The following is a 72,089-nucleotide window of genomic DNA, read 5'->3' on the forward strand; positions in this document are numbered from 1 at the left end:
GAGTTTTGCCCCATTTTACAGCTTTTCTTGACACATTTGTTAGGTGAATCCCTGCAGTTCAGTTAGGAGCACGGTTGTTAAGTCAGTCTTGGCTTCCCCCCTGACTCTGCTTGTCAGGAGGTCGCAAAAGGGGATCGCGTGATCCCAGGGGACACTGTAGCCCTCATAAATATGAACCAGTTCTCAAGCATCCCAATGTAAATCACCCAGGATGCTGCGAGTGTCGTAAGTGTGAAAAAGAGTCCCTTTTTTCAGTGCCCTTGAAACTTGGGACGGTCACTAAGCAAGCGGCTGTAAGTCGAGAACTACCTGTATTAGGAAAGGCAAGCAGAGCAGACTAAACAAGCCCCCTTCACACGTGCCCCCAAGACACGTGCTCCCGCCCTTGGAAGAGAAAAGGCTTTCCAAGCTTTTGGCACCGGGAATGCACTGAGGCACCCCACACGGGGCCTCCGGCCTGTCGCCACGAATTAAGACGCTTGATGCCCTCTCTGCCGGGAGAGGAATCCCGCGCGGGCTGGCTCCGGCTTCTGCTCTTTCTGCCCGGCTCCCCGGCCAAGAAAACCCACCCAGCGCCAACCATTGTGCGCGAAAGTCCCCGCTGGCTGCGGATCAGGCAGCCAAGAAGGCATCGGCGGCGGCGTGCTGCCCTCTAGTGGATCACGGCCGCGTCGCTCGGTGCGCCAAGCTGGCTGAAGAATCCTTCGGGCACCTTTTCGCGGATGCCGAGCGGAGCGCAGCGCAGCGCGACCCAAACACGCAGACTCCTGCTCCATCTCGGGCTCTATAGACCCAGGAGGCTCGGTTGTCCGCCTTCGGTCTTAAAAATTAACACACACACACGCACGCACGCACGCACACTCTCACCGCCGCAACTTGATTGCTGCAGTGCTGTGCCACGAGAGACATAAAGCGATGCTCGGGACTAGCGCACCTTTTCGGTGCGGACGGATGACATCTAGCGGTCGCCGCGTTTTTGCAGTTTTATATTGACCAATAAAGGAAAATATTTGCTTACGTGGTCTATTGGTCTGTTTATTGTTATTTAGAACTGAAGAAACTTCTTGGATGAGAAGCGAAACTTTTTTCAAGGAAAAAAAGAAAGTCCAGCTACCTTTTGGAAAAGCACCTTTGGGACAACCATGACTTGGATGATTGAGACTCTCCGTGGAAATTTCTTTTACTTCAGTTTTTCAGACAGGACCATTTTAAGGTGTGTGGGCTTCAAATCTCAGCATTTCCCCAGTCAGGATTCATTCATAGCTATCTTTTTTGAAAAAGCCCCTCAAACTTGGTAATTTTAACAGGAGTGGACTTCAACTCCCAGAATTCCCTAGCCAGAAAAACATCCTGAAGAAACACACTAGCAAACTACTTCTATATGGCTATTAGAACCCATGGACTTGTCTATAAAGCCACTAGTAGACCTACTTGACACAAAAGAGGCTTTACCCAAACCATATTCAACCAGATTACTTTATTTTATTACTAGTGGCTTAGCCAAATTTGTATATTGAAGGCCAAACTTCACAGCTCAAACGATCACCCAGCAAACAAAAGTTTTCTTCCTCATTTTAAGGATTATCCTTTTATTTCTCCAAATGGCTTTTTAGGAAAACATACTTGAGACTAGTTGGCAGAAGCAAACTGGGTTTTATTCTTGTAGCTACCATGGTGCTGAGCTTAAAGTGAGCAACTATTCATGGCGGGTAAAGTGCTGTTCAATCTGCTGTGTTTTTGCTCCAACACATCAGTAATTTTATCACATTAAAACTTGTGAAAAGCATGGAATGGTATTGAAGGACAGAGGGAATAAAATTTTGTGTACTTCGCAACTTTAATTATACATACATTCAACCATTGAATAATCAAGACTGTATCTAACTATGACTCCTAGCATCATCCAGAGCTTTTTTCACCTCCTGAGTTACAATGTTCTCTGTCCCTTATTGATTCAACCAAAGACTATATCAGCCTGAAAATCTCTCTGTGAATGATAGACCTCATTGTCTGCAATGTCCATCCATCCATCCATCCATGTTCCCAGGAAAAGAGGTCAGCAGGGAGTCCAGGACACTAAAGTGCTGAGGAACAGAAATAGGAAGATGAAAAGTACAAGTTCTACTGTCCAACTAAAGAAAAAGACATGGAAGCATCAGATTCCCCATGAAAGCCTGCAGATGGTTTGAAATGGCCCTCACCAGGAAATAGATTATACTGGTATTTGGAATTCATCTCATGCAGTTGGGTAACTTTTTTTTTTTAATTTGAAGGTTGCAAGTGATGGTTGGGTTGGAAAAGGGTAGCTGGGATTTATTCCCACCACTCATACAGAAACATGAGCAAATCCCATTCACGCCACTCACTCCTAGTGGGGTTGATCAGGGTCACAGAGAGGAATGGAACCTTGCAAATGGCTGATCTGTTGTTGCAGGAAGCTGGTTTCAAGTGGGCTTCTTGGGAGATGGGGGAGGGGGGGGAAGATGGGCTGGATGGGGATTTCTTAAGGATCTCAAGAAGAAAAAAGAGAATTTATAGAACCAGTGACTGGGGGTATTTTGAAGACAAGGAGCACTCAGGCAGAAAGCAACCTACCGTGATCTAGCAAATTGCTACTGTATTTCAAGAAAGGACCAGCTGAGATGATGGCTGATGGAGGCTTCCTTCCCACTATCACAGAGTCTGGTGAATGGCAGTTCTAAAACAGGGAAAACAAAATGTCATTATCTTGTTCAAGAGAACTGTCAGCCCAACAGACCAGACTAAGACACCAATGTTATGTAGGTCAGGATTACCATATTTTTATTGTAACTGAACCTTGCACTTTATGGTCATGTAAACCAAGGAGGGGCTTGGCTACGCTCTTTTCTCAAATTGGTTTCCTGGGAGACCTCAAAATTTCTGGTTTGGAAAGACAAAAAAACCCCCAAAACCCAGCAAAACACAAAGTGACTCTATGGCAGATCTCAAACTGACTGTTCTGGAGAAGCAAGACTTTAACAGTTGCAACAAGGAAGAAATTGTTGGACTCAAATACAATCTCTATGGCAATCTTAGAAGGTCTCAATAAACACAATAGATTTTTTTTAACACATTACACGTAATCTGCACAACCAACTTATCCTCCCCTCCCTCAGCCTAATCATCTATGCCTCTGATGAACGCTGATGCTTTTTAATAAAATACGTATTTTAATAAAATATATTACAGGCAGTCATCAATTTATTATCACAGTTGAGATCTGTAATATCAACAAGGCAACATTGTGCTCGATTTTACAACTTTTTGTCATGGTTGTTAAGTGAATCACTGCACCTTGTTAAATGAATCATGCAGTTGTTAAGGGAATCCATCTTCCCCCATTGACTTTGCTTGCCAGAAGCTGGCTGGGAAGGTTTTGCAAATGGTGCATGATGCTGGGACACTGCAGATCATGTAAATACTTGCCAGTTGCCAAGCACAGGAATTCTGATCACCTGATCATGGGGATGTTTCAATGGTCATAAATGGACTGGCTGTAAGTCACTTTTTCTGTGCTGTCATAACTTTGAATGATCACCAAAGAAATGGTCCTATGTCAAGGATTATCTGTATTAGATTCACGAATGAAGGCGAATATACATGTCCCAGCATAATGTTGCAGGTTCCAATCTGGGTCGCTCACCAGAGGTTTAATCTTCTGAGTTTTTGGACTCATGCTGGAGCCCATCTCAGGAAAGTTATCTCTAGTATGCTGTTGTGTGTATGGTATTTATAGTATCTGTTGTAAATGGCTTTTAAGATGTTGATTGAGGTGTGTTGATGGCTGGCTTTTAAGTCATTAGCTGTCTTTTTCTTGTGCTGCCCAGCCCTGGCCCTCTAAGTACTTAATAAATCACTCCTGTTAACTGAGAAGGGGCCCATTTCCCAAGCTTCAATCATTTCCCCGGCTGTTTTTGTACCTGCTCATCCAACAATCTTGGTAGTTGCAAAACTGAATCCGTGTCCTTGTTCATTACAGTGTGAGGCTACCAATGAGTTCGGATCTCCTCATCTGACCACTCACATGTGTTCTTGCAATCTGGTGGTTAACTTCCTCCCCGTCTGTCCTACATAGGCACAGGGGCAATCCATGCAGGGAATCCAGTAGATTACATAGGGAGTATCTCCCAATTCCAAGCATTTTTTACCATGCATAAATACCATACCCAGAACAGCACACACTCTGCTAGAGAGAAGTTCCCTGAAGATGGTCTCCAGCACAAGTCCAAAGCTCTGAAGACAAAATCTCTGGTCCTGGTGATCCTGTATTAGAGTCCTTATTTTTGCTGTTACAGATTTAACAAGACTCTTCTCGTACAATGTCAAAGAGAGATCTGATCTACAGTTTCTCCTCCCTCTCTCACCACTGTGCATTTGGCCACCCAGAAGTTGCAGAGGCGGATACGACAGTGTAGATACACTTCTTCAGAATCTGCGATGAATGTGAAAACATTGAAGGAGAAGCGCCCCAACAGAGATACTCCGTCCTCCTCAACTTGCACTGTGCTGTCTTGAGGATTGGGACACCTGCAGAGGGACAGGTAAGATCAGAGAGAGGAGTAGCAGATGTTAGAAGGGATGATGAGGTCAAAGATCACTGTCAGAATCCAATCATATTTCATCTTTAATTATCAAATATAGAAACTCCCAATTCTGCCTTCTTTGGATTCTGCCATAAGAGGGAGAGAAGGGGGAGAACAAAAGGGCTTTATGGCCCTCACTTCCTTCAGTAGACTTCAAAGAGCTGAATGCTGAATGTGTGTTTATTGTAACCTATTGTAACCTCAAAGCGTTAACACCAGAGAACATTAGCATTAACAAAGAAGAGTATTTGCCTTTCATGTAGTTATCTGAAGTCTCCATCCAGACGGAAGAAAGAAGAAACGGGGTGGAATTGTGATACTTGAAACTATCACTGGGAAGGGGGGTTGATTGGGTGGGACTACTGGGGAACCCCTTAAAACCTTGAATGGGAGAGCTTGGACCCCAAGTCCTGTCTAGCATGCCTGCAACCATTTTCTCTTAATAAAGGATTCCTGTTGGAAGAACTATTCCAAGAGTTCTGTCTTCTTAAGATGCAAAGTGGGGTGGGTCCTTACATTAGACAGGACTTGCAAAATTAATCCACCTGGAAGGTAGACCCTTGCCGGGGGATTTTGCAAAAATTTACCATGTCAGACAACGAAGCAAGAGAGGGAGAAAACTCCCTGGAAAGAGAGCCGCTGACCCAGTTGGAACCTTGCCAGATGTTGGGATCCGAGAGGCCAGATTTCTCAGAAGAAGAAGTGGTGGAGACACAGGACCACAAGCCTCACTGGTCGATGGGCGTTGGAAAGAAAAGCGAGTGGGGAAAGGAATCAAGAAAAGTGACCCTGAGACGGGGGACCAAGCAACCAGAATGGAAGCAGGAGATGGAGAAATCCCTGCACGCAAGTGAAGAGGGAGGAAGCTGTATGCCGTACTCAGACTGGATCCTAGAGAGAGCTATTGACCTGATGAAGAGAACTCTCAGCTCCCTAGGAGAGGAGATTCCTGAGCCCTACGCCCGCCCCAGTTCCTGGAGCCACAAAGGGAGAGACACCGAGGGGGACGTGGAACCTGCAACCCCAGGGACATTTACTGATCCAGGAGCTCCCACCCCCTACCGGACCACAGATGGAAATCTGGACGGAAGACACTACCACCCACAATGGAGGCACCGATCCATTCCAAGACGTCCACCGTTGGAGGTGAAATTCAAAGGGGAGCCAACACGCTTGGGGTTTTTCCTAACCCAAGTCCTCAGCTACATGGAGGAATATGGGCAGGACATCCCCAGCGACAAAGCCCGCATCCGGATCGTGCAATCTGCCCTGGATGGACCAGCTGCAGATTGGGTGGTGAACCTGCATGACTCCAATGCCCCAGAACTCAGTAACTTCAACCGTTTCATGTCCTCGTTGAGAAGACGATTTGAAGACCCCCTGGCTGATCGCAAAGCCCGTGAAAGAATAACAACGATGAGGCAGGGCAAACGCCCAGTGGCTGAGTATACACAAGAATTCCGAGCCATTGCCAGCAAACTGAATTGGCCAGAAGACATCCTCCTTGGCCGTTTCAAAGACGGACTAAACTATGATCTATATGATGCTTGCCTGCCCCGAGGAGACCCACATCGACTTGAGGAATGGTACGTCTTGGCAGAGGAAGCAGAGATCGACATATTGAAGAGGCATCGCCGAGGAAAACAATGGAGCCGCCCCCCGCCTGAGCTGACACACCAACCGGTGAAATCATCGGATACAGCCAAGAAGCAGATGGGGTGTTTCAAGTGCGGAAGAGAAGGGCATCGAGCTGTAGAATGCCGCTCAAAGGCCCCCCAGCACAACCCAGACAGATCCCCAATCAACAAACCCAGAGGGTATTCAGCTAAGCCAAAAGAAACAGCCATGAAAATGATGGAAATTGCAGAAACCCCCACCTCTGCTCACCAAGGGGAAAGAACTCCAGCCTACACCACAGGGACGGTGGATGCCTCAGATGACAGCTCGGAAGGCGAACCCCTGGTAAGTGGACGCATCACACCCATCTTCAAAACAGTGACTATATTAATCCCCCCCATGCCCGAAGCTGTGAAGGTGAAAGCCTTAATAGACTCTGGCTGCACCCGCTGCCTCATTAGCCCAACACTAGTGGGGAATCTGGGCATCCCATCCAGGAGACTGGAACAACCAATCTCATTTGGCCAGCTAGATGGATCCATAGCAGGGGGGGTGCCAGCTACCCTAGCCACTCTGCCAATACACCTCTCCCTGGGCAACCATGAAGAGGACTTAACGTTTGTGGTGACCCCAGGTATGGAATGCCCAATGATTCTAGGGATGGAATGGTTGAAAAAATGGAACCCCTGGGTAAATTGGAGGACGACAGAAATCAAATTCCCGAAGGGGGACCCTATGGACTTAAAACCCCAAGAGAGGCTACCAGAATCAAGAATAGAAAAAGCATCCATAGGAGAGGAAAAAAGATTAACAGAAATACCAGAGGAATATAGGGACCTTGCTGAAGTCTTCAGTGAGGAGAGGGCGAATGAGCTTCCCCCCCACCGACCCACAGACTGTACCATTGAATTCAAGCCTGGGGCAAAACTCCCGAAACCCAGATTATACTCCATGAGCCCAAAGGAGAAGGAGGAAATGGAAAGATTTATAAAAAAAAACCTGGAGAGAGGTTTCATTGAACCAGCTAAGCCTAAAGTGGCTGCCCCGGTCCTTTTTAGAGAGAAGAAGGATGGCTCTTTACGTTTATGCGTGGATTATAGGGCCCTGAACACAATCAGTGAAAGCAACCTATACCCGCTGCCCCTCATGAAAGACATGCTGTCACACCTATCGAAAGGGAAAATTTTTTCTAAACTAGACTTAAGGGAAGCTTACTATCGCGTGAGAATCAAGGAAGGGGACGAATGGAAGACTGCATTTAACTGCCCCATGGGGTGCTATCAATTCAAAGTCTTGCCATTTGGATTACAAGGGGGCCCTGCAGTCTTTATGCAATTAATCAATGACGTTCTAAGGGAGCACCTGTTTAAGGGGGTCCTTGTTTACTTGGACGACATTCTTATCTTTACCGAAACAAAAGAAGAACACGTCAAACTTGTCAGAGCGGTTTTAAAGAAGCTGCGAGCCGCTCACCTATATGCCAAACTCTCAAAATGCGAATTCCACCAGGAAAGGATAGACTACCTAGGCTATCGCATATCCCCACAGGGCATTGAAATGGACCCAGAGAAGGTCAGAGCAGTATTAGAATGGGCACCACCCCGCACAAGAAAGCAACTACAAAGTTTCCTGGGCTTTGCAAATTTTTACCGCCAATTCATCCCCTCATTTGCACAGATAGCCTTGCCCCTCACCAACTTACTAAAAACGAAGGGAACATCCTCAGTAAAACCTAGCCAGCCACTAACATGGACAATGGAGTGCCAAGCAGCGTTTGAGAGACTAAAGAGACTTTTTTCTGCCGAACCAGTACTAAGGCACCCAGACATGGACAAGCCCTTCATAATACAGGCAGATGCAAGTGATGTGGCAGTGGGGGCTGTGCTATTACAAGAAAATGATGATGCAGTATTGCAACCCTGTGCATATACATCCAAGAAACTCACGGAAACAGAACAGCGCTGGCCCGTATGGGAGAAGGAGGCTTATGGGATACGTTGGGCATTACTCACATGGCGACAGTTCCTGGAAGGCAACAAAATCCCCTTCCAGGTGTGGACTGATCACAAAAATTTGGAAGCCCTGAAAACTTCCAGGAAACTCAATCCCAAACAAGCCCGCTGGTCCCAGCATTTTCACCAATTCCAATTTAAGCTCAAACATTTACCAGGAAGAAAGAACTTCCTGGCAGATGCATGCCCCAATATAACAGCGCACGAACCACAGACTCTAGACCAATAATGGCAGAGTCACAACTGGCAGCACCAGTAACCACAAGAACCCAAGCCAAATTAAAACCACAACTGGACAGCCAAACTGGAATTGAATTCAGAAAAAGTTTGGAAACAGATGATTGGTTCCAGAAAAATAAAAATGTGTGCACAATGAGAGACGGGTTGCCTTGGATAGGGGAAAAGTTATATATACCAACAACTCAAAGAGTAATTTTCATGCACCTTTGCCATGACACAAAATCAGCAGGGCATTTTGGATTTGTAAAAACTTTACATTTAATTAAACGGCAATTTTGGTGGCCATCCATGAAAAAGGACATTGAAAGTTATATAGCCAGTTGTCCAAAATGTGCCACGGCAAAGAGGTTGCAAGGGAAAGTGCCAGGACTATTGCAAACAGTGGCAAGTCCCTCAGCCCCCTGGAGAGAAATAGCCATGGATTTTATAGTGGAATTGCCAGAAAGCAATGGGAATACTGTGGTCTGGACGGTCACGGACTTGTTTTCCAAACAGGTGCATTTTATCCCTTGCCAAAAGATTCCCACTGCAAAAGCCTTAGCAAAACTTTTCATCCAACACATTTACAGATTGCATGGGGCACCCCAACGCATCATCTCTGACAGGGGGGTGCAATTTACGTCTGCATTTTGGAAGGAATTTTTATCCCTCTTAGGAACCACTCAGGGACTGACATCTAGCCACCACCCTCAAGGAAATGGGGGGGCTGAAAAAATGAACTCAGTACTTAAGCAATATTTAAGATGTTTTCTTAGTTTCCAGCAGACCGAGTGGGCGGACTTACTCCCCTTTGCAGAAGTTGCCTACAATAATGCAGTCCACTCCAGCACAGGTTACACTCCTTTTCAAATAGCCACCGGTCAAAGTTTCAACCCCATGCCAGAATTAACCCCAAACGAACCAACGATCCCCTCGCTGAAAGAATGGATGGAAAAATTACAAAACACCTGGCCAATAGTCAGAAAAGCACTAGATGAAGCTAGGCAGGCTTACAAAACACAAGCCGATAAAAAAAGGGTTGAGCCTACACCATTCATTATAGGAGAGATGGTGTACTTATCTACAAAATACCTAAAGTCCCTACAGCCCTGTAAAAAACTTGGACCAAAATACATAGGACCTTTTCCAATTAAAAGAATCATAAATCCAGTAACAGTAGAATTAGAATTACCCAAAAATCTCAGGCAAATACACCCAATTTTTCATTGCAGCTTGCTGAAAAGAGAGCATCAGTCACCTCTACGGCCAAAAATCCCCCCCCCACCACCTCCAATCATGGTGGAGGGTGAACAACACTTCGAAATAAAGGAAGTCCTTGACTCTAGGAGATATCATGGAGCAACTCAGTACCTAGTTGCCTGGAAACACCTCCCTCCCTCACAAAATGAGTGGGTCCATAAACGTCATGTCAGAGCCCCGAAGCTATTGAAGAAGTTTCACACAGAGTATCCTAACAAGCCTGACTAAATTTTATACTTGTGTTTTCTTTCAGGTGGATCTCTCTTATTTTTAAGAGGGGCCGGATGTCAGAATCCAATCATATTTCATCTTTAATTATCAAATATAGAAACTCCCAATTCTGCCTTCTTTGGATTCTGCCATAAGAGGGAGAGAAGGGGGAGAACAAAAGGGCTTTATGGCCCTCACTTCCTTCAGTAGACTTCAAAGAGCTGAATGCTGAATGTGTGTTTATTGTAACCTATTGTAACCTCAAAGCGTTAACACCAGAGAACATTAGCATTAACAAAGAAGAGTATTTGCCTTTCATGTAGTTATCTGAAGTCTCCATCCAGACGGAAGAAAGAAGAAACGGGGTGGAATTGTGATACTTGAAACTATCACTGGGAAGGGGGGTTGATTGGGTGGGACTACTGGGGAACCCCTTAAAACCTTGAATGGGAGAGCTTGGACCCCAAGTCCTGTCTAGCATGCCTGCAACCATTTTCTCTTAATAAAGGAGTCCTTTTGGAAGAACTATTCCAAGAGTTCTGTCTTCTTAAGATGCAAAGTGGGGTGGGTCCTTACAATCACTTCATGTTTACCTGTTGCTCACTTATCATTGATACAATACAGGTAGTCCTCAACTTATGACCCCAATTGAGCCCCAAATTTCTGTTGTTAAGTGAGACATTTGTTAAGTGAGTTTTGCCCCATTTTATGACCTTGCTAACCAAAATTGTTAAGTGAATCACTGCAGATGTTAAGCAAGTAACAACTCTTGCAAGAAAGGTTGTTCAGTGGGGCAAAACTCATTTAATGTCAGAATCCAGTTATATTTCCTTTCTATCTTCTCTGATATAAAACCAATTCTTACTCTCTCCTGGATCCTGTCATACTACTAAGGGGGAGGGGGTATGCATGGGGGTTTTATTATTTTCACTTCCTCTATTCACTACAAAATAACCTTTTGTTGATTCGCTTTGGGTCTGCTAGCCATCACAATGTAACATTTGCCTTTCATCCTATGCCCCTCTGAACTTCTCCTCCTTACCGGCCAGCGAGAGAAAGGGGGGGGGGGGGAAGATGCAGCCTCCAGGATCTGTGTGAGGAGATGTTGAATGATCATGCCCAACGGAGCAAGATTGAAGTTATCTTTCCTGGATTTAACACCTAGAAATCTGCCGGTCTGAATCGACCAGAAGAACTGCGGGGTGGGGGCTGCTTAGGGACACTTTAAAACATCGAATTGTAAGGGAACCCCTCAGATCCTGTCTATCATGCCTGCTATCAATTTCTCTTAATAAAAGTCCCTGTTGGAAGAGATCATTTCCAAGAGTTCTGCTTTCTTAAGATGTGGATTGAAGTGGGTCCTTACACTTAACAAGTGTTTTCTTAGCAACAGACATTTTGGGCTCAACTGTGTTGTAAGTCGAGCACTATATATATATATATACAAATCAGGCTAAAAGCAGCTTATTCTTAGTACTGCAACTTTGTTTGCCAGTTAGGTTCTGATGCCAGCCATTAGGAATCTTATTACTATCTCAAAGGCGACCAATGCTGTAGCTCCTCAATTCTCTGTATTTCCTCTTCTTTGAATGGCAGATCCCACTAAGCACAGATGAGAAACACCTGCTCTTTCAGATAGTAATAATAATAATAATAATCATCATCATCATCACTGATCATCATCTTTATTGATTAGCCCGTGGGCCATATCAAGGTGCAGAGTTCCAAACACATGTTATACTAAAATGCAATAAAAACATTTTAGAATGGAATTAGTTAAAGTATAATTTAGGATAAAATAGAAATAAAATACAATTTAAAATGAAATTAGAATCAAATACGGCAATTTAAGAGGTAGATAGACCAAATATGATAAAATTATATTTCACTATCACCCCTACAATCGACCCCAACCAGTCTCACCTATTCTGATCTCAGCCGAGTCATTTTGCTCAGGTATTGTGCTGTGTTAAATGCAATTTTCAACATCTTTCAGATGTTCCTAAATGACCTCACATCCCTCACTACTGGAGTTGCTAACGGGGACAAGAAGTCCTCTCCACCCCAAAGTACCTAAACTCTGTCTCCTTTCCATTCCCACGAACAGCTTACTGGTTGGTGATGAGATCCCACCGAAGGCTGGAGGAAGGGTCTCTGTCTGGTGTGGCCCAGCACGAGGACAAGGTGACCACAAAGCGGCTGGGGTCAGCTCCCAAAACCTTGATGCCCACATAGGCTTTGTGGTTGACCGTGAGAAAAATAGGGCTCTGGGCAAACGGTTTGCTGTACTGGGGATCTTGGTACAAGGTCATGATGGCCTGGTAGTTCCCTTGGCCAGAGGAGATGGTCATGTTAATGATGCTATCAAAGGAATAAAAGAGAAGAGAATTATCATGCTTTTTGTCAAAGTTATGGAGAAAGCGTGAAGGAAACATCACAAGTTCTCAGAGATAACTGTGTTGTAGGAATGGGGGATATGGGAGAGAGATAAGAAGAAAATAGTTAAGAAACAGCAGAATGGAAGCCTTGGTGAGACTCTTGGCAGAGACTTTTATTTAGAAGATCCTGTAGGGTTGGTTTAACACTATGTAAGAATTCTACAGAAATCTTTCCACATACAAATTAAGTTCTATAGGAATAAGAAGATCCTGGATCAAATTCTGAGTCTTCTTTAATACATGCTTACAATACGGCTAAGCTAAATGTCTGGGCAGGGTCTCAAAGCACTAACTTTGCTTAAATTAAGCAACTCTGGTGAGGGACAAATCCTTCCTTCTAAAAAGAAAGTATGACCTGCATTTGTTACATACCAGGAGTATGTTGAAAATATCACTAAACAATTTATGTGAAACAGACACTTCAAACAACAATCTTAGCCAGATCGGTTATAAACATAGTAGCTGCATTTGTATAACATACTAAGGCAGGGGTGGGGAACCTTGGCCCTTTTATGACTCATGGACTTCAACTCCCAGAATTCCTGCGCCAGCCATGCTGAGGGGAAAGGGAGAGGTTTCCATGCTGAGCCATGCTGGCTCAGGAATTCTAGGAGTTGAAGTCCACAAGTCATAAAAGAGCCAAGGTTGCCTACCCCTGCACTAAGGCTTCACTGTGATAAGAGCAGTGTTACTCAACTTGGCAACTTTAAAATGCGTGGACCTCAGCTCCTAGAATTCCTCAACCACAGACATGTCAAACTTGCGACGTCACGCAACGTATCGGAGCTTTTTTGCCATTGCTGGCAATAGGGTGGGCGCGGCTCCTGTATGATGAAACTGGCCCGCGGGCCAGCAGTTTGACACCCCTGCTCAACCAGTCAAAGTCCACACATCTTAAAGTTGTCCAGATTGATAAGCTCTGGGTTCAACTTCTTGTGGTTCAGTGTAACTCAGATTGTTTGATTTAGATTATGATTCAATCTATTGAGTAAACCCTAAATAGTAACCAAGGAAGCAGGATCTGTGAACTCCAGTAATGTATTTTTACATCATTGTAATGCATCATAAGACACGGCATCACCGTGCATCGGTTTTTACTCCGATGTACCCACCTGGAGATGCAATGCCTCAGTGGTAGTATATCAATATTGTAAATAATTCTAAGTAATGAGTGGTCTATTTTTGCCCAGATTTCAAAAAGAAAGGACTGGGCTATTTAGGATTTTTGAGGAAGTTCTGCCACCTAGCGGTAGAGAAGGAAATTCTAACCACATTATGGAATGATCCGGAGATGTTATCTTCTCAACATTCACATCAGTGGTGGGATTCAGCCAGTTCACACCACTTCAGCAGAACCGGTAGCTAGTATTTTGTTGCCCAGGCCCAGAATGGACTTCTGGAAGAGGCATCCACATAGAGAACCGGTTGTTCACATATTTGAATCCCACACTGATTCACATATTGGCTCTTTCCCTAGTGATCTCACTGCTGTCAGTTTTTTTCCCCAGCTTCAGTTCAGATTTGAAGCAGGGTGCCACAGAATAGAAACCAGACAGGAACATGCAGTCCACGTACCACTCAGGGTTCTAGAGCAGGGGTGTCAAACTCAATTTCATTGAGGGCCGCATCAGTATTACGGTTGTCCTGGGGGGGGCAGGTAGGTGTGGCCAGGGTGGGCACGGCCTACTGGGTGGGCATGGCTGAAGTGGGTGTGGCCTACTGGTGGGCATGGCCAGCTCTACATCATTCGCGTCAAGGGTGCCTGTGGGGGCCTGGGTAGGAGTGGGACAGATCTGAGGGTCTCTGGCAGAAGGGGGTGGGACCAGGACAAGTGCCAAGGCATAGTCAACTGGAAGAGCCTGCTGAAACCCCTCCCCTGGAACCCATCAAGCCGGATATGTGAAGTAGGCGAGGGCCATTTGCTGGCCACTTCCAGGCAATGGTGCATTTCTTCAGTCTTCACAAAGGGTGACACCTGCCCAGCATGCACCCAGGGGGTGGGGCTGATGCAGCAGGGGCCGGTCCCTTGTTGTTTCCAGGTGGCCTTGTGGAACTAAGACTGAATGCGTTTCAGCATAAATGGCCACCACAAAATTATACATTGGCTCCCGGCTAGCCTGGTCCAGGGCCAAGGCAGTGGGGGCCGTTCCCTCACTGTTTCCAGGATGGCTTCGCAGGCCACATGAAACCATGTCATGGGCCACATCCAGCCCCCGGGCCTTGTGTTTGACATGTCTGTTCTAGAGTGTGAGGTGTGTAAGAAAGGAAAAAGGAGAGGGAAACAGCAAATAAGGAAGCAGCAAATCCTTCACACCTGGAAGACAGCAGGAAAATTGAACAAAAAGTACACAAAAGTAAACAGCGTGGTAATGTGTGGGATTTTAATAAGAAGGAAGAATGCAAGCATGGGAAATTTGTCCAGCTGAACTCACTCATGGATGGGGTAGATGACGGGTGCTATGGAGAGATTGATGTTTAGTGGGAAAGCACAGGAGAAGCGCAGGAAAAGAAACCGGTCTCGGCTGATCATCCCGCCGTAGGTGTTCTCCAGATGACCCTGCACTACGTTGGTGTAGATAGCATGGGTTGTATTTGCCTAGAAAGAGCGGGAGAGAGAAAAAATTGGGATGAAAAAGAAGAAGAGGACAATTTCTTCTTGTTGCAACATTTGTTATCTAGGAATATGTTAATCCAGGAATAGACAACTGATTTAAAGGCAGTCCTCAACGGACCACCAATCAGGATTGGAACCTCTATTGTTAAGTGCTTTTGTTGTTGTGCCTGATTTTACAACCTTTTTTGTCATGGCTGTTAAGCAAATCATGGGGTCGTTAACAAATTGGCTTCCCTCATGGGTCTTGCTTGTCAGATGTCCCCTTAGAACAAGGGTCTTCAAACTTGGCCCTTTTATGATTTGTGGCACGCTGGCTGAGGAATCCTGGGAGTTGAAGTGCACAAGTCATAAAAGGGCCAAGTTTTGAAGACCCCTGGTCTGGATGCAAGCCTGCAGTTTCATCAAAATGGCCGACTGAGGAATTCTGGGAGTTGAAGTCTACAAGTCATAAAAGAGCCAAATTTGAAGATCATTAATGGTGATCCCATGACCCTAGGACAGTCCAACTGTCGTAAATTCATGCCAGTTGCCAAACACCCAAATTCTAATCCCATGACTATGGAGAAGGTACATTGCTTGTGAATGTCCATGGAAATTCTCAATCATGGTTGTCCCAAAGGCGCTTTTTCATGAGGCAACTGGACTTTCTTGTTTTTCTTTGAAGACATTTTGCTTCTCATTCAAGAAGCTTCTTTAACTCTGACTGGATGGTGGGGAAGGGAAGGATTTATATTCCTTGCAGACAGCCGGTCATTTGCTTCTTTTAGAGAGTCGTTGAAGCCACTAAAAGAATGCAAATGCCCCGTTGTCTGCAAGGAATATAAATATAAATAAATTTAAATCCTTCCATTCCAGTCCAAGCTGAAGAAGCTTCTTGGATAAAGAAGCGAAACGTCAGAGCTGAAGAAGTTTCTTGGATAAAGAAGCGAAACGTCTTCAAAGAAAAACAAGGAAGTCCAGTTGCCTCTTGAAAAAGTACCTTTGGGATAATGCTTGTGAATGCAAGGTTAAGTCATAAGTCACTTTCTTTAGCACCCTTGTAACTTTGAACAGTCATTAAACAAATGGTCCTAAATTGAGGACTACCTGTATCTTATTAATCTGGCTTTAGTTTTGTGAAAGGCTTGTCTAGAACTGCCCTTCACCTGATTCTTTTGACAGCAGGTCTTCCAACTAAAGCAGGGGTAGGCAACCTTGGCTCTTTTGTGACTCGTGGACTTCAACTCCCAGAATTCCTGAGCCAGCATAGCTCAGCTTGGAAACCTCTCCCTTTCACCTCAGCATGGCTGGCTCAGGAATTCTGGGAGTTGAAGTCCACGAGTCATAAAAGAGCCAAGGTTGCCTACCCCTGAACTAAAGGAATGACTATGTTGGTGCATCTCAGGTGCTTCTTGCTTCTGCCTACCTCCATTTGGGTCCCACAGGTTTTCTGCATTGTGTCAAAGTAGAAGACGAGTCTGTCCCCAACTAAGGAGCCCGTGCAACTGGGGTCAGCGAGGTGGAGCCTTTCAGCAGAGAATCCATCAGTGAAAAGGAGGCAACGGGAGAGAGAGACCGTACTTCTGCTGCTGGTGCAGAGCAGCTGGTAATCTGCAAAAAAATGAAATCGCCCATAAATGATATTTGGCTTAACAGAATGACAGAGTTGGAAGGGACCTTGGAGGTCTTCTAGTCTAAGCCCCAGCTCAAGCAAGAGTCCCTATACCATTTCAGACAAGTGGTTGTCCAATCTGTTCTTAAAAACTTCCAGTGTTGGAGCACTCACAACTTCTGGAGGAGAGTCGTTCCACTGATTGATTGTTTTCATTGACAGGAAATTTCTCCTAGGTTGCTTCTCTCCTTGATTAGTTTCCATCCGTTGCTTCTTGTCCTGCCCTCAGGTGCTTTGGAAAATAGCTTCACTCCCTCTTCTTTGGAGCAACCCCTGAGATATTGGAAGACGTCCCCCCTCGTCCTTCTCTTCATTAGACTAGACATACCCAGTTCCAGCAACTGTTCTTCAGTCAGAGATTCTGTTTACAGATGATGAGTCACTTCATTGAACCAAATGGTGACAACCAGGATCATGTTGATTTCTTTTCCTAAATCAAACCAATGGGTTGAACTGGATTTGTCCAAACAGAACAATTAACTTTGCATTTCAGATGGAAATGTTTTGATGTTTGGAATGAAATGGACACTTTGAAAATGGATCAGGATGATTTATATCCCCCTAGAAAATCTCTTGGTCTAAAAAAAAAAATCTGACATTCTGTTGACAATTCTTCTGCATTTTAATACCCATTTTCTCCCATGAGATGGAGAAGAATTGGTCTTTTGTTTGATTTTTATTTTCAAAAGAAAATGCCCAAGAATAGGAGGTGGGGCTCTTGCTGTTTGGTTATGAGATAACAAAAGCGTAGATGCAATATGACAATAATCCCTTCAGCCTGGCTTCTCTTGTTTCTGAATATAGGTAGTCCTTGTTTAATGACCAGTCTCTTAGCAACGGTTCAAAATTACAATTCCCCCCCCCCCAAGGTACTTTACAATCAGGCTCCAGAGTTCCAATGGTCACACCCCTCCCCCCTGTGGTCACATGATTGCATTTTGTGCATTGGCAACCAGCTTGCATTTATGAATGTTTTTAACGTCCCACAATCATGTGACCATAATTTTTGGCAGTTTGGGCCAGTTTGGTGTTTATTGGGTTCATTTAATGACCAGTAGGTTTGCTTAATGACCAAGGCAAAAAAAAGGTCATAAAATTGGGCATGGCATATTGTCACCTGCTGAATGACCACATCTTATGACCATAATTCTGGGCTCAATGAAAGTCGTAAGTCGAGGACTACCTGGATTCCCCAAGTGAAGCCATCACAAAGGAATTCTTCAGCAAGCAGGAAGGAGCAGGGAGACTCCTGAGGGATGGAGATACGGTGTGTTACGGAAACACGTTGCAATGGAAATCTTGGCCATAGTGCAACAGTTAAGAATGAGATGGAGGAGCAGAAGAAGCAAGGAAGGAAGGACGGAGGGAGGGGACTTTTCAGGAAACCGTGGAACAGAGTTGAATGATTAAGCTTTGGAAAGGCTCCGCTGGAGCCACTGAACCCAGATAGAGGAAGATAAAGAGCAGAGAGGCTGGAAATGAAAGGCTGAACGTCAGTTCATGCATAAATACATTTTTCCTCACTTGACGCCAATTTCAAGGAAGAACAACTCGAGGGTTGTTATATGGATGCCAAAAACAGAAGTCTGGATTAAGGTTTTTTTCTTTAAAAAAGTCTTCATGCAGCTGCAACCAGAGGATCAAAGCCCTTCCCCTTTTTCACACGTGAAGCTTGTAAAAAAAACGGGGCAGGACTTCCATCCCCTGGTCACAGAACCAATAAAGGAGAATATTTGTAGCTCAGGGTTGAAATGAAGGGTCCTTGGTGCTCTCCGAGCTTCCTTGTTTTCTTGCAGACGTTTCATTACCAAACGAGGTAACACCATCAGTGCCATCTTGACTTTTGACACCGGCCCCTGCAGACTCTTCTGCGGCAGCGATTTTGAACGTGAACCAAATTTGCATTCAAAGGCAAACAGTACAAAGGGGAAGACTGGAAATCAGCGCAGGCTTTTGCTTACCATAGTCAGCTCTTTTGGTGGGGCTATAAGATTTGTGGCAGAAGCAGCCCCATTTTCCTCCCCTTTCCCCACACCACTCCTCCTCTCCACAAGCCAAGTCAAGGCAGGGGTCAGCGGCAGCTGCAAAAATACAACAAACCCAAGAGGTTTATTAGCAATCGGCTTGGTCCTCGTGATATTCCTCTGCCCTTTCTTTGATTGAGCAATAATGGCAAGACATGATTCAGAGCATCTCAGCAATCTCAAGGTTATTTGCTGCGGATCTGCAGAAGTTTCATTAGGAATCAGATTTGTCAGCCTAAAGTAGCAGCCAATAAAGATAAGATAAGATAAGATAAGATAAGATAAGATAAGATAACCTTTATTGTCATTTTTTTACTGTGGGCACAACGGCACACATCAAAAAATGAAATTTAGTTGCCCGCTCCCAAAGTGAAACACATACATGACACACACCTAAACATACTATATACAACATATGTATAGACCCACACCCCTACATATATATAGCAAATAAATATTAAATGCTGTCCATCTTGAATATATAACGGAAGGAGGACGCTTGAGAGTTCACAAGGTTAATGCTGTATGGAATGAAACTCTGGCTGAATCTGGATGTTCTGCTACGGATACCATGAAGTCTCCTCCCAGAAGGTAACAAGGAAAACAGGTCATGAAGAGGATATGTAGTGTCCCAGATAATCTTACGGCCCCTGCTCAAGCAACGCTTCTGTGCTATGTCCTGGATGGGAACTACCAATGATCTTTTTGGCCATCCTCACCACTCACCTGTCCGAAGCAGGGATGCTTCCAAACCAGACTGTGATGCTGTATGACAGGATGCTCTCGATCATCCCCCTGTAGAAAGTGGTCAGGACAGGGGAAGGAAGACGTGGTCTGTTGTGTTGAAGATATCTGGGGGGGTGGGGGGGGCTGGAAGTGGATTTATGGAACGGACACTGAATCATTGCCTACCCTAAACATATCTTGTTTCTCTTTGTGCATAGTGTTTTTTTCCCCCTTTTTTTTTCTTCTTTTAGCTTTCTCTTCTATATCTTATCTATGGAGATTTTCAGTCATCCAGGTCATGGTTGTTGGACAATAAAACATAGATACTCACGGCATTGAACGGAAGCCCTCCAGTCCGGGGTCTGAATCCCCTCAAGGAGGCACATTTGTTCATAAGCTGCAAGGCTGATGCACAGCATGTTGTGATTCCTCCCGTAATGGCATAAATCATACAGGCAGGCCAAATAAAATGGGGAAGGATCCACATGCCAGTAGCACCTGGCAAACGGTCCCATTTGGCTGACCAAAATCCCACAGAGCTCTTCGTATTCCTGCAGATTTTCACAGGGCTCCAGGGTGGAATTGTCATCCATACACCTTAATAAAATAACAATAACAACAAAGCAAAAGGTCTTGGTTTTGTTAGAAGCTCCGCAGCAAAATGTAAACAAATAGAAGAGGAGATTTTGTATCTTTTTAATAGGATAGGATAGGATAGGATAGGATAGGATAGGATAGGATAGGATAGGATAGGATAGGATAGGATAGGGTAGGGTAGGGTAGGGTAGGGTAGGGTAGGGTAGGGTTGGGTAGGGTTGGGTAGGGTAGAATAGAATAGAATAGAATAGAATAGAATAGAATAGAATAGAATAGAATAGAATAGAATAGAATAGAATAGAATAGAATAGAATAGAATAGAGCTGGAAGGGACCTTGGAGGTCTTCTAGTCCAGCCCCCTGCTCAAGCAGGAGGACCTATACTATCTCAGACAAGTGACTGTCCAGTCTCTTCTTAAAAATCTCCAGTGATGGAGCGCCCACGATTTCTGGAGGAAAGCTGATCCACTGGTTAATTGTACTCACTGTCAGGAAGTTTTTCCTTAATTCCAGGTTGCTTCTCTCTTTGGTCAGTTTCCAACCATTATTTCTTGTCCTGCCCTCTGGTGCCTTGGAGAATAATTTGACCCCCTCTTTTTGTGTCAGCCCCTCAAATACTGGAATGCTGCTATCATGTCGACCCTGTTTTTTCTTTTCTCAACTTTGGCAGCTTGAAGCTGTGTGGACTTCAACTCCCAAAATTCCTCAGCCAGGGGAAGTTGAAGTCCACACATCTTCAAGTTGCCAAAGTTGAGAAACACAACTCTGGCAAATGCAGGAAATTAAGCAAGAATGTTTTATCAAACATGTTGTTGAATATTCTTAATGATCAGATGCCTTCCTTGGTGTGCATTATTAGCAATAGCATAAAATGTATTCCTAGCTCGATAAAAAGACAAAAAAAAGAGAATATCGCAATCTAGTAATACATCTGTATTACCATCAAGCTGTGGCAGCTTTTCTTTCCTACACAAATGTGCAATATAAGAGCCGAGGTGGCGCAGCAGTTAGAGTGCAGTACTGCAGGCCACTTTAGCTGACTGTGTTCAGCAGGTCAGCAGTTCAAATCTCACCGGCTCAAGGTTGACTCAGCCTTCCATCCTTCCGGGGTAGGTAAAATGAGGACCCAGATTGTTGGGGGCAATGTAAAATATATATATCTATATACATTGCTTACTGGTGTACACTGCTTAGAGAGTGCTTGCGCTTAAAGCGGTATATAAGTCTCATAAATAAATAAATAAATAAATAAATAAATAAATATTTCCATCTATTTTGGAATGCAAATTGAATTTGATTTCATTGGACGCACAATGGATCAGTGAGACTTGATATGTCATCTTTGAATCTTTCCTTACCCTGCTGGGCTGGTCTCTATTTTCCAGGCATTGCCAAAGTGCAAATCATTGTGGGCTCTGCTTCCATCAGGCAACACTTTATCATCCTCTGGAATACCATTAAAATTCCCGCACATTCCACACACCTTCCCCTGATACTCTGGTCCCACTTTGATGAACAGAGTGTGTTGGCCATTATAATGGATTTCTACATTTGCTGCTAATTTTATTATCACCATATTTTTTATCTTGGAAATGGAGCCTGTGAGCAACAGGATATGGGGCAGTTCCACCACTTCATGGTTGACCTGAAAAAGGAAAGTAGAATTAGGGAAATAGGTAGATAGATAACCTTTATTGTCATCTTTTAGTGGCACACATTAAAAACGAAATTTTGTTGCTTGCTGTCAAAAGTGTTCCCATACAGTAAGTGGGATAAGTCATATCTAATTACAAATGTGATCAAGGAAGTTTTTATTCCTTTCCTATAATGTTGGAATTTGGAGTCATTCATTACAGATGAATGGTGGAAATTTTAGGAGATAAAAGTATTTATCCACACGTGCAGTAATAGCTATATTTTAGAATAGAATAGAGTTGGAAGGGACCTTGGAGGTCTTCTGGTCCAGCCTCCCACTTAAGCAGGAGAACTTATACCATCTCAGACAAGTAACTGTCTAGTCTCGCCTTAAAAATCTCCAGCACCCACAATTTCTGGGGGCAAGCTGTTCCACTGGTTGATTGTCCTCACTGTCAGGAAGTTTCTCCTTAATTCTAGGTTGCTTCTCTCTTTGATCAGCTTCCAACCATTGTTTCTCATCCTTCCCTCTGGTGCTTTGGAGAATAACATGACCCCCTCTTCTTTGTGGCAGCCCCTCAAATACTGGAATACTGCTATAATGTCTCCCCTGTTTCTTCTTTTCTTTAGACTAGCCAAACCCAAGTCCTGCAGCCGTTCTTCATATGTTTTAGTCTCCAGGCCTTTGATCATCTTAGTTGCTCTTTTCTGATTTTTTTCCAAACTCTCAACATCTTTGATTATCAACTCTGATTATTTTAAAGGGAATTAGATTAATTATTGAAGAAAAAGGCCATTAGTAGTCACAGGCCAGCCCCAGATTCAAACACAACTTGTTGCTGGGGGTCATAAGGAGGACAGCAACAGACTTCCAATAGACATCTAATAGACATCAGAGAAGAGAATGCTGGACTAGATGAACCATTGGCCTATTCTAGCTAGGATGAGTAGAACCAGAATATATGGTGGTCTAGGATCCTAACATTAATTTGTGCAAACTCTGACTACTCGCTGGAGAAGTTCTACCCTACCATATGAGGAGACCTTTCTTCATGAAAAGATAAACAATAGTAACTTGCAGAATACCATCTCTTCGGTGTTCAGAAACATCCTGGAATGGGAATTTGGCAGAAGAGAAAGGCTCAAAAGCAGTGGTTCTCAACCTGTGGGTCGGGACCCCATTTGGGGTCGAATGACCATTTCACGGGGGTCACCAAACAACGCAGTCCGCCATTTTTTCCCCCTTTTCCTTAGTTGTGCTACTCCCTTTTATTCTATTGGCTTTCAAAAGCCAATAGGAATTGTCCAGGCTGTCTCTGCCCTGCTGAGCCCGCCAAAAGTCCCATTCTGCAAACGGTGCTGCACCAGTTGAATAGTCCTCGACTTACGACCGGTTGAGTAGTCCTTGACTTATAACCGGTTGGGGGTCGCGACATTAAAAAGGTTGAGAACCACTGCTCAAAAGGAATTGTGCTACAGTGAGAATCACATATGGCAATATTCCACATACCTCTACAATGGGACCACTCCTTAGGACAATATGGAAGCTTAGCGTGCTGCTCCACAACCAGATTTCCACTCGAGTTACAAAAGACACCGGAGGGTTTCCCCGGTGTTGATTCCATGCCACAACCCGGAAGAAGAATGGAGAGGAGGCATTGCAAGTCTTTGAGATCTCGTAGGCACAGGTGCCTTGGAAATGTGCCACCGAGCCATCAAAGGTGAAGTAATGAGGGTCCCCAGTCACTGTGCAGGTTCCCCATGGTGAGTGACAGCCTAGTTTTCCATCCTTCGCAGTACATGTCTGTTCAGGATTACAACTGGCAGCCACACAGCGGAAGTCAGAGGGGCCATAACAGCTGCACTGCTCGTGGCAACCAGGCAGCCAGACCCGGTCCCCAATCTGCAATGCACCCAAAAGAAATATGAACAATGAAGTTCATGGGATTATGAAGCTCAAGCAACACCTGTAAATGCAACTCCTCGGTATCGTGCAACGTGGTCAGAGTGAGCTCATTTACCCATTTTATTACTCCTCTGAAAATGTCCTCTAGAGATGATTTTGTCCTTAACTATGAATAGTTATTGCTGGCTTAGTGATGGCTTAGATCAGGGGTTCCCAATCAGGGGTGCGAGATGATATTCCAGGGGTGCGAAAACTTGGGTTTTCAAAATTATAGTTATATGCATAATTCGTTGCGGTTATTTTGAACTTCTGTAAGGGATGCGAGAACATATCAGAAGCGTTCTAGAGGTACGGGGTATAGAAAAGGTTGGGAACCACTGGCTTAGATCTTCTAGAGATCCTCTAGAGATGATTTTGCCCTGGCTTAATGATGGCTTAGATCAGTGGTTCTCAACCTGTGGGTCGGGACCCCATTTGGGGTCGAACGACCATTTCACGAGGGTCGCCAAACAAGGCTGTCCGCCATTTTTTCCCCCTTTTCTTTGGCCACGCCCTTGGCACCCGGTGATGTATAAGTGGTTGGGGGTCACCACAACAAGGGGAACTGTATTATGGGGTTGCAGCATTAGAAAGGTTGAGAACCACTGGCTTAGATCTTCTTCACTGTTGGGTTTTTACCCTTGCTTACTGTATTATATTTGACAAGGATGAAATCTCTCTCTCTCTCTCTTTCTTTTGAGATGCATTTAGAACAACTTTTCTGCTCTCACTAAGAGGCATCTGACTAAGCTATTTCTGCCAGAAACATTTGACCAAATAAAATGAACTGACTTTTGCCCTTGAAACAGAAGTCTGATTTTTCCCAGAAGAGTTGGGAGTGAGCGTGATACGTAATTATTCATGATACTTTAAGTACTATTTTTAACTCTGTTTATTATTATTACTTTGATCTGGATTGCTCTGTTATTCTTCTGTATTTCCTGGCACATGCTTGCTCATAATTTATACTTTGAATAAAAGCCTTGGCTAATTTGTAACATTTACTGTCTGTTTCAGAGTTCAAAATCCATCTTCACTGCTAAAAACGGATATTATCACACTTAAAACAGGATCAGGAAAAGGTCCTAGTTCCCCTCGTAGAGACACCACTTAGTTTTTCTCTCCTCTGTCAGCAAGGAGAAGAAAGAGGAGGTCAACCAGAATTCAAGGAAGATGAGGGGACAGTCTCAAAATCATCTGGATAAGCCTGACTCAATTGCTGCTTTCAGCACCATGGGTCTCTTGGATATTTGTGGTTCTAGATTCTAACAGAATATCAGTGGCCAGGACAGCTGTCCTGGCATCCCTAAGGAAGCTTCTTTCAAGACCATAGTGGAAGTTGAAATGGAGGTTACTAGCATTCTAGGTCAAAACTAAGGGAAGTTCAGGAGAGACTTTATGCCATAGCAGTCACCCAATATTATATGGTGTCACCTGGTCAGGATCTAGGATTTTACCTTATAAGTCAGCCCATTGTATATGCAGCCACACTGCTGTTCTGGAATGCAACTGTCTCCATTGCGCAAGTACCCTTGGTCACAGAAACATCCTTCAGAGCACGTGGGAAGGCAATGAAGCTCGACCCAAACATGCGAGCAGACATCCTGGCAGGGAGCCCCACAGAGTTCATAGTGGCTGTTGGTCTGGCAGTCGAGGCCTATTCAAGAAATAAAAAAACAATCCTTTTATCAATCACATGTTTGAAGCATTTAAAACTTTATGCTGGCTTACCTAAGAACCGCTGACCTAAAATGGAGAAGATCACAGGATATTCAGAATAGACATATTGAAATATTCTCCACCTACCACAGACATCTTCTATCCTCCAAGATGAGATGGTGACATTGGCTCTCTGACAAGCTGCAACATATATCTGAATGGAGTGACATAGGATGCTATTGTCTCCAGAGGAGGCGTAAAGGTCAAAAATGCAGTCTGTGAAGAAGGACAATGGATCAACTTGGAGGTGGCAAGAAGAAAATGGTCCATCTGGATTCTGGATGATCCGACACAGAGATTTAAAGTGAGTGAGATGTTCTCCTTGTTCAGACATTGGAATAATGGCAACCGTATTAGCAAGATTAGTTTCTGATCTCCAGTTCAGGACAAATTCCAATATGTCCTCTGAAGTTGAGCCATTTCTCATCATAAAGTCATCCTCCATGAGTTCATTGAAGTTCCCACATAGACCACAAGCCAGGCCCCGGTATTCAGGGGAAAGGGTAATAAAGAGATTGTGACCTGGGTCATAATTCACTATTAAGCCAAACTCTGTTTTTAAAACAGTATAAAATCCATGTTGATAAATGGTGATTCCTAAAGTCTGGATTTGAACTGGAAGGTTTACTACCACTCCATCAATCTGTGTGAAAGATGAGAACAAAGAATATTTATTGGTACCAATAGAAAACTCAGTAGCAAAAATTACATAACATGAATTTGGCTTTGGGATCTAATAAATTGGCATCGTTCCTCCAAAGCAGCTAAGGAAGAAGAGATTGTTGAAGAGAAACCACAGATGTGATGTACTGTAAGTGTCAGAAGCCTGATGTTTAACTACATTGGAACTGCAATTTCTAGCATCGCCAAACTGTTGTCTCACATCATCTGAAGAGCATCAGGTTAAGAAAGACGGAGTTTATCCTTACCAGCCCAAATTTCCACTGGTTCAATTCACAAAGAACAAAACAATTACTTAGGTATTGATCTTATTTTATTTACCTTGACTGTTCCCTGATATTCTCTCTGCAGGTATATCTGAGTATTGTTCACTGATACAATAACTCTTGATAGTACAGATAAAGGGTTGTTGAGCAACTTTTCATTCTTCACTTCAACCCTGAAAGAAGGTAAAGACTTGGACGTTGGGCACAGTTCCACCAAGATGTATGTGGAGATACCTTGGAAGTTATACTGCTGTCCATCAAAGGTAGTATAGTGGAGAAATTTAGAAATTCGACAGATACCATCTGGCAGTGCATGGCAGCCAAATACTCCCTTCTGAGTGCCACAGAATTGATCAGGGCCACAGAAGGCCCCATTAGCTTCAATGGCAGAGATGGAGCCATCACAGTAATACTTTTTTTGACAACCTTCTCCTTCCAGGAAGAACGTTTCCCCTTTTAAGTAATATCGTCCATTGTAGCTGCAGCCACACTGCTCCCAAGGCACACAGTCAGTGCCACTCAGCACAAACCCTGTTTCACACTGGCATCCTTCTACACACATGCTCTGGAAGCAGTTTGGAGGTCCAGTTGGTTGGGTGCAAGAGGCAGGGCAGGGAGAGCCACAAAGCTCGTAATAACTATTTGGTGGGCAAGTCAGTTCTGGAAGAAATAAGCATTGCCATTTAATCCAATATGAAAGAAATTGGCCAGAAAATTCTTTATGTAAAGGAAAATGAGATAGATTTAATATATATGTAGAGAGCCTATGGTCTTTCAAAGGTTGAATTCCAACTACTGTTAGTATTAATTTACATGGCCTATGATGAAAGATGATGACAATTGTCATTTAACAATATCTGAAAGACTGTACTGAAAAAGAAAGGAAGGAAAAAAATATGCAGATTAAAAATGTAAATATGGTGCAACTTCTTGTTCCATGTCTAGATCAAACTTTAGACTGCCAGAATGAAGCCACTTTCTTGGCTTGATGCTGGGCCAAAAATAAATCATTATCAGTACATGATGTGGAGCAATTGTCTGCCTTGGTATGTAGAGTACCTAACAAGAAAACAAGAACTTTTGAAACTATATTCAGTGAATTCAGTTATATTCAATTCAATTATATTCACTTACCGCACTCCGTAATTTCCCTCCAAGCCTGAATGTTGACGCCATGAATTTGACATTGCCAAGCATAGCTTTGGAGGGCTTCACACAGGCTTTTATGAGCACCTTGATTTGTGCAAAGGTCGATTACACAGTTTTCAATGTGGTTTTGAAGACCCATAAAATTCCCACATTCTTCAAATGGTCCCTCTCTATTGCTGATCATCCCACAGTAATTCTGAGATCTGAAGAGGGCTAGTTGAGTTTCACTGCATGTGGTTGGGACTCCAACCACTGCACAGTAGAAAGGGGAATCAGCTTTCTTCCAGCTGTTGCCAAAAATGTCTCTATTGTGAACTACAGAGCTGTTGGGAGTCCTGAAGTCCTGCTGATGGTTCTCACTGAAATTTCCACCAAGACCACAGAGGAAGCCAGAATAAGTCTCAGGAACAGAAACTGATACATAGTAAGACCAGTCATAGGAGATGGAGAGACCAAACTCAGTTTGAATGATGATGGACAATCCACTGTAATAGGCATAGAGTTTCCCAGAGGCCAAGATAACAGGCAGATTCACCAAAACACCATTGACCTAAGACCAAAAAAAAAAAAAAAAATGATGCTAGAAATCCTTAAGAATGAATGGATCAGCACTCCCCAAATTTTCTTCTAAGGATGATTAATTTAAGGTAAAAAGTAAAGATTCCCTTGAGTCAAGGTCTACTCAAAATAACTGCACAGAAATATCTACATGGTTTTCATAGGAATAGGGTGGACATAGCTTGGCATTGCCTCATTCTGGGATTAATACCCAAGAATCAAGATAGGGCAAGCTTGAGTTTCTTTCTCACAGTTTCTTATTTTTGGGGGCTCAACTTAGAATTTAGATCACTTTGGAGTCACGACTGAAAAAGAGTTCTAGGGCTAGATTCTAGGAGATTCTCAAAGGAAAGAGAACCTAACAACTTTGTGTTCAGACTCTTTTGTAGGCCACAGTGAAATACATGGGGAAATCCCATTGACAATGGAAATGAAACTAGGGTTAGGGTTAGAGTTAGGGTTAGGGTTAGGTCACTTTGGAGTCAGGGCTGAAAAATGGTGTGAGGCCTAGATTCTAGGAACTTCTCCAAGAAAAGAGAACCTAACAGCTTTTTGTTCAGACTCTTTTGTGAGCCGCAATGAAATACATGGGAAAATCCGATTGACAATGAAAATGAAACTAGTGTTAGGGCTAGAATTAGGGTTAGGGTTAGACGGGGCTTTTTGTGTCAGAATGCACAGAATGGCATTCTGGCACCTTTTTTCAACGGAATTTGTGGAACTAAAAAAAGTTCAATCAGACTTCCAACTTCTTGCGGAAAAAAAAAAGATCTCACAAGGAGTTGGAAGGTCTGACTGAACTTATTTTAGTCCCACAAACTGCATTTCCCTGCAGCAGAAGAGAAACACACCAGAGCTGGAAAGCAGGTTAGCAAAGAAATGCTTTCGGGAAGAGGGAGGAGCTGCGCTGGGAGGAGAAGCGGCAGGAAATGGGGCTGCCATTTCCAGAAGCGAGAAGGGAGGCGTGGGGCAATGCAGGGCAGCAAGCAAATGCTGTTCTGTGCTCTGCATCCCAGCACAGAGCTGTTGTGTTCTCTGTTCTCTGTGAGACAGGCGGCAAAGGACTGGCGGACGGAGGCGATGGATGAGGCTTGTGCCACCCGGTCACGGCGCAAGCCATGGGAGAGTTGGCGGAGGACAAGGAGGCAGCGGCTGTGCCTGGGCAGGTGATCTGCAGGGAAAAGTTTAAAGAAAACCCCTCCAACGGCGCACAGCAGCAGCGGTTCACCGTCACTCCCCCCGGCTCCGAAATGGTGGAGGGGGACCGGGCCTACGCCACCCATCCCATCCACCTTAGCATGGCAGTCCAGCTCGGGAGGGGAGTGAAAGGTTGCTGATCAAGGAATGGCCTGGCCGGGGGTGGGGGGGTGAGTTCAGGCACCTTTTTGCTTATAAAAAAAGCACTGGATTTATTTATACAGGTAGACCTCGATGTATGGCCACAACTGAGCCCCACATTTCTGTTGTTAAGTGAGGTTTGCCCATTTTAGGACCTTTCGTGCCACAATTGTTAACTGAATCACTGCAGTTGTTAAGTTACTAACATGGTTGGTAAGTGAATCTGGCTTCCCCATTGACTTTTCTTGTCAAAGGGTCACAAAAGGGGTTCATGTGACCCTGAGATGCTGCGACCGTCATAATTATGAGTTAGCTGTACAGCATCTGAATTTTGCTCATGTGACTATGGCGATGCTGTAAGGGTCATGATTGTGAAAAATGCTCATAAATCACTTTTTTCAGTTTGTTGTAACTTTGAATGGTCACAGGACTACATGTAGCTATAGCATATTCTCCTTTCCAAGCTCTGTTCAACAGTCTGCTTAATCTGCCATCTGCTAACACTTACTCAGACTTTCTTGAACTGCATACCTTGGACACTGGTTTTCACACCAGAATGCCCAATGATAAAATTCCTCACATGTTGCTGTACGCTGTGATGGCGCAGTGGTCAGAGTGCAGTATTGCAGGCTACTTCTGCTGATTGCCAGCAATTTGGCAGTTCGATTCTCACCGGCTCAAGATAGACTCAGCCTTCCATCTTTCCAAGGTCGGTAAAATGAGGACCCAGATTGTTGGGAGCAATAGGCTGACTCAGTAAACTGCTTAGAGAGGGCTGTAAAACACTGGGAAGCGGTATATAAGTGTAAGGACCCACCCCACTTTGCATCTTAAGAAGACAGAACTCTTGGAATAATTCTTCCAACAGGAATCCTTTATTAAGAGAAAATGGTTGCAGGCATGCTAGACAGGACTTGGGGTCCAAGCTCTCCCATTCAAGGTTTTAAGGGGTTCCCCAGTAGTCCCACCCAATCAACCCCCCTTCCAGTGATAGTTTCAAGTATCACAATTCCACCCCGTTTCTTCTTTCTTCCGTCTGGATGGAGACTTCAGATAACTACATGAAAGGCAAATACTCTTCTTTGTTAATGCTAATGGTCTCTGGTGCTAACGCTTTGAGGTTACAATAGGTTACAATAAACACACATTCAGCATTCAGCTCTTTGAAGTCTACTGAAGGAAGTGAGGGCCATAAAGCCCTTTGTTCTCCCCCTTCTCTCCCTCTTATGGCAGAATCCAAAGAAGGCAGAATTGGGAGTTTCTATATTTGATAATTAAAGATGAAATATGATTGGATTCTGACATCCGGCCCCTCTTAACAATAAGAGAGATCCACCTGAAAGAAAACACAAGTAAAAAATTTAGTTAGGCTTGTTAGGATACTCTGTGTGAAACTTCTTCAATAGCTTCGGGGCTCTGACGTGACGTTTATGGACCCACTCATTTTGTGAGGCAGGGAGGTGTTTCCAGGCAACTAGGTACTGAGTTGTTCCATGATATCTCCTAGAGTCAAGGATCTCTTTTATTTCGAAGTGTTGTTCCCCCTCCACCATGATTGGAGGTGGTGGGGGGGGGATTTTTGGCCGTAGAGGTGACTGATGCTCTCTTTTCAGCAAGCTGCAATGAAAAATTGGGTGTATTTGCCTGAGGTTTTTGGGTAATTCTAATTCTACTGTTACTGGATTTATGATCCTTTTAATTGGAAAAGGTCCTATATATTTTGGTCCAAGTTTTTTACAGGGCTGTAGGGACTTTAGGTATTTTGTAGATAAGTACACCATTTCTCCTATAATGAATGGTGTAGGCTCAACCCTTTTTTTATCGGCTTGTGCTTTGTATGCCCGCCTAGCTTCATCTAGTGATTTTCTGACTATTGGCCAGGTGTTTTGTAGGTTTTCCATCCATTCTTTCAGTGAAGGGATCGTTGGTTCTTTTGGGGTTAACTCTGGCATAGGGTTGAAACTTTGGCCGTTGGCTATTTGAAAAGGAGTGTAGCCTGTGCTGGAGTGGACTGCATTATTGTAGGCAACTTCTGCAAAAGGAAGTAAGTCCGTCCAATCACTCTGTTGGAAATTTAAAAAGCATCTCAAATATTGCTCAAGTACCGACTGGCACCGTTCCGCTTGACCATCTCCTTGAGGGTGGTGGCTAGATGTCAATCCCTGAGTGGTCCCTAAAAGGGATAAAAATTCCTTCCAAAATGCAGACGTAAATTGCACTCCCCTATCAGAGATGATGCGTTGGGGTGCTCCGTGCAATCTGTAAATGTGCTGGATGAAAAGTTTTGCTAAGGCCTTTGCAGTGGGAATTTTTTGGCAAGGGATAAAGTGCACCTGTTTGGAAAATAGGTCCGTGACTGTCCAGATAACAGTATTCCCATTGCTTTCAGGCAATTCCACTATAAAATCCATGGCTATTTCCCTCCAGGGGGCTGAGGGACTTGCCACTGGTTGTAACAGCCCTGGCGATTTCCCTTGCAACCTCTTTGCTGATGCACAGGTTGGGCAGCTGGCAACATAACTTTCTATGTCCTTTTTTATTGATGGCCACCAAAATTGCCGTTTAATTAAGTGTAAAGTTTTTACAAATCCAAAATGCCCTGCTGATTTTGTGTCATGGCAAAGTTGCATGAAAGTTAGTCTTTGAGTTGTTGGTATATATAACTTTTCCCCTACCCAAGGCAATCCGTCTCTCATTGTGCACACATGTTTGTTTTTCTGGAACCAATCATCTGTTTCCAAACTTTTTCTGAATTCAATCCCAGTTTGGCTGTCCAGTTGTGGTTTTATTTTGGCTTGGGTTCTTGTGGTTACTGGCGCTGCCAGTTGTGATTCTGCCATTATTGGTCTAGAGTCTGTGGTTCGTGCGCTGTTATATTGGGGCATGCGAGATAGTGCATCTGCCAGGAAGTTCTTTCTTCCTGGTAAATGTTTGAGCTTAAATTGGAATTGGTGAAAATGCTGGGACCAGCGGGCTTGTTTGGGATTGAGTTTCCTGGAAGTTTTCAGGGCTTCCAAATTTTTGTGATCAGTCCACACCTGGAAGGGGATTTTGTTGCCTTCCAGGAACTGTCGCCACGTGAGTAATGCCCAACGTATCCCATAAGCCTCCTTCTCCCATACGGGCCAGCGCTGTTCTGTTTCCGTGAGTTTCTTAGATGTATATGCACAGGGTTGCAATACTGCATCATCATTTTCTTGTAATAGCACAGCCCCCACTGCCACATCACTTGCATCTGCCTGTATTATGAAGGGTTTGTCCATGTCTGGGTGCCTTAGTACTGGTTCGGCAGAAAAAAGTCTCTTTAGTCTCTCAAACGCTGCTTGGCACTCCATTGTCCATGTTAGTGGCTGGCTAGGTTTTACTGAGGGTGTTCCCTTCGTTTTTAGTAAGTTAGTGAGGGGCAAGGCTATCTGTGCAAATGAGGGGATGAATTGGCGGTAAAAATTTGCAAAGCCCAGGAAACTTTGTAGTTGCTTTCTTGTGCGGGGTGGTGCCCATTCTAATACTGCTCTGACCTTCTCTGGGTCCATTTCAATGCCCTGTGGGGATATGCGATAGCCTAGGTAGTCTATCCTTTCCTGGTGGAATTCGCATTTTGAGAGTTTGGCATATAGGTGAGCGGCTCGCAGCTTCTTTAAAACCGCTCTGACAAGTTTGACGTGTTCTTCTTTTGTTTCGGTAAAGATAAGAATGTCGTCCAAGTAAACAAGGACCCCCTTAAACAGGTGCTCCCTTAGAACGTCATTGATTAGTTGCATAAAGACTGCAGGGCCCCCTTGTAATCCAAATGGCAAGACTTTGAATTGATAGCACCCCATGGGGCAGTTAAATGCAGTCTTCCATTCGTCCCCTTCCTTGATTCTCACTCGATAGTAAGCTTCCCTTAAGTCTAGTTTAGAAAAAATTTTCCCTTTCGATAGGTGTGACAGCATGTCTTTCATGAGGGGCAGCGGGTATAGGTTGCTTTCACTGATTGTATTCAGGGCCCTATAATCCACGCATAAACGTAAAGAGCCATCCTTCTTCTCTCTAAAAAGGACCGGGGCAGCCACTTTAGGCTTGGCTGGCTCAATGAAACCTCTCTCCAGGTTTTTTTTTATAAATCTTTCCATTTCCTCCTTCTCCTTTGGGCTCATGGAGTATAATCTGGGCTTCGGGAGTTTTGCCCCAGGCTTGAATTCAATGGTACAGTCTGTGGGTCGGTGGGGGGGAAGCTCATTCGCCCTCTCCTCACTGAAGACTTCAGCAAGGTCCCTATATTCCTCTGGTATTTCTGTTAATCTTTTTTCCTCTCCTATGGATGCTTTTTCTATTCTTGATTCTGGTAGCCTCCCTTGGGGTTTTAAGTCCATAGGGTCCCCCTTCGGGAATTTGATTTCTGTCGTCCTCCAATTTACCCAGGGGTTCCATTTTTTCAACCATTCCATCCCTAGAATCATTGGGCATTCCATACCTGGGGTCACCACAAACGTTAAGTCCTCTTCATGGTTGCCCAGGGAGAGATGTATTGGCAAAGTGGCTAGGGTAGCTGGCACCCCCCCTGCTATGGATCCATCTAGCTGGCCAAATGAGATTGGTTGTTCCAGTCTCCTGGATGGGATGCCCAGATTCCCCACTAGTGTTGGGCTAATGAGGCAGCGGGTACAGCCAGAGTCTATTAAGGCTTTCACCTTCACAGCTTCGGGCATGGGGGGGATTAATATAGTCACTGTTTTGAAGATGGGTGTGATGCATCCACTTACCAGGGGTTCGCCCTCCGAGCTGTCATCTGAGGCATCCACCGGCCCTATGGTGTAGGCTGGAGTCCTTTCCCCTTGGTAAGCAGAGGTGGGGTTTTCTGCAATTTCCATCATTCTCATGGCCGTTTCTTTTGGCTTAGCTGAATACTTTCCGGGTTTGTTGATTTGGGATCTGTCTGGGTTGTGCTGGGGGGCCTTTGAGCGGCATTCTACAGCTCGATGCCCTTCTCTTCCGCACTTGAAACATCTCATTTGCTTCTTGGCTGTATCCGATGATTTCACCGGTTGGTGTGTCAGCTCAGGCGGGGGGCGGCTCCATTGTTTTCCTCGGCGGTGCCTCTTCAATATGTCGATCTCTGCTTCCTCTGCCAAGACGTACCATTCCTCAAGTCGATGTGGGTCCCCTCGGGGCAGGCAAGCATCATATAGATCATAGTTTAGTCCGTCTTTGAAATGGCCAAGGAGGATGTCTTCTGGCCAATTCAGTTTGCTGGCAATGGCCCGAAATTCTTGTGTATACTCAGCCACTGGGCGTTTGCCCTGCCTCATCGTTGTTATTCTTTCACGGGCTTTGCGATCAGCCAGGGGGTCTTCAAATCGTCTTCTCAAAGAGGACATGAAACGGTTGAAGTTACTGAGTTCTGGGGCATTGGAGTCATGCAAGTTCACTACCCAATCCGCAGCTGGTCCATCCAGGGCAGATTGCACGATCCGGATGCGGGCTTTGTCGCTGGGAATATCCTGCCCATATTCCTCCATGTAGCTGAGGACTTGGGTTAGGAAAAAACCCCAAGCGTGTTGGCTCCCCTTTGAATTTCACTTCCAACGGTGGACGTCTTGGAATGGATCGGTGCCTCTGTTGTGGGTGGTAGTGCCTTCCGTCCAGATTGCCATCTGTGGTCCGGTAGGGGGTGGGAGCTCCTGGATCAGTAGATGTCCCTGGGGTTGCAGGTTCCACGTCCCCCTCGGTGTCTCTCCCTTTGCGGCTCCAGGAACTGGGGCAGCCGTAGGGTTCAGTATTCTCCTCTCCTAGGGAGCTGAGAGTTCTCTTCATCAGGTCAATAGCTTTCTCTAGGATCCAGTCTGAGTACGGTGCCCAGCTTCCTCCCTCTTCCTTTGCGTGCAGGGATTTCTCCATCTGCTGCTTCCATTCTGGTTGCTTGGTCCCCCGTCTCAGGGTCACCTTTCTTGATTCCTTTCCCCACTCACTTTTCTTTCCAACGCCCATCGACCAGCGAGGCTTGTGGTCCTGTGTCTCCACCACTTCTTCTCCTGAGGAATCTGGCCTCTCGGATCCCAACATCTGGCAAGGTTCCAACTGGGTCAGCGGCTCTCTTTCCAGGGAGTTTTCCCCCTCTCTTGCTCCATTGTCTGACATGGTAAATTTTTGCAAAATCCCCCGGCAAGGGTCTCCCTTCCAGGTGGATTAATTTTGCAAGTCCTGTCTAATGTAAGGACCCACCCCACTTTGCATCTTAAGAAGACAGAACTCTTGGAATAATTCTTCCAACAGGAATCCTTTATTAAGAGAAAATGGTTGCAGGCATGCTAGACAGGACTTGGGGTCCAAGCTCTCCCATTCAAGGTTTTAAGGGGTTCCCCAGTAGTCCCACCCAATCAACCCCCCTTCCAGTGATAGTTTCAAGTATCACAATTCCACCCCGTTTCTTCTTTCTTCCGTCTGGATGGAGACTTCAGATAACTACATGAAAGGCAAATACTCTTCTTTGTTAATGCTAATGTTCTCTGTTGCTAACGCTTTGAGGTTACAATAGGTTACAATAAACACACATTCAGCATTCAGCTCTTTGAAGTCTACTGAAGGAAGTGAGGGCCATAAAGCCCCTTTGTTCTCCCCCTTCTCTCCCTCTTATGGCAGAATCCAAAGAAGGCAGAATTGGGAGTTTCTATATTTGATAATTAAAGATGAAATATGATTGGATTCTGACAATAAGTCTAAGTGCTTTTCTATCGCTGTTGCTACTGGGAAGGCCCTTTCTTTAGAGTTTGCAGAATGCCCTTCTTACCTGCACTTTGCCTTCCTGTCCTTCTTTTGCAGCGATGCGCTCCCCATATACATCCAGCAGAACTTGCCTAGTCGAAGATGCTGCAGTGGAGTATCTGTGCCCATTTACTATGTGGATAGTGAAAGCAGGTAGCTTGCCGGGAGGGCCACAATACTGGGTGAGGACATACGTGCATGCTCCTTGGTAGCTAAAGGCTGCCCCACTAAAAGTGATAACATGAAAGTAGCCAAATACCCACATAGTCCTGTACGACACAGGATAACAGTCCCAAATACCATCCACAGCTTTGCATATCTCCAGAGGCCCACAGGTAAGCACTTGGCACTCAAGAGGGTGGCCAGGTTGTTTGCAGGTACACTTTTTGATGCAAGTGTCTGGCAGGACCACCTCTTCTCCCAGCTGATAGTTGCGGCCGTTGTGCTGACAGCCGCACTGTCCCAGGGGAATGCATGCGTCTTCGTTCAGGACGTGCCCTTCCTGACAGGTGCATCCTGCTATGCACGGCTCAGGGCATTTGATGAGAGCTGTGTGGTTGGCACAAGTGAGTGGGCAGGCTGTGCCACAGAAATCATAGTAAGCATTGGGTGGACAGGTAATAGCTAAGGAGAAAAGAAAACAAAAGGTTAAAATGAGACACAAACATCATCCATGTTTGGGAAGCAGGAAGGTTAAAAATAGGGTTTTGTAAGTCTTTGGTGTAGAAAACCAAACCATGAATTGGGGATGTAAAACTCTGTCCCTCCATCTCTGCTCATTCTGGATACTTGTAAATAAATATATCCCTAACTGGGACTTTGCTTAATAGGAAGCCAGCCGAAAATTGATATTAATAAGACGGTTCGTACTTTACAGGTAGACTTTGACTTACGACCACAATTGAGCGCAAAATTTCTGTTGCTAAATGCGACAGTTGTTAAGTGAATTTTGCCTCATTTTATGGCCCTTCTTGCCACAGCTGTTAAGTGAATCACTGCAGTTGTTAACGACACAGCAGTACAGTGAATCTGGCTTCCCCACTGGCTTTATTCATCAGAAGGTCGCAAAAAGTGATTACGTGACCCTGAGACATTCCAACTGTCTTAAATATGGGCTAGTTGCCAAGGGTCCAGATTGTGATCACATGACCATGGGGATGCTGCAACGGTTGTAAGTGTGAAAGAAATGCTCATAAGTGACTTTTTTTCAGTGCTGCTGTAATTTTGAACAGTCACTAAGTGAATGGTTATAAGTTGAGGACTACCTATAATTCCTAGAAACCTCCAAAGGAAACACAAGGCCAGAGGTCTTCAAACTTGGCAACTTTAACAGTTATGGACGTCAACTCCCAGAATTCTGCAGCCAGCCTGGGAGTTGAAGTCCATAAATCTTAAAGTTGCCGAAGTTGAAGACCACTGCACAAGACAGTCCAGGAAATCTCTGAAACTTTCCATACTTCAAAACTGGGGGGAAAAAAACCCCACATTTTCACACTAGGACGTTTTGAGGGACCAAAAGGAAAGAGGTTCCTTGCTCACCACATCCCAGCTCTTCCCTCCAGCTGGGCACCTGCACTCCGAGAGTCTGGCATATCTCCTCATAGGTTTCTATAGCCGCACACAACATGTCATTGTCTTGTCCGTACTGGCAAAGATCAAAAATGCAGGAGTTGTAATATGGAGCAGGATCCTCATGCCAGTGGCACTCTGAGAAAGGTCCAGATCGATTTGTGAAAATCTCACACTTTTGTTCCAGGTCTAGGTGATTTATGCATGGTGCAAGAGCACCTGTATCATTAGTGCATCTGAAAGGCAAGAAAACCTCATTATGTTATATGCAGACATTATATTGAGCCTTAATCGTATGGCATCAGTAGTTATCTGCTCTTTCATATAAAATAACTTTTTAAAAAATTCATCTTTGCTTAAATCAGTACTTTTTCAAATTTAGCAACCTGTAGATGCGTGGACTTCAACTCCCAGAATTCCCCAGCCAGGACACTGGGGAACATAAGGACATATGTTTACATGTACATAAAGGATATTGCAGGAGAAATTTGAAGAATGGGGACTCAAACTAGAAGCCAAAAGATGTCCAGGAGATGTTAAAGAAAAAAATGACAGAGGTAAACAAAAACACTTTGGAAGATCTACAGAATAAAGAGCTGAAACAAAGTTCATCTGATGCAGAAAAATTAGAACATACAGTAAATGTTGAAATATAGAAAGTTGAGATGGATAAATGATGGATGGATAAATTATTATTTTTTTGAGTAGACAAAAGGCACTATCTACATTTACTGGAGATTCTTATAGACTTTTTACATAAAAATGAAAAAAAACCTTGTGATTTATGGTTCTGATGTTTAGACAGGATAGATTATAGAAAGAAGATAATACAAAGATAATGTCCCTTTGAGAGAGAGACATTAAAGTATAAATATAAATTATCAGTGCTATGAAGAACATTGAAAACTCCTTTACATATTTTTCTTTTTTCTTTTTCAACTGTTTTTTCTTGCACTTTTTGCTTTCTTTTTTTTTACTTTATATTAAAATAAAAATCATACATAAAAAAGAAATATGGAAAATAAAAAATAAAATAAAAATATATGGAAATATATGACACATGACAATTAAAGTGGAAATACAAATGATAAGCAAAGAGAATGATTTAGATAATGACTTTTTATTGGATATACAAAAGAGATTTGCTAAAGTCTTGAAGAAGTTTTTGAGATGGGGAAAAAGAGAAACTGAAGACAAATCCAATTCTATAATAACATCTGAATGAATTAAAGATCAAGATTGCTAGAAGCCAAAAGAAGAAGTATAAAGTTGGTTTATGTGACCAAGGTTAAAAGAAGACAGGTTTCTATGACATTTTGGAAACCCTTCGTTCATTAATACTAGAACTGAAATGTTAATGATTTATAGATTTGAGTATGAATAAGGGGTGAGTTCTGGGAAAAAGAGATACTTGCATACAACCTTAAGGGGATGAAGAATTACTAAGTTTGTTTGTATTAGTTGTGATGAAGATCAGAAGTCATTTCTTTAAATATATTTTAAAAACATTATTTCTTTTCTTTCTATTTTCTTTCCCTTTCTATTCTTTCTTTCCCTTTCTGAGTTAAGTTTGTATGTCTCTTATTATATTTGTAAAAAGAAATCATTAAATTATTTCTAAAAATAAACATAAAAGATAAAGAAATCCATTATAAATCAAACTTACCTTGAGGGGCTGATGTCAGACATCCAAGCATTTCCAAATTCAGCATCATTTTTGCCTTTTTTCCCATCAGGCAAGGCTTTGTCATCATCACGATAGCCATTGAAATTCCCGCACATCCCACTCAGCTTCCCCCAATATTTAGGACCCACACGGACAAACAAAGCATGGCGGCCATTGTACTGGACCTCCAAACTGGGATGGGTTCTTACAATTAACATCTGGCTTCTCTTTGTGATGTTGGCTAAATGCTCTAGTTTTGCTGGCAAAGCAATTTGTCTCCCATCAACCTAAAAATAGAGTGGAAATCCAATTAGGCATGTAATCATTTGTATGGGGAGAAGAAGAAGAGCTGAGGGCTTTAGCACAATATGAAGCCCATATGATCTCACATGAAGGGTGAGATCCCAAAATATTGTAGCCATTGTTTTAATTATCCTTGTTTGTATTTCATAATCCTAATCAGGATGTTTTTGAGAAAAACGGGGGAACATAGGTTCCTATTCTATACTGTAATAGCTATGATCATTTGCAAACCGATTCATATTAATTTGAAGGCACTGGGTGAGATTAGACTCAAGGGAGAGTTTGAAGTAGTGGGACACATTTAATTCTTCTGGTGACCTGGGAAAGAAACCCCCTGAATTTTCTTTAAGCTCTCTTGAAGAAAACATGAGCTATAAGAATAATAATAGATTAATTAGGCTTAATCATTAGAGGCCAAATAAGAGTTAAAACTGGATATATATAGAACCGAATTTCATGTTTCTTATATCTCTGTATTATGAGAACATGCTTTCAAAAGCTCAGATTCAATCCCTACCATAGTTAAGAATGTCTTGTTCTTGGGAAAACTACCTATTCTAACATCATAGTGGACAAAGTCACTAGTTGGTTAAATAATTTACTTGGGTTTTTCTGTCCTAAGCATTGAAATTCTTGACTGATGCAGAATCATAGCAACTAAGAATTGGAGGGATGTATATGTGCCATTCCCTACTAATATATGGAAAAGTACAACATCCCAACAAATAGGACTTCAGCTTCTTCTTGAAGATTTTCAACAAAGATCAACCCATTGGATAATTTCATTGTCAACCTTATCTGGTAAGATTTAGTTAAAATCTAGTATTCTGTTATCTCAAGAAGTAACATATCTTTGCTCATATGTATGCACAACCAGCCAGATCTTATCTCTCTTTTTTCCAAACTAAATATTATTTCTTAAAACTTTTGCTATCATTATCAACATCATCATTCCATATTTTCCAAATGGTCATTGATTATGTTGATTTATTATACAGTTTTTTCCCTTCCTCCTCTTTTTTTTTTTTTGGCACGTATCTAGAAGTTGTCCTCACCTTCACATCTTTTCCTTGTTCCAAAACAATATGAGAACTGAACTGCTTGAAGCTAAGCCAAATGTCCACTCGGTAAATAAAAGATACTTGGGGATTCCGGAAATTTTTATTGGTAGCCACAACCCGGAAGGAGAAATCCAAGGAGGAGTTGCGTGTCTTTGAGATCTCATAAGCACAACTGCCCTGGAAATGGGCTATGGCCCCATCAAATGTGAAGTAGTGAGGGTCTCCAGAAACAGTGCAAGTGGTCAGCTGATTCTTGCAACCCAGCTTTCCATCCTGAATTGCACATTGCTGGCCAGGATTGCAGCTGGCTGGGATGCAGTGAAAGGTAGATGAATTCTCACAGCTGCACCTTTTTGTGCAACCAGAAAGCCAGAGAAGGTCTCCAACCTGATAAGTAAAGCAGTAGTTAATTAATCAAGACAACACTTGAACACTGTGCCACAGTCTGCCCATCTTATTCAGATCAGTTTCCTACCTCTGCAAAATAGGTTTTGTTTATCTATTTTACTAGATTTATTTCTAGTGTTCTTTTTGATATGTTTGACCTTGGGGTACTGCCCCTGCTGCTGCTCCTGTTTGGGGCTATTCCTCTTTTTATCATTGTGCAGCTTACGTGGTGGCTCATGTTTCCTTCTTTGAAGAAGATCTATGAAAGACTTGGGAATTGTTTCTTGGGAAGCATTTCAGATCCTATGAGATTTAAGTACTCTTTTTTTTCCTCCTTAAGACCTGCTCTTAAGCTATTTTAAGAGCCGTGGTGGCACAGTGGTTAGAATGCAGTACTGCAGGCTAACTCAAGAGTTCGATCCTAACCAGCTCAAGGTTGACTCAGCCTTCCATCCTTCTAAGGTCAGTAAAATATGGGTCCAGATTGTTGGGAGCAATATGCTGATTCTGTAAACTGCTTAGAGAGGGCTCTAGAGCACTGTGAAGCGGTATATAAGTCTAAGTGCTGTTGCTATTGCTATTTTAATGTTATGCATTCAAGATCTCCCTTCATTTTATCTCAGCAACAGACCCCATGTGGGGCAGGCTGGGCTGAAAGAGGGAGAACTGGCCTAAATCACCCACCAAGCTTCTATGGCTGAGGGGGGATGAGAACCCGGATCTTTTCACTCTTAGCCCACCACCTTCCCCACTACACCACACTATGTCACAAAATCACGAGTGAGGTCCAACTGTTGAAGTGGACTGAAGGTAGTCCTCAACTTACAGCCATTCATTTAGTGACCACTGAAAGTTACAATGGCACTGAAAAGCATGACTTATGAATGCTTATCACACAGCCATGGTCACATAATCAAAATTTGGACACTTGGCAACTGGCATGTATTTATGACAGTTGCAGTTTCCCACAGTCATATGATCATCTTTTGTGACTTTCAGACAACAAAGTCCATGGGGAAGCCAGGTTCACTTAACAACCATGCTACTAACTTAACAACTGCTGTGATTCACTTAACAATGGTGCAAGGTCTTAAACTTACTTAAGAACTGTCTTGCTTAGCGACAGAAATTCTGGGCTCAGTCGTGGTTGTAAGTTGAGGACTGCCTGTAGTATCTGGGTCTTATAACCTTCTCCATTTCACCACACTGACCTTTGGTTCAAAGGGAGAAGCTGACTTACATTGTAATAACGGCCATTGTGTTCACAGCCACACTCCTCCTGCCGAATACATTTGTTTCCACTCCACAGGTATCCTGCATCACAGACACATCCTTCAGAGCACAGAGGGCTGCAGAGATGTGTAAATGTGGCACAAAAACCCTGGCAAGCCACATGGCAGAGCTCATAATGGCTGTTGGCTGGGCAATCCGGATCTTTAAAAAAAGAGGTGGGGGGAAGGAATCAGTCATTTTGCTGGCAATCCTATCCATGAGAAGCAACTTTCAAAACCTGGGGTGATGCTATTTGATGCATTTTTGTGGGTTTCATTTTAAACAATAATAATGTGGACTTTATTTAGCTTTTCCTTCACAAACGGAAAAAAAAGAAAAGAAAAGCATATTCCCACCACTGCCCATAAATCTTATTATGTTCTGTTCTAGAAAACATTCCAAATAACTCATGTTAAATATGTAAAAATGACCAAGTCTACAGCAAAATGTTACAGTATTTCCAAGTCCAGGGGTAGGCAACCTTGGCTCTTTTATGACTCGTGGACTTCAACTCCCAGAATTCCTGAGGCAGTCAGCTCAGGAATTCTGGGAGTTGAAGTCCATGAGTCATAAAAGAGCCAAGGTTGCCTACCCCGTCCAAGTCTGTTAGGGAGGAAGCTTTTCTAGATCTTCATCCAATCAACCAGTCATTCTCTTCCCTGGGGTATCATAAAAGGAGGCTTCAAATTAGAGCCTTCAAAAATGCCAGCACCCCACACCTAACCTATGGATTTGATTTCCAAAGCTCCTAGGAAAATTGCTGATTAACTGTATTGTTTGTAATATATTTTATTTTAAAATATTGATACATTCCAGGAAGAGGAATCATATTGACTATAACTATTGAATTATAAGTATACTTAAATGAAGTTCAGTTTAGTTTTGTCCTGGTCCTATGAAGGTTGTCACTTTTGCAACCTGCTGCACTGAAGATACTATCTAGCTGGGTAATGAAACGTCTGCAAGAAAACAGCCAAGCTCAGAGAGCACCAAGGATTCTACAGTTTAACCCTGAGCTACAAGTATTCTCTTCTATTGGTGCTTTTACACCCTGCGCATCTCTTCTGTTATGTGTGCTCTGGCCCTGATCTAGATACAGCCCTGTTGGCACTTCCTCTATATGTTCAGAGGCCATGCAATGTTAATCTGATCAACATATAACTACAATTTGCCCACTCTTATATGTGCTTCTATTCTTCTTCCTTTTTTGTTGCACCCCAAAGCAAAACTAGCAAGATAGAGTGGGAACTTTTCTGCATGAACAGGCCATATTTCCATACATCCCCTTCCCCAATTAAGCAGGAAGACCAATCTGACATGACATTAAACAAATCAGAGTCAATTCATGGAAATTTATACTAAGAAATATTATGTGTTCACAACAAGGTACTTAAATAGGTTATTAAATTAACCTATTGCTTTTGTGCAATGTGCCTTGGAGATCTTTCAGAGATCTGAGTAAGTATCACACAATGCATTTAACCTTTGCTGAATTAATCAATTTTTGGGGTTCACACATTATCCTGAACCATACACTAACCAAACTGGCTGACTTCACATAATACACTAATAATCTAGCCAACATTTGCAGTAATCAAACTTGTGGGAATGCATCTGCTTGGCTCTTCCTTAACCTTAAGTAAATGTATTGCATAAACACACCTATTCATAAACAGAATATTAAGTGATGTCCTAGAAGTGTTCCAGCCTTCATAAAATATATTGGCCTGTGCTAATTGACTCACCACAAAAAGATCCAATTCTCCAGGGCTTGAGGGTGATGTTGGCTCTCTGACAGGCTGCTACATATGTCTGAATGGAAACGCACAAGATCCTCTGATCCCCAGCTGACGCATAAACATCCAGAATGCAATTTGTTAAATAGGGTTCAGGATTGACCAGAGAATGGCAAGAAGCAAATGGCCCATCAGCATTCTGGATGATCCAGCACATGGATTTAGACCGGATGAGACGTTCCTTAACAAATCTAGGAGGCATGAAGCTACCTGTGACCGCTGATGAACTCCAGATGCTAGCAAGGTCCAAGGAGTGTTTTGCTATGGCGCTGATTTGCATGCTAGAATCGCTGTCATTGGCCCTCTTGAAATTCCCACACTTCCCACATACGTGCCCTTGGTATTTAGAGGAAAGGGTTAGAAAGAGGCTGTGTGCCAGGTCGTAGCTCACAGTTAAACCAAAGTCAGTTGTTAAAACAACATAAAATCCATGTTGATAAATGGCAATCCTCTGGCTTTTCAAATGGGCAGGAATGTTCTGAGCTATACCATTGATCTATATGAAGGGAGGAAAAAACAGGTGACGCAGTGATTAGAATGCAGTATTGCAAGATAACTCTGCCCACTGTCAGGAGTTCAGTTCTGACCAGCTCAAGGTTAACTCAGCCTTCCATCTTTCTGAAGTCAATAAAATGAGGACCCAAATTATTGGGGGCCATAGGTTGACTCTGTATACTGCTTAGAGAGGGCTGTAAAGCACTATGAAGCAGTATATGGGTCTTCTAAGTGCTATTGCTATTAGAACTCATCCTTTTCTCAATTACCATTTACCAATGATGACACTTTCATTTGCTTCATGGTGACCACACCCTAATCACTATTAGCTGGCAGGTAATATGACCCTAAAGACCTTAAGCCTTGGCAAGTGGAATGCCAATATCTGATGATGCCGACTCTGGATACTTAACATTTTCTCTTCTGACTCAGAACTGGATTGTACATAGCCACCATTTTAATTTCCTGTAATTTCTGGTGCAGTACCAATAGGCGGCTTGATGGGAAAGAAAAATAGTGATCAGATATTGCTAGGAGACTGACTCTATGGGACACTAATGGAGTTTAGAAAGAAGGGAGTTAGATAGTTTCCCTACTTCAAATACTGAAATAATGTGCATCATGAAATGCAGAGGGTAACCCATGTTTGTGTGTGTGTGTGTGTGTGTGTGTGTGAGAGAGAGAGAGAGAGAGAGAGAGAGAGAGAGAGAGAGAGAGAGAGAGAGAGAGAGAGAGAGAGAGAGAAGGAGGGAGGGAGGGAGGGAGAGAGAGAGAGAGAGAGAGAGAGAGAGAGAGAGAGAGAGAGAGAGAGAAGGAGCAGGAGCAGGAGGAGATAGTTGTGGTTGTACTGATCCTAACATTGAATATGGAACATTTATAGATAAAGACAGATTCAGAGATAAAATTAGAGAAGTTTTTGGCATCTCTCCTTTAAACATTAATATTTTAAAGATCTAGTCTAAATATGTTCCAAATGTGGCGGCGTATTGGAGACTCTGAAGGCGTAGGATTCCCAGCCTCTCCTAGTGGCCCTCATGATAGATCTTTTTTGCTGGCCTTCTCAATATCAGAGTTTCCCATATTGTGAATGATTACTCTCCAAAGCTGGAGGTTAAGCAGATATTCCTCCTCTAACTTAAAGCTTGAACCTCAGACTTATAAGGTGATACATCCTATGTCAGTGGTGGCGAACCTATGGCATGCGTGCCAGAGTTGGCACTCAGAGCCCTCTCTGTGGGCACGCATGCCGTTGCCCCAACAGAGTTTGCCAGAGTAGCGAGCACGTGGCGTTTGGAAGCGACAGGGCAGGAAGTGAGCGAGCAAGTGGCATTGGCCCCCCAGGGATGCCTCAGAAATGGCAAGGGACTGGCCCCTGCTGCCCTGGCCCCAGCCACTCTCACCCACTCTGCCATGACCACTGCAGCCACACCCACCCAGTGGCCCATGCCCTCTCCGCCCTCCCTGAGGGCACCACAATGCTGATGCAGCCCTGGCACTTTGCGATAAATAAGTGGGCTTGGGGTTGCAGTTTGGGCACTTGGTCTCTAAAAGGTTCACCATCACTGTCCTATGTTCCTTGGGTTGTTGTCTCAGAGGTTACAGGAGGATATTTTTAACACTCTTCTTTTTAAAACATTTGTTCACTTGGAATACAACAATAAATGCAAAACATACTTAAAATCACATCATACTTTCGGATTACAAATAGGTAAAATTGTCCTCACCAACACCCTTCCGTGGTGCCCCCTCTGCAGATGTATCTGGGTGTCATTCACTAGAACCAACACCATTGATATCTCAGGGAAAAGCCTGGTAGGTGTCTTCTCATTCTTCACTTCAACTCTGAAAGAAGGTAAAAACTTAGACATTGGGCACAGTTCCACCAAGACGTACATAGAGGTCCCTTGGAAGCTGAACGGTTGTCCATCAAAGGTGATGTAGTGAAGAAATCCAGAAATTTGACAGATGCCATCTGACAACGTGTGGCAACCATATACTCCCTTCTGAATGCCACAGAATTGATCCGGACCACAGAAGGAACCATCAGCTTCAATGGCAGAGATGGAGCCATCACAGCGATACTTTTTTTTACAGTTTTCTCCTTCCAGGAAGAACGTTTCCCCTTTCAAGTAATACTGTCCATTGTAGCTGCAGCCACATTGCTCCCACGGCACGCAGTCAGTGCCACTCAGCACAAACCCTGATTCACACTGGCATCCTTCTACACACATGTTCTGGAAGCAGTTTGGAGGTCCAGCAGGCTGGGTGCAAGAGGCAGGGCAGGGAGAGCCACAAAGTACATAACGACTGTTCTCTGGGCAAGTTAACTCTAAAGGCAAAAGATTGAATCATTTGTTTTGATACCAAAGAGAGATTTTGGAATTAATATAATGGGGATAAAGGAGCAGGAACAGTAATCTAAAATACTTTTGTAAGATCAAATCTGGGTCGGTCACTGAGACTAGAAGTTTAGTCTTCCAAGTTGTCAGACTGGTGCTGCAGCCCAATCCTCAGGGAACTTCTCTCTACCAGAATCTGTGCATTGAGCTATGCACTGTATTGATGTGGTGCCTTCATATTAGTTGATTGGTGTGTTTTCGTACTCCAGCACAAATCCGAAAGCTCGGAGGACTAAACTGCTGATCGTGAGGGTTTAAAAACCACACGTATATATGTTTGTGTACAACAGTGTTTTTTTCAAATTTGTCTAATCTGAAAGCAAGGTACACTACTGACTGGAATTCTTGTTTTGTAACATTGACTTCTCTTCCAATAAATATTACTAATTAAAACTCTGGAAAATGTGTTCATTAACTGTTTCTGGTGCAGATTGACAGGAGTGAAGATCTGATTCACACACAAACATATATAGTCATTCATTCATTCATTCATTAAAAACTATTTAACAGAAAGAGAAGCAAGATTCTCACACAGTGGAATGCCATGTCTAACAGATGCCATATTTTATCTGCAAACTTGCAAAAAATGTTCATTTCTGTTTTTAAAACCAGTCTTTCTACTGAATATCACTTACCACACCCAGTGATCTTTCTCCATGGCTGAATCCTGACATGGTTTGCTTGACATCTCTGGGCATAGGTAGATAGTACTTCACACAGAATTTTGCGGCTATCCTGTGTTGTGCATAGGATCTTCACACAATTCTCTGCATAATACTGAGCTTCTGTTTGGTCATGGCAGTTTTGAAATGGCCCATTAATATCACGAATAAGTCCACAGTAAGCCAGTGATCTGTACTGGGCCAATTCAGTTTCACTGCAATTTGGTAAGGGCACAACAGCTGTGCAGTGGAATGGGGAGCCAGAATCTTTCCAGCTGTTGCCAAAAGTCTCTGGATCCTGAAGCACGGAGCCCTTGGGAGTCCTTAAGTCATTGTGGCGATTCTGGTTGAAATCTCCACCAAGGCCGCAGAGAAACCCTGAGTAAATTTCAGGAACTGAAACTGACACGTGGTAAGACCAATCATAGGAAACAGAGAGTCTGATATCAGTCTTAATAGTGAGGAAGGTGGTGGTAGAGTAGGCATAGAGTTTTCCCATTGCAAGGTTGATGGGCAGATTCATCAGAAGACCATTCACCTATGACAAATGGTGAACAATGTCCTTGTCAAATTCATCGATCTATTTAACTAGTCAATACACCCTCCATCTTCTACTAGCTAGCTAGATGGATCACTAGATAGAAAATTAGACAGACAAATGGACCCTTCTTCTCAGGTAATCCTAGACAAGGGGTAGGCAACCTTGGCTCTTTTATGACTCGTGGACTTCAACTTCCAGAATTCCTGAGCCAGCATGGCTCAGCTTGGAAACTCTCCCTTTCCTCTCAGCATGGCTGGCTCAGGAATTCTGGGAGTTGAAGTCCACGAGTCATAAAAGAGCCAAGGTTGCCTACCCCTGTCTTAGACCAAAAAGATTTTCTATTTCCAGCCCAATTGCCTAATGTTGAATGTTATTCTCTAAAAAATCTAGGTGGATGTTGAACAACAGGTGGATGTTATTCAACATCAAGCCCAGGAAACACAAGACATTTTCATCTATGTTAAACTAGGCTAGGCTAGGAAATAGCATCAACACTAGTAACTATACTCTTGGGTTCAAGTCAGACTCTCTTCCCTGAACAAAAGTGAAAGTTCAGTACTGTCTTGGGATCAGAGATACCTATGATCAACTTCCCAATCATCCCTGAGCTCATTGTGTGACCGGAGGGGGAGCAGTCACACTGTCTTGACCCAACTTATTTCCCAGATTCTTAGGGCTGTTGTGGGGATGTGGGAAAAAGATTCTTTTATCCTCAGAGATATTTCTGCAAATATAATTCTAATTTTATCTTTCTTTCTACATTGCCACTGTAAAAAGTAGATTCCCAACATAACTGATCAACTTGTTAACAGGATTCACATTATATGTTTAACTTGATCAATGAATTAAGCCATTTTATGGTTGAACCAAAGTTAGAATGTTGTTGAATGCACATCTACTTAAGCTTATTGTACAGAGTATATAATGAGCTATAAGAATAACCTTGAGGAACAGGAGGAAGACCTGACACCAAGACAATGGTTAGATAAAAGAACTTTGAGTCCAAGGCAGAAATGTAATTTGAGAAAATGTCTTAAATTTGATCCTCCCTGGTTTTCTTAAAGATAAAGGGAGAGAGAAGGCAAACACATTCAGACTTTCAAGATTCTGTTACTATAACCCTATAATAAAAGTAATATTCGATTTCACAACTTTCTTTCCTAGTCCGGTCTACTTTAAAGGGCTAATATAAACTCATTATAAAGAAAGCAGTTTTTTAGATCCTGCAGACATTCCAATGGAAGCTAGTTAGAACTTACAATACCTTTATTAAGCCATACTGCCCTTTTGCGACAATTATTTTCTCCCCATAGATTTCAAGTTCCAACTGCTTTATCCAGGATACCAAGATAGAATCCTTATGCATATTTAATACTCGAATGTTGAAGCCTGGAAGTTTTCCTGGAGGACCACAGTACGAAACAAGGGTGTATTTGCAGGCCCCTTGAAAACTAAAGGAAACACCATCAAAAGTGATATAGTTTGAAGGGCCATATAGATGCATCAAGCCAAATCTCATTGGATAACAACTCCGTACACCATCCACAATTTTGCACATTTCCTGAGCTTGGCAGGCATGTTCTTGACATTCCATTGGGTGAGCAGCTTGCATGCAGGTGCATCTTTGGCTACAAGCTTCCCCCAGGACCACTTGTTCTCCCAGCTGGTAATAACGGCCATTCAGTGTGCAGCCACAGAGTTTCAGAGGCATGCAGACTCCGCCATTCAGAACATAGCCTTCTCTGCAGAAGCAGCCTGAGATGCAAGGTTTTTTGCAAAGGTTAGGGGCCTGGAGATTGGCACACGTGGCAGGACAAGCTGGGCCACAAAAGTCATAGTACTTGTTGGCTGGACAGGCGATGCCTGAAAAGAAAAAGATCAAATTGGGTTTGGGAACTCATCAGCCATCAGGCGAAGCAATGCACCCAGAATATTTTTGTAATATAAGTGTGGTAGAATCTCCAACTAAACTGGAAGGTGGTGTTAAGAGGGGGCTGAGATTAGAAAAAGATTTCCCCCTGAATCCCTGAAGCCTTATCTGACCATTCCCAGGGGAATACAGTCAGTCTGGTGAGATTCTTGCAACATAAGTGCTTAACAATAAAGTTTCTGACTGAGACTGTTCATGAATAGTTCAGGTTGCTTGTGCCTGACAATAAACAAACTAGGTTTGGTGGTACAAACATGATAATTATTTGTACAGTAATTTGATATCATACAGTATATCAAATTCACAAATATGACAATTTGCCTTCATTCATGATAATGATCATTTCCAAGGGCAGATGTTATGTACAGATGTTGCGCCTTGACTTACAAATACATCTACAGACATTTTCCTAATGGGAACTCCTATACACCCTTCTTATTTTGCTTACTGCATCCTACTGCCTGCCGCCAGTCCATCACCTTCACACCGGAAATGGTGCACATTTCATCATAAGCTTCAATGGCCATACAGAACATGCGATTGGCCGATCCGTACTGGCATAAATCATAGACACAGGATTCATAATACAAATCTGGGTTATTGAGCCAGTGACATTCAGAGAAAGGTCCTGAACTGTTAATTAAGACTGCACAGAATTGTCTGTACTTGTGTTGATTTGGGCAAGGAACAAGGTCTTCGGTGTTGTTCTTACAGCTGAAAAAGATACACAAGGAACAAAGTTACAACTAGGCATGGTTACTCATCACCCAGGAGACTGAGCTGTCCAGAAGAGGACTAGCTGATCTATTTAATTAAAATGTTTTAATTACTTTCTTTCTGAAACACTGTTCTTCTCAAATGAGAAGATATCCTACAGTCTGTTGGGACCATCAGAATTTCTGGGCCCTCTGATTCCAGGGTGCTCTAGCTTTTCAGATGGGGGAGAAAAGGGGGTCATCCTACCGTGCAGAGCTGGTGTTTGTTATCCAAGCATTTCCAAACTGTGCATCATTCAGAGCTTTGTCTCCAGAGGGTAAAACTTTATCATCAGAAGCATCACCGTTGAAGTTGCCACACATGCCACAGAGCTGATTCCGATACTCTGGACCCACCCGTATGAAGACACTACTTGCCCCATTGAACTGGACTTCCATATTAGCCTTGGTTCTCACAGTCAGCATATTCCTCACTCTTAAGATCTGAGCAATGGATCCTACATTGGCTGGTAGTTGGGTTCTTCTGCCATTAACCTTTCATAAAAGAAATACTAAAGGTTTCTGTAGTGCTAGAAGAAGAAGAAGAAGAAGAAGAAGAAGGAGGAGGAGGAGGAGGAGGAGGAGGAGGAGGAGGAGGAGGAGGAGGAGGAAGAGGAGGAGGAGGAGGAGGAGGAGGAAGAAGAAGAAGAAGAAGAAGAAGAAGAAGAAGAAGAAGAAGAAGAAGAAGAAGAAGAAGAAGAACAACAACAACAACAACAACAATAATAATAATAATAAAGTTGCAAGGGACCTTGAAGGTCTTCTAGTCCAACCCCCTGCTCAGGCAGGAAACCCTATACCAGTGGTTCTCAACCTTTTTAATGCCATGACCCAACTGGTTGTAAGTCGAGGACTACCCAACCGGTCATAAGTCGAGGATTACCCAACCAGTTGTAAGTCGAGGATTTTCCCTGCCCGGGAGCGCTGTGCATGCGTGGTGCCGCCCCCTGCGCCCCCGGCTGGCCCAGCCCAAGGGAGGTAAGGCACCCGCTGGGCCCCACGCACACCAGCAACCCTCCCTGCGCCCGCCAACCTCCCACCTCCCACCCCTGGCCCTCTTTTACTTACATTTTTAAGTAGTTGCTCAGCAGGGACAGCTCGCCTTCGCTGCAGACAACTTGCAGCACCGTTTGCAGACTGGGGCTTTTGGCGGGCTCAGCAGGGCAGACAGCCTGGACAATTCCTATTGGCTTTTGAAAGCCAATAGAATTAGACTCTATTCAAGAGAGTCTATTCTATTGGCTTTCAAAAGCCAATAGAATAAAAGGGAGTAGCACAGCTAAGGAAAAGGGGAAAAAAATGGCAGACTGAGTTGTTTGGCGACCCCCGTGAAATGGTCATTCAACCCCAAATGGGGTCGCGACCCACAGGTTGAGAACCGCTGCCCTATACTATTTCAGACAAATGGCTATCCAGTCTCTTCTTAAAAACTTCCAATGTTGGAGCATTCACAGCTTCTGGAGGCAGGTTGTTCCACTGATTAATTGTTCTAACTGTCAGGAAATTTCTCCTTAGTTCTAAGTTGCTTTTCTCCTTGATTAGTTTCCATCCGTTGCTTCTTGTCCTGCCTTCAGGTGCTTTGGAGAATAGCTTGACTGCCTCTTCTTTGGGGCAGCCCCTGAAATATTGGAACACTGCTATCATGTCCCCCTCGTCCTTCTCTTCATTAAACTAGACATATCCAATTCCAGCAACTGTTCCTTATATGTTTTAGCCTCTGGTCCCCTAACTTCATCTTCTATGAATGACTGGCTATGCTGCTAAACAAGGAGTTGATGGAAATTTAGAACCAACATTGTCAGCAACAAAGTTGAGATGTTCTAGGATGGTGCTTCCCAAACTCTTTCCTTCGTTTACCCCAAACTGCTCATCAGAAGTCCTTTTTACCCAATGTCTGTAAAACACTTGTCCCTGTTGTGATTGGATCCTGTATTTGTGGGTCCAAAAATACTTTTACCCAATTTTGGGTAATCTATCCAATAGCTAATATGTTTGGGAAGCACTGCTCTCAGATTTGGAATGTTTTCTTTTCAAGTAAACCCACTTCATTTGCTTTCCCCAAACTAATATGGGACTCACAATAACAACAAAAGATGTTTAATCAATGGAACATCTTACCTCCTGGAGTTGTGGGTGCTCCAGGTTTTCTAGAAAATATTGGACAATATTTTGATATTGATGATATAAGGTTTCCTAGGGGGTTGGATTAGAAGACCTCCAAGGGCCCTTTCAACACTATGATTCTATAAATCAATGAGTCTCTATCACTTAACCATCACTTACATGGACAGGTTTGCCTCGCTCAAGGAGAATGTGGATACTTGATTGGTGCATCTGAAACCAGATTTCCACTCGGTAAGCAAAGGAAACTCTAGAATTCTGGACATGTCGGTTTTCAATGACAATTCGGAAGGAGAAATCCAGTGTGGAGTTGCAAGTGTGAGAGACCTCATAGTCACAGATACCCTGGAAGTGCACCAGTGTGCCATCAAATGTGAAATAATGAGGATCTCCTGTGACAACGCAGGTAGTTAAGAGACTGTGGCAGCCATACGATCCCCCCTTCAATGTGCATTGTTGGTCCAGCTTACATCTAGCTGGGAAACAGCGAAAATTGCCTCGGGACTGGCAATGGCATTTTTTAGAACAACCGGGCAGCCAAACATGCTTTCCAACCTGCACGGTGAACACAGAGGTCAATATGGAAGATGCAATGAGAACAGAGTATGTTTTTCAATTATTTTTGTGTTATCTAAAGATTAGAAAGACACTGAATTAAAACTATTGAGAAAATTAGAAGTCTAACAAGGCTATAAGTCATAATTTTACCAAAAGAAATTGTGTTGGAATTCTTTCTTGTAGGATCGAACAGATAATTTCATTGCTAATAACAGCCCAGGGAGCTATTACTCTTTACTCAGAAAAAGATGCATCTTTCTAATGGGTAAATGACACATTTAGATGTAGTGTGCATGATCAAATTAACAAATGGTAAGACCAAAGGCAAGATTATTATTGTTACAGAACAAATGAATCTTAATGGATAAGCTGGGGTGTATATAACTCATAATGCTAAAGAAAAGAGATAAGAAAAGCAACATCACAAATAGCCATGGCTACCTCCCATACATGTTGCCCCTTTCTAATGTCCGTTCAATCTTCTTTGCTCTATTCAACTTTCCAGATTTTTCTGCAGGGTTTATTGAGAAGATGACTTATGGTACCTTCTCCTCAATTCCTCCACTCACCTAATTCTCTCCAAAAGCTTTCCGTAAGCAAAGTACACGTTCCACTGCATTATGCCTTTGATGGGGCATCCCACTTACTTTATAATAGCGTCCATCATACTTGCAACCACACTGTTCTAGCTGGACACACTCATTGACACTCTGAAAGTACCCATCATCGCAGAAACACCCTTCCGAGCAAGTGGTGCCTTGGATACCCTGAAGCCAACTGGCAGAACATACTTTATCCACAGGATTCTTGCACAGCTCATAGTGACTATGTTCTGAGCATTGAAAATCTAGGGGGGAAAGAATGGGATACTCTGAGAAGCAGCAATTTGTATTTATCTGCTGGGGGAGCTATGAGTAGAAGTGCACATCTAGTGAAGAAGTAGAGGAAAAAGGAAGGGAAGAAGTATACGTGTGCTAGAAAGAGTAGGAGAAAGCCTCACCTAATACTGGCTTTGGTCCTTCCTACAACAGTAACTTAGGATAAAGGAAGTTGTTATCTAAAGCAGGGGTCTCCAACCTCCGGTCCGTGGCATGCCAGCAACTGGGCTACGCAAACAAGTGAAACCCCATCTGTGGGATGCAGGCAGCATGCAAAACCATGCCCCCTTTCTCCATGGAACCAATCCCTGGTGCCCAAAAGGTTGGGGGCCACTGATCTAAAGCCTCTAGAGCAGTAAGATGTACAGGATCCTGAAATGGTGTTTATTCCTCACGATTCAAGCCAAAAGGGGCAACGTCACCAGTTATAATGCAACAACAGCTGGAAAGCTGCATATTGTCCACCCAAGTTCTAGATGATAACAGTAGATGAACATTCCCAGAACACCATAAGATAGGTCTTCACGGGAGGTCTGCTGCTGGATTCAGAAAACATGCTTATCTAATAAGTGTATTTATCTCCTATAGGGGAGCATTATCTATATCTAGTCTTCCTATATCACATACAGTAGTACAAATTCAAAATGGCATGTAGGATAAGCAATGAGATACATACAGCAGGAACTTTCATTCCTCCAGGCAGAAATGTTTACATTTTGTCGTTGGCAGGCTGCTGCATAGTTTTGAATGGATTGGCATAAGACAGTGTGGTCCAATGCAGAGATGCACAGATCCAATACGCAATCATACATGTAGGGCTCAGGATTAACTTGAGAATGACAAGAAGCAAAGGGCCCGTGGGGATTTTGAATGATCCAGCACTTGTATTTTGCCTGGATGAGATGATGCTTCTCCAAACATTCTGGGTAAGAACCAGCAGAGACATCCTTACAGCTAGTCTCTGGCTTCCAACTGGCAGCAAAATGGAAGACATCCTTTCCTAAAGAGCCATTTGGCATCACAAAATCGTCATTGGCCACGCCATTGAAATTTCCACAGAGCCCACAGGTTTGTCCCATGTACTGGGGAGGAAGGACCACAAGGAGGTTTTGCATCAGGTCGTAGCTCACAATCAAGTTGAATTTTGTTTTCAGAATGATATTCAGCCCATGCTGAAAAATGACAGTCTCTCCTTGATTGAGGTTCACTGGGAGATTCACAGTTGCTCTGTTGATCTGATTTGAAGAAGCAAAGAAGACGGGTTAATTTGAAGGTCCATCAAGAACAAACTACTCATCTATTTGTCCCAAAGATGCTTTTTCACAACGCAACTGAGCTTTCTTGTTTTTCTTTGAAGATGTTTTGCTTCTCATCCAAGAAGCTTCTTCAGCTTCTTGGATGAGAAGTGAAATGTCTTCAAAGAAAAACAAGGAAGTCCAGTTGCCTCCTAAAAAAGCACCTTTGGGACAACTATGACCTGGATAACTGAGAATCTCCATTGATGCTCATCTATTTTTACTCATTATAAGGAGCTTTAAAGGTTAAGATTCTTCTCTGCAAGAGAAGCTTCTCTCTCCTTTGTTTTTGTGCTGCCCTCTTTCATTCACCAAACTAAACCACCTTTTTTTTCAGCCACTTGCATCCATGGGGTCGCGATGGGTCGGACACGACTTCGCAATTAACAACAACAAAAATCACACTGTGATAGAAAACTAGCCTGTCAGCCACTTCTATGTCCCTATGGATTTTTTTTCTTAGTTCTTTATCACTTCCATTAAAAGAAATCAATAGTAGAGCTAGCATGCTGATCTAGTAGGAAGGGACAAATAATGAGAAGGCCATTCAGATAGGTTTATCAATAGCATTTCAATTTCATGCTGTAATTTAAACCCGTGTCTGCCTTTTCCTTTGTCTTCTCTTTGAAACGTAGTAGGCCAAAGGTACACAAGTTGTCATCTTCCTTTGCTTTGCCTTTGCTCAACAAACTGCCAGTGCTTTCTTGGGAGGCTGATGCACACTGTCGGAACTTGCATGCTTAGTAAATCTATGTTGTTATTTGGTTGTTTTAAGCGAGCAGGTTTTTGAGCAGGTTTTAGACTCTCGAGAGAGAGTCTAAAATTTAAGGTCCATATTGCCTGCTATCAGGAAAGAAAAAAGAAAGCATTTTTTTTTTTTTTTTGCTGAATGGAACAATCTTGTGGAATTTGTCATGGTGTTAGCTACTGTTTTAGGTTTTAGGCTTTTTAAAAAGTTTAAATAAAGTCAACAGGTCAGGTTGATCAACAGTTATGGAGAACAACTGTATTCGGAGTGTGTGTTTCTCTGAGACATCAAACTACTACATTACAAAGAAAGTTGCTTCTTAGATGTCCTGCTTGTATGTTTCATATTATTGAAAACAAACACTGAACTAAACAGACAAGATTGGGATAACCTCTCAAAAGCAGAAGAGGTCATTGCATTCTTCCATTTTTCTCTCTAAATGCATTTTCAACTTATTTTCTTATTTCTCTGAATTAGGGGACTAATGAACTGAAGAAGTTTTTTGGATGAGAAGTGAAATGTTTTCAAAGAAAAAAAATCCAAGAAAGTCCAGTTGCCTTTTGGAAAAAGCACCTTTGGGACAACCATGACCTGGATGATTGAGAATCTCCATAGACATATCTAGAAGAGTTCTCTCCAACTTGGTGTCCTCTTGGCGCTCAACCTGGTGGTATGTAGGGACTACAACTTGATAGGGTGTTCTGGGTGTTGTAGTCCCACAGGTACCTAGCTGGATGAGACTGCTCAAGGCCTTGCCCAAGAAGCTTTACCTTGATGGTTCCCCAGACACCTTTCTGCAGATGTATCTGATGGGCGTTCAGTTGAACAAACACTTCTGAAGTCACAGGCAATGGCTGGTTGGTTAGTTTCTCATTCTTCACCTCGACTCTAAAGAAGGACAAGTCTGCAGTGCTTCCACATAGTTCTGCAAAGACGTATTTGCACGTCCCCTGGAATTCAAAATGCTGCCCATCAAATGTGGTGTAGTGAAGATACCCCGATACCTGACAGGAGCCCTCTGAGAGCTTGTGACACCCATGAATGCCTTTCTGGGTGCCACAGAACTCTCCAGGACTACAGGTGGAGTTGACACACTGCACAGTATGGCTGGTGCTGTTACAGCTGCAGAAACTCCTGCAATCCTCTTCCTGCCAGAAACTTTCCTCAGCCAGGTAATATCTTCCCTCATAAGTACAGCCACATTGATCTTGGACCACACACTCCACGCCGCTCCGCACAAATCCAGGGTTGCAGTGACACCCTTCAATGCAACTAGTCTGACAGCTGGAAGGTGTGGCTAAGGAGGCACAAGAAGACGAGCAGGGAGGTCCGCAGAGATCATAAAAGCTATTAGCAGGACACAACAATTCTGGGGAGAAAAAAAATGCACTCCTATCAGAAATTGGGAACGCAGAAGTACAAGTTCTTTCCTATTGCTTAACCTAAGGGAAAAGGAAAGCAAACCAAGAAGCAATATTATTTTTTTAAAAAAAGCAATGGTTTGCATGGAAGATTGAGAGAACTCTCCAACAGAAATTTTGCTTCAGCCTACACACCAACACAACCCTAGTCATATGATTGTGAGATATTAAATAGAAAAGGTGTGGTCCCACTCAGTGTACATGGCAATGCTGAGCCTCAGCTAATGATGGACATTTGCATTCATCTGTCATATTAATTTCCCATAATTGCAGAGCAATGCAGTGGCAAGTGCATCTTGGGAAAATTTAAATGGCAGATGAATGCAACGTTTTGGAGAAGCAGAATGAGTTTTTTTAAAAAAAAAAAAAAAAAAACTAGAAAAGTCCAGAGTAGATAGTAACAGATGGGCCTGGTGATCCTTAGCAACTGTTCCAAAAGACCAGATTCTAATATTGAACATCTTTATTCAGTTTTAGCCTTCCCAATTTACCTAAGGGGTATTTGTAAGTATCAAAGCAGAGTGGTTAGACCAGAGGTCCCCAACCTTTTGGGCACCACCAGGGACCGGTTCCGTGGAGAGAGGTTTTTTCCGTGGACTGGAGGAGGCGTGGTTTTGTGTGCTGCCTGCATCCCATGGATGGGGCTTTGCTTGTTTGTGTAGCCCAGTTGCTGGCATGCCACGGACCGGTGCTGGTCCACGGACTGGGGGTTGGGGACCCCAGGGTTAGACTACAATATTGCCAGTTAATTTTGCCAATTGCCAGCAGTTTGATTCTCATGGTTGACTCAGCCTTCCATCTTTCTGAGGTCAGTAAATTGAGGACCCAGATTGTTGGGAGCAATAGGCTGACTCTGTAAACTGCTTAGAGAGGGCTGTAAAGCCCTGTGAAGTGGTATGTAAGTCTAAGCCCTATTGCTATTGCTATCAATAAGATAGACTATGAGCATAAGTAATTTTCATTCAATTGATGTTTTTGGATTAGTTGGGGGATGCAGTTATTGCAAGGTGCAGTCCCACACTTCTGAAAGGTGACCAGTTAAGGAAGGCTGTTCTGAAACAACATGAATATGCGTAACGTTACTATAACGCCAGGCTCGTAAATCAACACCAGCTTACCACACCCAGTCATCTCCCTCCAGGGCTGAATGGCAATTCCACGGCTTTGGCACTGCTGAGTATATGCTCCCAGGGTTTTGCATAGGCTGCTGCCAGAAGTGGCACACATATCCTTCACACAGTTATCGAAGTGGATTTGAGCAGTAGCAGGGTCACGGCATAGTTGAAACGGCCCACTTGGATCCCGTATGATGCCACAGGAATGCAAAGGCCAGTACTGAGATTCGTCACAGGAGGATGGAAGCCCAGTGACTGTACAGTGGAAAGATGAGGTAGGTTCTTTCCAGCTGTTGCTGAGAGCGATAGGACTGGAAACAAGCCAGCCGTTGGGGCTTTGGAAATCGTCTTTCTGATTTCCATTGAAGTTTCCACTGAGGCCACAAAGCAAACCAGAATAGTTCTTGGGGACTGACATTGATACAGAGTAGGACCAGTCGTAAGAGACGGAGAGACCAAAATCAGTCTGAACATGGATGGAAAAGCCACTGTAGTAAGCATAGAGCTTTTCTGCTGAAAGAATAAATGGCAGGTTGAGCAGAAGGCCGTTCACCTGAGATAGAAAGGAAGAGAAAGTCGAGGCAAGATTGGTTATCATTCGCAATAAATCATTACAACTTTCCCACTAATGGTGCGGTGGTTAGAATGCAGTGTAGCAGGCTGCTAACTCTGCCCACGGCCTGGAGTTCGATCCTGACTGGCTCAAGGTTGACTCCATCCTTCCATCCTTCCAAGGTGGGTAAAATGAGGAGCCAGATTGTTGGGGGCAAATAATATGCAAATAACGCTGACATTGTAAAATCCCCAGAGAGTACTATAAAGCATTATGGGGCAGTATATAGGTCTATGTGCTATTGCTATTGCTAATATGGCACCCTTTAAAATGGATTCATAATCACCAGATTATAGTGGGAAAAGCTAAAAACCATCAAACAGATTATGAGTGAATATGCAAACTGTATTTCATTACTTTAAATTAAATTTAAATGAAATACAGGGTTTTGTCCTGGCCAGACTAACTTCAGGCATGTGGCTTCTGTATGACGCAAGATTGGTTAAGCTGTTTTTGTTATTCCAGCTTCTGTAGCTATTCTTAGCTTTGGTCAAAGCTATTTTAGGAATGAACATTTTTATAATCTCAATAAATATTTACTGATGTGGCTTCCCTTCTTGATGGTCCAGAGTTTTGTCAAGAAGACTTGGTTGTACATTTGTGGCGAAACCATGGAGAGTGAGAAGAAGAGATTGAATAATGACCACAGCAGAAATCTCAGCCAAGGAATTGTGTTCTGCAGGCATGGGTCAAAAGCAATAGGCACATTTGTGCTATATGGTGAAACATTCATCAATTATTGTGATGGTGAATTAACCAAACAGTTGCTAATTGAGTGGTGGTTAAATAAGAACCTGTTTGTTCTTGTTCTTACCTGTATTTTGTCATAGTGATCAGCCATCATAACAATCTGCTGCCCATAGACTTCCACCTCCACCTGGTGGATCCATGATGCTGCCAAAGAAGTCCGATGTTCATTCTGTACTTTGACAGTAAAGCTTGGTAGCTTGTTCAAAGGACCACAGTACTTGCTCAAAGTATATGTGCATGTCCCTTCATAATCAAATGCCACTCCATCAAAGGTGACATAATGGGGATCTCCAAACACCCAGGAACTGCCTACTTCCTCAGCATGGCATCCCAAGACACCACCTACCACTTTGCAGGTTTCCTGAGCCCTGCACGCATGCTCTTGGCACTCCATAGGGTGGGAAGGCTGCCTACAAAAGCATTTCTTACTGCAGGAATCTATCAGGATTTCCTCACTGCTCACTTCATAATACTGGTTGTTTAGTGTGCAGCCACAGTGGCTCAGGGGCACACATCCACCTCCACTGAGAATGTAGCCTTTGTTACAAAAGCAGCCTTCTTGGCAAGGCTTAGAGCAGAAGAGTGGAGCAGTGGAATCCAGACAGCTGGCTGGGCAAGCAGTAGAGCAAGCTTCATAATGGCTGTTCTCTGGACAAGTGATTTCTGAGAGAGAAAGGGCACATGAAGGAAGAAAAAAAAATCAGGTGCAGACCGTGTCATGTTTTGTATCAAACCAAGTCCCAATACCTCCACTATGCAAATGTGAATCGTTAACTATGTCCTGCTGCTCCATTCAGACACATGTTCCACCTCCATCTGCTCTCAGCCTTCTCCAACTTGATGCCCTGTGAATGTGTTGCATCTCATTTCCAAGATCATCAGTGGCAACAACCAGCAGCTTGGGAAATTCTAGAAGCTGAAGCCCATCATTTCTGGAGGACACCAAGTTGGAAAAGGTGAGTCTAGCGCATATCTTTCTCTCCAATGCTGCTGTCTGCAGAGTTAGATGGGAAGGCTGAAACAACATGTTGCAATAGGAACAAGTGGTAATTGGTGCTTTCACATGTACATACATTGACAGATCCACACAGAAATACACACACAAGAACATATTGTTTTTCTCTCCCACCAAAAATCCACTAATCTCTTTTCTTCATGCATCCCATATTAAAGCTATTAGGATAGTACCAATCACCAACTTCATTACTAAGATCAGCCATCAGAACACAAAAATCAGGATACATGTTTCTGCCATCTTAAGGTTTTAAGAACAATTTGGCAATTTTAAAACTTTGTGGACTTCAACTTCCAGAATTCCCCCACCAGCACGGTTTGCTGAAGAATTCTAGAAGTTGAAGTCCACATGTCTTAAAGTTGCCATATTTGGAGATTCCTGGGTTAGAAGAAAGCATGTCCATCAGTTGTCTGGATGTGCCCCAGATCCCATTAATCATATTTTTAATGGACCAGAATGTACAAATTGCATCTCTCTCTACTGATTATTCACTGCATTGTGACATTTATTATGATTTCCTCCAGGGATTGAGAGATTGTTGATTTATATTTATTAATTTTACTCACCGCATTGTGTCTGTTCTCTCCATTGCCCAACTGTGATGTTGGCTGATTGACAGCGTTCAGCGTAAATATGGAGGAGATTGCATAGCACAGTCTGGTTCCCTCCAGCTGTACAGACATCATCAAGACACACTTCCATCAAGCTAGATACAGGCACCATCTGTGCACAGTCAGCAAAAGGACCTGGGGATTTTTCTAGAACGCCACAGTATTCTGAGCTGGAATAATTGGCTAATTTAGTCAGGGGGCACGTTGTTGGTTGTCGGATGTCCCCACAGTGGTCCTCAACATTTTTGACCTGCCAGCTTCTAACAAATAGAGTCACTGATTCCACCAAGGATCCATTAGGGGTTGAGAAGTCATCTGATGAATTTTCATTCAAAGTTCCACAAAGGCCACAAGTAGCATTTTGATATCTGGCAGGAACCCCAATCTCCACATGATGATTCCCAGTATAGGAAAAGGTTACTCCAAAATCAGTATCTAACTTCACGGAGAAGCCACTCTTACGCATTTGGATCTTGCCACCAAGTAGGACCACAGGAAGAAGTGTCTTTATTCCACCAATCTACCAAGGGGTTCCATATAATAAAGTGGAATCAGAGTTACTGCTTTCACCTTAGCTAGATTGGATTGATCTATCTATCTGGTCATTAAGAGTCAAAACCAATTTGTTGTTCCATAATCAATCAATCATACTGGATTTAAGGAAGTGTTGCTGGCATTTGATGCTACCCAAGACCTAAATCTGCTGTGCAAGAAACAACCTAAACTACTATGTCCTACTGCTACTACTATATTATTATTATTATTATTATTATTATTATTATTGTTGTTGTTGTTGTTGTTGTTGATATTAAAACAACAACAACAACAATAATAATAATGTTGGAAGGGACCTTGGAGGTCATCTAGTCCAACCCCCTGCTCAGGCAGGAAAGCCTATAGTACCATTTCAGACAAATGGCTTTCCAGTCTCTTCTTAAAATCTTCCAATGTTGGAGCATCCACAGCTTCTGGAGGCAGGTTGTCCCACTGATATTAGATAGAGAGAACCACAACTAACTGGAGAGAGAGGGGGTTTTATAAGCAAAAGATCTCCAGCTGAAACCCCAGTAACTGTATTTACCAGGGAGCAAGAAATAATGAAAAGAAAAACCGAAATGGCCTTGCTAAATGGAGAAATTAGTTGTGCAAGAGAATATCTCAGCGTAGTGACTGCACATAACTTTTACATAAAAAGGTCTGAAATTTAATCCCTCAATCTCAATATAAGAATAGATGATTTAAAAGAAAAAGAAAAAAGCTTCCATTGATGGGAGTTTGGGAATACCTGCCATTCAGAAAGACTAGTTAGGGTAATAGTTTAAGCTGGTATAAGACAGTTTCCGGGGTTAGAAAATCTTAACTGTTATTAACTTTAAATTTAGATCAGAAGGAGAAAAGAATACCCAGGTATGCTCACATATTTCCTGAAAGCAACTCTTTGAAGTAGCTGTGCCTTTTTTTGAGATCACATGACTGCCTTCCACAGCTGTGTGCAATCCCAGAGACACAGGCTTTGGATTTAGAGAATTGCTAACAGGTGCTCCCATTGCTCTGAGGCCTTTTCTCACTTAAAGTCCAAAGTTCTGAACAGCCCTTGTTACTATAGAACAGGGGTGTCAAACTGCCGGCCTGCGGGCCAGTTTCATCATACCGGAGCCGCACCCACCCCATTGCTGGCAATGGTGAAAAAGCTCCGATACATCGCACAACGTCACATGACGTCGCGAGTTTGACATGCCTGCTATACAATAACCTAGGACAGGGGTCCCCAACCCCTGATCCATGAACTGGCACTGGGTTGTAGCATGCCAGAAACCCAGGCCACACAAACCAGGGAAGTAGGCAGCACTTGAAATCATGGAATCCATTATAGGGGTATGGATATTAATTTTTTGAGGGGGGGATTATTTTGTTACTTCTGCACCCCTCCAATCCATGGAAAAAACCTCTCTCCCTGGTGCCCAAAAGATTGGTGGGCCCTGATCTAGGACGTGGGTTGAAAATTAAAATCAGCACCTTGTAGTCTCTGAAAGTTAGAAAGGTCCATTTAGGCCCATGAGTCAAAGTCCTACTAATGAATTAAACTGTATCAAATAAAATCATCCCTCAACAATGTCTATCTAAGTTCCCCTTAAAGGACACATCAATGAAGGAGAATGAGTTGGATCTGTAGGAAAAAAAAAATGATAGGAAATGGCAAATGAAGGGCAGAGAAGGTGGGGCTGAATTAAGCCATGAGCTGAACTGGAGACACTAATTAGATGACTTACCATGACATGCCCGGTAGAGTTGGTCATTAAAACAATGTCCTGCCCATAGACTATCATGCGCAAATATTCTATGCGGGGAGCATCTGAGGCTGTTCCTTGTACCTTGGCTTCCAACTGGTAGTACGTCAGGCTTTGGTTGTGCGAGGGTGCACATACCTGGGACAACACATAAGTGCAATCACCTTGAAAATGGTATCGTTGGCCATCAAAGGTGGTATAATGTTGTCCACCTAAGACTTGGCAGTATGCACTGAGGATAGGCTGGCACATGTGGTACCAGGAAACCGGCTGGCAGATCTCATCTGCAGAGCAGTTTTCAGACTGGCATATCACTGTGTGAGTGTCCAGCATGCACTGACACTTCTTCTCACAGGTTGATTCACTCCAGAAGATGACATTGAGAGGTAAGAAGTTAGCTGTGAAGACAAAGGACACATCACAAATATTTGGAAAGCCCAGGAAATTCATGCCTCCGATAGCTAATTATTTGCACTGAACTAACAAAAAGAAAAGTTAAATACATAAGCAGAAGTAACAAAATAATCCCCCCCTCAAAAAATTAATATCCATACCCCTATAATGGAAAACAATGCATATATTTCTAAGAGGAAGGCCCAGACACTTATCTAAATATTCCAAGTATATGACTAGAAATAGAAATCCATTTTCTTATTCCAATGCTGAAAACAAAACAAAACCCCCACCTAATTCACAAATTATAAACCATTGCTACAAATTATGTGTAAATTTGTTCTTATGATATTGCATTAAAATTCTTCTGGTTATCCCCCCACCCCATATGGAAAGTTTAGTTTTTGATGTTTTGGTCAATTCCAAATTTGGGAGATGCAAGCAAAAGATGTGCATCCTTAAAATTAATAAAATTAACATCCTGTTATTTCAACTAGAAAAGTCACTCCTAGGATGCCTATAGATTTTGAGGATTAGAGCCTGCCAGAGACTGGTCAACAGAACTCTTAAACAGAATTAGAAAGCATAAATATGACAGCTTATTATGGATCACCGTTTGAATTAGGAGAGCTGTAAACATGCTTATTCTAAAGCATTCTGGTAATGATAATGTGCTTAGAGTTCTCCCGGTGGTAGTTTAGGGAGACATGTGGTTCATAAATCAAAAGCCATGTCTTAATGTAATAAAGATTGCTCCTCTTAGAGGAACTATATCATAAGCAAATAGTCATGGCATATATACAGGGGAGGTTAATGCAATTGTGGTTATACTGACCTCAGATTAATGTGTAAGCAAAAGCAATGCTATTCGGGGACCATCAAAGGCCTATGTTTGAACATGTAGGAGATACACAGAACATAAATATTTCTTCCATATTAAATACTATGAAGCTCTTGTGCTTCCTCAATATTAATTTTATTTGTATTTATGTCGATATGCCACTATTATGTCTAAAGGCTTGCCGAACATCTTATTAAATAAAAAAACGTAAACAGATGAATATTCTACATCTAGTTCTTGGGATAAATGAAGCACTTTTGTGGAATATTGGCTAGCCATCATAAATTGGTGGAAGGTTTATGTTCAGAGAGTCATCAAAAGCAACAACCTGGTGCAAATAAAGGGACATTGCTGTTGACATCTAGCTAAAATTATGAGGGGAACATGACTACCCATCACTAGACTAATGAATTTCTGGCTGAATCCTTTATGGCTTTTTTTCTTATGATCTCACTGGGTAGCATTCAATGTACCTTTGTACACACAGCCATTGGGCACTGCAAAAACGTCCACCTCAAATACCCAACGTCCAGGGTCCATGATGTTGCTTGTTGAGCTGATGTTCATTATGCTTGGAGTCCAAGAACCAGGAATATTGAAGTAATTATCAGCAGCCCCACTATTAAATCCGGCCTATGAGAAATGAAAAAAAAAACAATATAAAAATATGGGAAAAGACCAAGGGGTGATGCTGGGTTATGGGACTTTGGCCTTCCCAAGATCCAACCTTGATTGTATTACTGGCCATAAAATAAGCCTGAAAATAAACTGGATGGGGATAAGATAAATGTTTCTGTAAGTCACACTTACCTTTAGGTGCTTATAATATATGTGTTTTCTTTAAGAGGAAATTGCATCCAGGTAATTTTTGGGTAACATCTCACCCAGATAACCAGATATAATTTTACTCAGGTTTTCCAGATCAAAGTCGCTAGGTACTGTTATCTAGTTGGACGCAATATCTCTAATTTGGACATTTTCTACTCTAGGACTTTACAGTAGTTCCTTGCATGCTCAAGGAAGACCTTGTTGAGAAATCCTGAGTGTCCTGGCTGGGAAAGGCTGGGAAACATATGCCTTTAGGAAACACTTACCTGGGCAGGTGTGCCCTCTAAGCCCGTGTAAGCATCTCCACCACTTGCTTGCCCTGATATCCATTGAATATCCTGATAATTCAGCATCACAAAAGACATTTTGCCATCGGAAGTTAAAACAGCCTGAAATGTGTTTACCTGTAGATAATTGATTACATTATAATTATATCAATTATTAATTGGTGCTTTCAAGTCAGTCTTGACCTCTGGTCATTGCCTCTGCAGTTTTCTTGAAAGCATTTTTTGGAAATGGTTGCCTTCTTCTTAGGGCTGAGAGGTGACCAGCCCAAGGTAATCCAGCTGGCTTTGTGCCTAAGGCAGAACTAGCACACATAATTTCCAAGTTTCTAGCTGGGAGCCTTTAACCACCACACCAGAGGTCCCCAACCTTTTGGGCACCAGAGACCGGTTCTGTGGAGAAAGGTTTTTCTGCGGACCGGAGAGTGCGTGGTTTAGTGTGCTGCCTGCATCTCACAGATGGGGCTTTGTTTGTTTGTGCGGACCGGTTGCTGGCATGCCACGGCCTGGTACTCGTCCACAGACCGGGGGTTGGGGACCCCCACACTACACCATACTGGCTCTTTCACATTAGAAATATATGCAATTAATTCTACTGCCTTTTATTGAAATAGATGTTCTTATGATAGGAGGCGTCCATCAAAACTTTTTTGAATGAAAAGTTCCCTCGTTCAAATTCAGTTGAACCAGCCTACCTTGGTGGACAATGATCCATAGAAAGCAATTTGGTCCCAGGTAGCTACAAAGGCCCAGGTTGCTGTGAACTTTTCATGTAGAAAGTAAGCATTTATATCAGCCGTGACTCTCTGCAGCAGCCCCTGGTCTTGGCTCTGCCTGTAGTATACCTCCCCTGCGATGCGATTATCAACATCGGCCCAGAAAGGAGCCACAAAGGCTCGGCCATCCATCAGAGGAAAAGGATCTGGGGTGAACTGACTGACAGGGTTGCCAAAGGACACCACCCCGTTGTTATTCACCTGGAGGGATGAAAGGAGAGGCCCGTGGTACGGTCAAGCCATAGATAAAAGTAGCTTTGTAGGAGACATTTGGAGGATACGTACGTAAAGGGAATGATATTTCCGCCCATAAAAGTAGAAATATTCTGAGATGGAGATCTCAGGAGATGCTCCATCATCTGCCTTGGGGGTGCTTCTGTCCTGATACTGGGGTCCAAAAGGATAGAGCAGGGTGTCTGGAAAGGTCCCCCCAAAACCAAAAAGATTAAGGTAGGTAGAAGACCTAATAGGCAACATTTACAATATCAGTAAGCACTGGTTCTCAGATTGATTTAAAAGACCAACCATGGAATTCTTAGTAGTTCCAGGAAAAGAAGCCACTTCTCCTCCATTGGGTGCCACCCAGAGTTAGGTATAAGATGGGTGGCTATATAATTGCTTTTTAAAAAAGTAAATTCACTGTAAAGCTGGGCAAAAGAAAGTCAAAATGATTCTGCTTTCATATACCCTGAAATACATAGATTATCTGTTCAAAATGAGTATGCTTGCTGGAATTCTTATAGACTCCTTTTATGTTAACAAATCTTGTTAAAGCAAACTCTATAAGAATCCAGATTAGGAAAAAATCACATTCAGTTCAGGGAGCAGCCAAAGAGCTTGATATAGTCCCAATATCATGCATATTGTTCTTTTCGGGACTAATTTGGGACAAGATTTGTGCTATTGGGGATACCATCCTTACTCAGCCAGGGCTTTCTCCAGATGTGGCCTCAGCTGAGGCTTTTGGGAAAAATCCACATATCTGAGGAAAATGTCTTCAGGTTTTTTTGCATTTTGACACCCTCAGTCAAACTGACATTCATAGCTTTTTCCTTGGTGCATTCAGATGAATTGTTTGGTGCCCTTGATCCAAAACTGATTGTGTCTCATATTGGCTGGAATATTCTACAGGTTTTACCACATCATTTGAAGATCACTTACCTGTGTCAGGCACACTTCCCAAAGACAACACTTGCGATGCTTAAAAAAAAAAAAAAAGGCAAGTGAACAGAAGGAGTAGGGGAAAAAAGATGTTGAGACTCTAGAAAGAGTACAGAGAAGAGCAACAAAGATGATTAGAGGACTGTAGGCTAAAACTTATGAAGAACAGTTGCTGGAATTGGGCATATCTAGTCTAATGAAGAAAAGGACGAGGGGTGACATGATAGCAATGTTCCAATATCTCAGGGGTTGCCACAAAGAAGAGGGAGCCAAGCTATTCTCCAAAGCACCTGAAGGCAGGACCAGAAGCAATGGATGGAAACTAATCAAGAAGAGAAGCAACCTAGAACTAAGGAGAAATTTCCTGACAGTTAGAACAATTAATCAGTGGAACAACCTGCCTCCAGAAGTTGTGGGCCCTCCAACACTGGAGGTTTATAAAAAGAGACTGGACAGCCATTTGTCTGAAATGGTATAGGGTTTCCTGCCTGAGCAGGGGGTTGAACTAGATGACCTCCAAGGTCCCTTCCAACATCATCATCATCATCATCATCATCATTATTATTATTATTATCGATCATCGCACAGTCAGCCAGATGTTCAGACTGGATTTGGCATTTTGTCTACCTATCGAGTCCTTACCCAGGACCTGGGATAGGCAGATGTGGATGTTTGATGGTATTACAGGTATCGTCGCAGGATGGAAGCAGTTCCTAATAAGGCCGCCTTTTGCAATTGACTAATAGCGAATTTGTCAATGCCAATGGTGTTCAAGTGGTGCTCCAGTTGTTTTGGGATTGCACCCAAGGAGCCTATGACTATTGGTACTACCCTTGCTTGCTTTTGCCACAGTCTTTCTATTTCTATTTGTAGGTCTTTGTATTTTGTTATCTTCTCCAGTTCTTTCTCTTCTATTCTGCTGTCTCCAGGCACTGCCACGTCCACTATCCAGACTTTTTTGTCTTTCTTATCGACAATTGTTAAGTCTGGGGTGTTATGTTGCAGGTGCTTGTCTGTTTGAATTCTGAAGTCCCAGAGCAGTTTAATTTTATCATTTTCTATGACTTTCTCTATTTTATGATCCCACCAGTTTTTGCTTACAGGCAAATGATATTTTTTGCAGATCTTCCAATGCACCATTGTTGCTACTTTGTCATGCCGCTGCTTGTAATCAGTCTGTGCAATCTTCTTGCAACAGCTTACCAAGTGGTCCACTGTTTCTTCAGCTTCTTTGCATAGGCGGCACTTACTGTCTGTTGCTGTCTTCTCAATTTTGACTTTGTATGCATTTGTCCTTAAGGCTTGGTCTTGTGCAGCCAGAATTAGTCCCTCGGTCTCTTTCTTCAATTTTCCTGCTCTTAGCCATTGCCAGGTTTTATTATTATCTGCTTTCCCAGCTATTTTTTTAATGTATTGGCCATGTAGTGCTTTGTCTTCCCATGCCTCTATTCTGTTCTTCATTTGGTCTTTCTTGTAGGCCAGTTTGGTCTCTCCAGTAGTTAGTAAGCCTTCCTGATATACTAATTTCAGTGCATCTTCATCATTGTTCTTCAGATATTCTTCCAAAGCCATTTTTTCTTCTTCAACCATCTGATGTACTTGTAGCATTCCACGCCCACCTATTTGCCTTGGTAGATAAAGTCTATCAATGTCACTGCGTGGATGAAGGGCATGATTCATTGTCATTATTTTTCTGGTCTGCCTATCCATTGCTTTTAGTTCTGCTTGAGTCCAGTCCACTATTCCAGCTGTGTACCTAATGACTGGGATTGCCCAGGTGTTGATTGCCTTTATGGTATTTCCTCCATTGAGTTTGGATTTAAGATCTTCTTCACTCTCTTGATGTATTCACCTCTAATCTTTTTCTTGACTTCAGTGTGCTTGATGTTGTCAGCTTGAAGGATACCCAAGTATTTGTAGTATCTTCCTCATCCAGACTCTTAATGTTATTTTCGTGGGGCATCTTGATTCCTTCAGTTTTCACTATTTTTCCTTGTTTGATAGTAAGTGTGGCACATTTGTCCAAGCCAAACTCCATTACAATATCTTGGCTATATATACGGACAGTGTTGAGCAGCGATTCTATTTCAGATGATGTTTTTCCATACAGCTTCAGATCATCCATATAAAGGAGGTGGGATAGTCTGCAGATGTTTTTGATGTTTGATAGCCATGTCCTGAGTTATTCAGTATTGTTGACAGAGGAAACAGTGCAATAACAAATAGTAATGGTGATAATGAATCTCCTTGAAATATTCCTCTCTTGATATTAACCTCTCCCAGCTCTCACCATTGATCTGCAACTGTGTCTTCCATTGTGCCATCGATCTTTGCACAAATTTTCTGATGTTTCTACTGACTCCTGTTATTTCTAGGCACTTGATTATCCAATCATGTGGCAGAGAGTCAAATGCCTTTTTGTAGTCAATCCATGCCACATTCAGGTTGGTCTTCCTTCTCTTGCAGTTTTCCAAGATCATTTTGTCTATTAGGAGTTGATCTTTTGTTCCTCTGCTATTGGGGCGGTTTCCTTTCTGCTCAGGTGGAAAGAGATTGTTTTCAACTAGATGCTGTTGTACTGCATCAGCTACCACACCAGTTAGTAATTTGAAAGTTGTTGGTAAGCAGGTAATTGGCCTGTAGTTACCTGGTGTTGCCCCTTTTGTGGATTTTTCATTATTAGGTAGGTTTTCCCAGTTGTTAGCCACTTTTCAATTTCTCCTCCTTGTAGTATATTGTTGAATGCTTGGCAATGAGTGGGTGTATAACAGTTAGATGTTTCAACCAAAACCCATGCAGTTCATCTTCACCTGGTGCTGACCAATTTTTGATTTTCTTTGCTCTTTTTTCTACCATTTTTGTTGTTATTACTAGTTCTTTCATTTCAACTTCTGTTTTATTTGCATCCACTTCTTTTAACCAAGCTGCATCCTTGTTGTATTTCTTTGGGTTATCCCATATCTGCTTCCAGAATTGCACTGTTTCTTCCTTGTCAGGTACTGACTGATTCCTTGCAGTTTCTCCATTGATGGATTGGTAGAAACGTTTCTGATTGGATTGAAATTGGAGGTTCTGCCTATAGTTTGCAATTCGAGCTTCATATCTACTGATTTTCCTGGCTATAGCTGTTATTTGTTGCTTTATTATTTCCAGTGCTTCCTTGATCTTCCTTGTTTCTAAGTGGTATTTCTTGATTAGGTATTCTTTGGTCTTCTTGTTCTTCAGCTTCTTTTCTTTCATCTGTTCTAGCTTGCTTGCATGTGATCTTAACTTGCTGATCTTATTTTCTAGTCTAACCTTCCATTTTTGTGGTGCACTGTTTGTTTGTTTTTCTTTTTTGTTGATTTTACATCCCAGGTATTCTGTTATAACTGCAGCTGTGCTGTACATTAGTTGGTTTGTTTCTTGCAGTGAATTGGTGCTTATACTTGCTATTGCAGTATTTGCATCTTTTAATGCTTGTGCTAGCTGTTTCTTTGGAACAAGCTTCAATGCAGGCAGCCTTATTCTGTTGTTTTTGTGCTGTTCTAGATGCTCAATTATTCTTTGTT

General features: G+C 43.0%; 1 protein-coding gene across 1 annotated transcript; it reads right to left on the reverse strand.

Annotated features, from left to right (window-relative positions):
• Positions 1-1,818: 1,818 nt before the first annotated feature.
• LOC120300082 (alpha-tectorin-like) lies at positions 1,819-36,403 on the reverse strand. Its single transcript, XM_039325631.1, has 14 exons — positions 36,032-36,403; positions 27,352-27,916; positions 25,358-25,913; positions 25,009-25,208; positions 23,117-23,509; positions 21,330-21,616; positions 19,707-19,972; positions 18,587-18,706; positions 16,380-16,564; positions 14,793-14,956; positions 12,035-12,283; positions 4,386-4,548; positions 2,596-2,698; positions 1,819-2,084 (listed from the first exon to the last, which is right to left on the reverse strand). The coding sequence occupies exons 2-14, from the start codon at positions 27,412-27,414 to the stop codon at positions 2,077-2,079; spliced, it is 2,757 nt and encodes a 918-aa protein (XP_039181565.1). The 5' UTR covers positions 27,415-27,916; positions 36,032-36,403; the 3' UTR covers positions 1,819-2,076.
• Positions 36,404-72,089: the final 35,686 nt, after the last annotated feature.

This window comes from Crotalus tigris, unplaced genomic scaffold, assembly GCF_016545835.1.
Source record: "Crotalus tigris isolate CLP2741 ecotype Arizona unplaced genomic scaffold, ASM1654583v1 scf7180000024338.4412243, whole genome shotgun sequence".
Classification (NCBI taxonomy): domain Eukaryota; kingdom Metazoa; phylum Chordata; class Lepidosauria; order Squamata; family Viperidae; genus Crotalus; species Crotalus tigris.

Bases quoted from the DNA above. Each gene is read 5' to 3' on its own strand.
- LOC120300082 (XM_039325631.1), bottom strand. From the start codon at position 27,414: ATGCTTGGCAATGTCAAATTCATGGCGTCAACATTCAGGCTTGGAGGG. The intron at 25,914-27,351 runs GTAAGTGAATAT...TCTTTCACACAG, and splicing joins GAGGGAAATTACGGAGTGCG to ATTGATGGAGTGGTAGTAAA. The intron at 21,617-23,116 runs GTATGTGGAATA...TTCCTTTTTCAG, and splicing joins GGAGTGGTCCCATTGTAGAG to GTCAACCATGAAGTGGTGGA.